This window comes from Lolium rigidum, chromosome 5 (assembly GCF_022539505.1).
Source record: "Lolium rigidum isolate FL_2022 chromosome 5, APGP_CSIRO_Lrig_0.1, whole genome shotgun sequence".
Taxonomy (NCBI): domain Eukaryota; kingdom Viridiplantae; phylum Streptophyta; class Magnoliopsida; order Poales; family Poaceae; genus Lolium; species Lolium rigidum.
In genome coordinates, this window is record NC_061512.1 from 185,530,402 (window position 1) to 185,602,490 (window position 72,089).

The 72,089-nt window shown below is 49.5% G+C and overlaps 1 protein-coding gene and 1 pseudogene across 1 annotated transcript; one reads left to right on the forward strand and one right to left on the reverse strand.

Annotated features, from left to right (window-relative positions):
• Positions 1-36,534: 36,534 nt before the first annotated feature.
• Positions 36,535-45,007, forward strand: LOC124653790 (AUGMIN subunit 5-like). The gene is made up of 10 exons (XM_047192855.1): positions 36,535-36,995; positions 39,099-39,647; positions 40,196-40,337; positions 40,771-40,947; positions 41,391-41,600; positions 41,949-42,134; positions 42,243-42,402; positions 42,949-43,150; positions 43,994-44,126; positions 44,651-45,007. The coding sequence occupies exons 1-10, from the start codon at positions 36,535-36,537 to the stop codon at positions 44,801-44,803; spliced, it is 2,373 nt and encodes a 790-aa protein (XP_047048811.1). The 3' UTR covers positions 44,804-45,007.
• Positions 45,008-51,996: 6,989 nt separating this feature from the next.
• Positions 51,997-53,642, reverse strand: LOC124656840 (annotated as a pseudogene).
• Between the last annotated feature and the right edge of the window lie 18,447 nt (positions 53,643-72,089).

Here is a 72,089-nt window from a genome sequence, read left to right on the forward strand (position 1 = left end):
CTTCGATAAGTAAGAATGTCGATCCCAACGAGGAGCGTAAGGTGTTGACAGGCAGTTTTGATGAAGGATTCACTGTAAATGCTCACAGACAAGTATTCAGGGTGTTTTGATGTAATAGGTGAATAAAGTACGAGTAAGTAAAATGCGAGAGAAATAATTGCAGCGAGTGGCCCAATCCTTTTTAGCACAAAGGACAAGCCGGTTTGTTTACTTATAATGACCAAACGTTCTCGAGGACACACGGGATTTTAGTCTAGTGCTTTCGCTACATACGCGTTGATTAATCTTCATTGTTTTGATAAGTGTTGTGTGGGTGAACCTATGCTAATGTACCGCCCTTACTAGGACTAATACAAACTTGTGATTATACCCCTTGCAAGCATCCGCAACTACAAGAAAGTAATTAAGATAAATCTAACCACAACCTTAAACTCTGAGATCCTCGCGATCCCTCCCGCATCGATATACCAACGGGGGCTCGGGTTTCGTCACTCCGGCAACCCCGCAATTGGCAAACGAGTACAAGATGCATTCCCCTAGGCCCATAAATGGTGAAGTGTCGTGTAGTCGACGTTCACACGACACCACTAGAAGAATAACACCACAACTTAAATATCATAACATTGAATATTACTCAACCATAGTTCACTACTAACATTTAGACTTCACCCATGTCCTCAAGAACTAAATGAACTACTCACGAGACATCATATGGAACATGATCAGAGGTGATATGATGATGAATAACAATCTGAACATAAACCTTGGTTCAATGGTTTCACTCAATAGCATCAATAACAAGTAGAAATCAATACCGTGAGAGTTTCCCCTATCAAACAATCAAGATCAAACCCAAATTGCTACAGCGGTGACGATGTCCAGCGGTGGAGATGGCGGTGATGATGCTGGAGATGATGATGATGGTGATGGAGATGATGTCCAGCTCGATGGCGGTGACGATGGCGTCGATTTCCCCTCCGGGAGGGAATTTCCCGGCGGATTCCTCGCCCGCCGGAGAGCTCTTTCTCTCTCGGTGTTCTCCACCCCGCAGAGGCGGCCGTAACCCTTCGTGAGGATTCCTCTCGTGGCTTAGGTCTTCGGGACGAAGGGTTTCGCGAAGAAAAGGAGGCGAAAGAGGCCGAGGGGGCCCCACACCACATGGTGGCGCGGCCAGGCCATGGGCCGCGCCACCCTATGGTGTGGGCCCACCCCGGGTCCAGCTCGGCTCCCCCTTCCGGCTTCCTCCGTCATCCGGAAAAATAGGATTTTCTCGTAAAACTTCCTTCCACAGCTTGATCTTCCGAAATATTGCATCCCGACGGTGCTTTTTCCAGCAGAATCCCGGCTCCGGTGCTCGATCTCCAAATAATCATGAAACATGCAAAATAGATGAAATAACATAAGTATTGTGTCCCAATATGAAATATATCAATGAATAACAACAAATTATGATATAAAATAGTGATGCAAATTGGACGTATCAGGGCACTTCCCCGTCCCGGCGGCGTGCCGGAACAGAGACTCATGTCCCCCAGATCTTGGCTTCGCGATGGCGGTGGCTCTGGAAGGTTTCTCGTACCGTGGCTTTTCTGTCTCGAAGATTTAGGTCAGGGACCTTTATATAGGCGAAGAGGCGGAGTCGGAAGGCTGACGGGGGCGCCACACAATAGGGGGACGCGCCCCCCCTGGTCCGCGCCGCCCTATCATCTGGTGGCCCTGTGGCCCCCCTCTGGTGGCTCTCGGGTGTTCTGGAAGCTCCGTGGAATTCTAAGATGCTGGGCGTTGATTTCGTCCGATTCCGAGAATATTTCCTTACTAGGATTTCTGAAACCAAAAACAGCAGAAAATAGCAACTGGCCCTTCGGCATCTCGTCAATAGGTTAGTTCCGGAAAATGCATAATAATGACATATAATGTGTATAAAACATGTGAGTATCATCATAAAAGTAGCATGAACATAAGAAATTATAGATACGTTTGAGACGTATCACTAGGTTATTTTGGGAGGCCAATGGACCCATGCGGAAATTCCACTGGGTCTGGTGGGAAGCGATGTGTAGACCCAAGTCCTTGGGAGGACTTGGTATTACAGACACCTACCTCATGAATATCTGTCTCATGGCAAAATGGATTTGGAAGCTATATGCTAGGAATCAAGGCTTGTGGGCGGATATCCTGCGTAACAAATACATTAGGACCAAGGACTTACTGGTGGATTCACACCGTGAAGGTTCCCAGTTCTGGAAGGCTATCCAGAAGGTCAAAACGGTCTTTTGCTTGGGGGCAAAGCACCATGTGCGATGTGGGCGATCCACTAGATTTTGGCTGGATTGGTGGCAAGGTCCTGGCATCTTGAAGGATCGGTTCCCCACCATCTTTGCACTATTTGCCGAACCCGAGTGTTCTGTTGCGAAGGTGGCCGCCGAGGGGGAGTGGCGCATCCTGATGGCGTGTAAGACACACGTCGGGAACCCCAAGAGGAAGGTGTGATGCGTATAGCAGCAAGTTTTCCCTCAGTAAGAAACCAAGGTTATCGAACCAGTAGGAGTCAAGGAACACGTGAAGGTTATTGGTGGCGGAGTGTAGTGCGGCGCAACACCAGGGATTCCGGCGCCAACGTGGAACCTGCACAACACAATCAAAGTACTTTGCCCCAACGTAACAGTGAGGTTGTCAATCTCACCGGCTTGCTGTAAACAAAGGATTAAACGTATTGTGTGGAAGATGATTGTTTGCGAAGAACCGTAAAGAACAAGTATTGCAGTAGATTGTATTTTAGATGTAAAGAATTGGACCGGGGTCCACAGTTCACTAGTGGTGTCTCTCCCATAAGATAAATAGATGTTGGGTGAACAAATTACAGTTGGGCAATTGACAAATAAAGAAGGCATAACAATGCACATACATATATCATGATGAGTACTATGAGATTTAATCGGGGCATTACGACAAAGTACATAGACCGCTATCCAAGCATGCATCTATGCCTAAAAAGTCCACTTTCGAGTTATCATCCGAACCCCTTCCAGTATTAAGTTGCAAACAATAGACAATTGCATTAAGTATGGTGCGTAATGTAATCAACACAAATATCCTTAGACAAAGCATCGATGTTTTATCCCTAGTGGCAACAGAGACATCCACAACCTTAGAACTTTCCGTCACCGTCCTGCATTTAATGGAGGCATGAACCCACTATCGAGCATAAATACTCCCTCTTGGAGTTACAAGTATCAACTTGGCCAGAGCCTCTACTAGCAACGGAGAGCATGCAAGAACATAAACAACATATATGATAGATTGATAATCAACTTGACATAGTATTCAATATTCATCGGATCCCAACAAACACAACATGTAAACATGATAGCACAATGAGGAGAAGACAACCATCTAGCTACTGCTATGGACCCATAGTCCAGGGGTGGACTACTCACACATCGATCCGGAGGCAATCATGGTGATGAAGAGACCTCCGGGAGATGATTCCCCTCTCCGGCAGGGTGCCGGAGGCGATCTCCTGAATCCCCCGAGATGGGATTGGCGGCGGCGGCGTCTCCGGAAGGTTTTCCGTATCGTGGCTCTCGATCCGGGGGTTTCGCGACGAAGGCTTTAAGTAGGCGGAAGGGCAGGTCGGAAGGCGTCACGGGGCCCCACACGCTAGGGCCGCGCGGGCCCCTCTAGGCCGCGCCGCCCTAGTGTGGCGGCGCCCGTGGCCCCACTTCGTATCTCCTCCGGTCTTCCGGAAGCCTCGTGGAAAAATAAGACCCCGGGCGTTGATTTCGTCCAATTCCGAGAATATTTCCTTACTAGGATTTCGAAACCAAAAACAGCAGAAAACAAGAATCGGCTCTTCGGCATCTCGTCAATAGGTTAGTGCCGGAAAATGCATAATAATGACATATAATGTGTATAAAACATGTGAGTATCATCATAAAAGTAGCATGGAACATAAGAAATTATAGATACGTTTGAGACGTATCAAGCATCCCAAGCTTAGTTCCTACTCGCCCTCGAGTAGGTAAACGATAACAAAGATAATTTCTGAAGTGACATGTTATCATAATCTTGATCAATACTATTGTAAAGCATATGAGATGAATGCAGCGATTCGAAGCAATGATGAAGATAATGAGTAAACAAATGAATCATATAGCAAAGACTTTTCATGAATAATACTTTCAAGACAAGCATCATTAAGACTTGCATAAGAGTTACTCATAAAGCAATAAATTCTAAGTAGAGGCATTGAAGCAACACAGAGGAAGATATAAGTTTCAGCGGTTGCTTTCAACTTCAACATATATATCTCATGGATAATTGTCAACACAAAGTAATATAACAAGTGCAATAGGTAAACATGTAAGAATCAATGCACACAGTTGATACAAGTGTTTGCTTCTAAGATAGAAGGAAGTAGGTAAGCTGACTCAACAATAAAGTAGAAGATAGGCCCTTCGCAGAGGGAAGCATGGATTACTATATTTGTGCTAGAGCTTTTCATTTTGAAAACAAGAAACAATTTTGTCAACGGTAGTAATAAAGCATATGTGTTATGTATAAGATATCCTATAAGTTGCAAGCCTCATGCATAGTATACCAATAGTGCTCGCACCTTGTCCTAATTATCTTGGATTAACATGGATTATCATTGCATAGCATATGTTTCAACCAAGTGTCACAAAGGGGTACCTCTATGCCGCCTGTACAAAGGTCTAAGGAGAAAGCTCGCATTGGATTTCTCGCTTTTGATTATTCTCAACTTAGACATCCATACCGGGACAACATAGACAACAGATAATGGACTCCTCTTTAATGCATAAGCATTCAACAACAGGTAATGTTATCATAAGAGATTCAGGATTGATTGTCCAAACTGAAACTTCCACCATGAATCATGGCTTTAGTTAGCGGCCCAATGTTCTTCTCTAACAATATGCATACTCAAACCATTTGATCATGAAAATCGCCCTTACTTCAGACAAGACGAACATGCATAGCAACTCACATGATATTCAACAAAGGTGTAAAAGTTGATGGCGTCCCCGAAACATGGTTACCGCTCAACAAGTAACTTATTAAGAAATAAGACACATAAGTACATATTCTTCACCACAATAGTTTTTAAGGCTATTTTCCCATGAGCTATATATTGCAAAGACAAAGAATAGAATTTTAAAGGTAGCACTCAAGTAATGTACTTTGGAATGGCAGAGAAATACCATGTGGTAGGTAGGTATGGTGGACACAAATGACATAGTTTTTGGCTCAAGGATTTGGATGCACGAGAAGAATTCCTCTCAATACAAGGCTAGGCTAGCAAGGTTGTTTGAAGCAAACTCAAGTACAAAAGATGCAGCAAAGCTCACATATGAACATATTGTAAGCATTATAAGACTTTACATTGTCTCCTTGTTGTTCAAACACCTTAACCAGAAAATATCTAGACTCTAGAGATCAATCATGCAAACCAAATTTTAACAAGCTCTATGTAGTTCTTCATTAATGGGTACAAGGTACATGATGCAAGAGCTTAAACATGATCTATATGAGCACAACAATTGCCAAGTATCACATAATTCAAGACATTATACCATTTACCACATGCAACATTTTCCGTTTCCAACCATATAACAATGAATGAAATAGTTCAACTTTCGCAATGAACATTAAAGATAAAGCTAAGAACACATGTGTTCATACGAAACAGCGGAGCGTGTCTCTCTCCCAAACAAATAATGCTAGGATACGATTTTATTCAAACAAAAACAAAAATAAAAACAAACAGACGGTCCAAGTAAAGCACATAAGATGTGACGGAATAAAAATATAGTTTCACTAGAGGTGACCTGATAAGTTGTCGATGAAGAAGGGATGCCTTGGGCATCCCCAAGCTTAGATGCTTGAGTCTTCTTAAAATATGCAGGGATGAACCACGGGGCATCCCCAAGCTTAGACTTTTCACTCTTCTTGATCATATTGTATCATCCTCCTCTCTTGACCCTTGAAAACTTCCTCCACACCAAACTCAAAACAATCTCATTAGAGGGTCAGTGCATAATTCATATATTCAGAGGTGACATAATCATTCTTAACACTTCTGGATATTGCACAAAGCTACTGAAAGTTAATGGAACAAAGAAATCCATCAAACATAGCAAAACAGGCAATGCGAAATAAAAAGCAGAATCTGTCAAAACAGAACAGTCCGTAAAGACGAATTTTTTAGAGGCACCAGACTTGCTCAGATGAAAATTCCCAAATTGAATGAAAGTTGCGTACATATCTGAGGATCACGCACGTAAATTGGCAGATTTTTCTAAGTTTTTTACAGCAGGGGCGGCTCAATTTCGTGACAGCAAGAAATCTGTTCCTGCGCAGTAATCCAAATCTAGTATTGACTTTACTATCAAAGACTTTACTTGGCACAACAATGCAATAAAATAAAGATAAGGAGAGGTTCCTACAGTAGTAACAACTTCCAAGACTCAAATATAAAAACAAAAGTGCAGAAGTAAAATGATGGGTTGTCTCCCATAAGCGCTTTCTTTATAGCCATTAAGATGGGCTCAGTAAATTTACTGATGCACTCGCATAAGGATGAGAGTTGAAGCAAAGAGAGCATCAAAAAGCAAGTATGAAACAAATTTAAGCCTAACCCACTTCCTATGAAAAGGAATCTTGTAAATAAACAAGTCAATGAAGAACAAAGTGAATAGCATAGGAAGACAAAACAAGTGTAACTTCAAAAATTTCAGCATATAGAGAGGTGTTTTAGTAACATGAAAATTTCTACAACCATATTTTCCTCTCTCATAATAATTTCCAGTAGCATCATGAACAAACTCAACAATATAACTATCACATAAAGCATTCTTATCATGAGTCTCATGCATAAAATAATTACTACTCCCAACATAAGCATAGTCATTCTTATTAATTGTAGTGGGAGCAAATTTAACCAAGTAGCTATCATTATTATTCTCATCACCATAATCATCAAATGTAGGAGGCATAGTATAATCATAATAAACTTTATCCTCAATAGTAGGTGGCACCAAAATACCACTATCATCATAAATGGGAGGAAAAGTGTCATCAAAGTAAATTCTCTCCTCCATGCTTGGGGGACTAAAAATATCATGCTCATCAAAACCAGCTTCCCCAAGCTTAAATTCTTCCATAGCATTAGCAATAATAGTGTTCAAAGAGTTCATGCTAATAACATTGCTACAACTATTTTGCAATCAAAGTTCCATGGGTTTTTTAATTTTCTCTTCAAACACCTCATGTCCTAACTCAAGATAAATACTATAAAGATCTCTAATATTTTTGTTGTTTTCCATTAAGCCTAATTAGTGAAATCACACAACTTAGTGTTCTCAGGAGTATTCTGTTATCACCAGGATTTGACCGCGATCAGGAGGTGGGCCGCGATCAAGGTGGGCTTGGAAGATTACATATGAAAGATCTATGAAGCGGCCTCGCACGGAGAATTTGGGCTAGTTAGCCCGTGTATCTTAGTATAATAGATTGTGTATCGATTTAGAAGTTAGAGTTTATCTCGTGCACGGTTTAGTGCACGTCCACATTAGAAAGTCCCCTGGACTATAAATATGTACCTAGGGTTTATGGAATAAACAACAACTCACGTTCAACCCCAAAACAAACCAATCTCGGCGCATCGCCAACTCCTTCGTCTCGAGGGTTTCTATCGGGTAAGCGACATGCTGCCTAGATCGCATCTTGCGATCTAGGCAAGCACAAGCCCCACGTTGTTCCATGCGTTGCTCGTATCGAAGCGTTTTTGATGGCGAGCAACGTAGTTATCATTAGATGTGTTAGGGTTAGCATTGTTCTTCGTTTAAGCATGCTTACGTAGTGCAACCCTTGCATATCTAGCCGCCCTCACGCCTATCTCAGGTGTGGGGGCGGCACCCCGCTTGATCATTATTTAGTAGATCTGATCCGTTACGATTGCTCCTTGTTCTACAAGGATTAGTTTAATATCTCGCAATAGTTAGGCCTTACAAAGGGGGAGGATCCAGTGGCACGTAGGGTGGCGTTCGCAAGTCCTAAACGGGATGTTCCTAGGATCAACTTCATGTTGGTTTTTTGGCCTTGTTTAGGATCGGCTTACGAGCACCGTGCGTGGCCGCAAGGCCCAACCTGGAGTAGGATGATCCGATTATGCGGTGAAAACCCTAAATCGTCGTAGATCTCATTAGCTTCATCTTGATCAAGCGAGGACCACCAAGTATCCGTGCACCCCGTACGGATCATGGGTGGATCGGCTCTTTGAGCCGATTCACGGGATTACACGAGAGCCGATCGAGGCTCGTATTTAACGTTTACATGTATGCCCCTGCAGAAACTAAGCGAGGCATCCTCATCACCTTCCCGACCGGGTATAGGTCGGGTGGCACGCCCTGCACTTCGCAACACCGCGTGTGACCGGAAGAGCATTGCGGGCCGTCGCTCGGAGGGGTCTCGGCCGGCCGCAGCTCTAGGCTCTTCCCGGCTCTACGGTGTTGACAAGGCCGCTGCCCGCCGGTGGGTTTTGGCGAGTCAACACATTCCGGCACGCCCGGTGGGACAATCGTCTACATCAACCACATCGCCATCTACATCTGAGATGGCGGACGGCACGCCGGTCACCTACGGGGATCCGCCCGACGACCTTAAGAAGCAATACAACGAGATCAAGGCTACCCTCGAAGCCGACCTCATCGGCTCTTTTCGGAGAACCCGTTCCGGTGGCATCGGATGGAAGGGGTTCTCACCGCAAGGTGCGCTCGATGGGATAGACCTCTCTACCCCGTCGGAGGAACGCACCGAGGTCCGCGGCGAGAGATCAACTACCCGGTGGCTCACTCACTACATCGCCACTCGAGAACTTGGTCAACGTGTTGGAGCGTGTCGCTCCGCGCGTGATCCAAGAGATCATGAGCCACCAGTACTCGCCGTCGGGACCAGCTCTCGGGACTCATCAAGGAGAGTTGCCATTCCGAGTCCCGTCCACCGCTGCCATATGCGTTGGCAGCACTCGCTGAAGTGCCGACTACACCGGCATTCCTCGTCTACGGGATTGGTGGCGACCCTAGTGACTACCGGTTCTTAATGGAGGCGCCTAAGGAGATCCCTCATGGATACGCGTGCATGTACGTGCCGGATTGTGGTGATCTGGGCACTCACAAACCAGGCCACAAAATCGGGGACTCCGGCGAAGACAAGAGGAACGTCGGCGACGGAGCGGACGTGGCTAACTAAATACGCCACGCCGACGAAACTCCCGAGCCCAGCTCCCGCAGAGGGCTCGGAGCTGGAAAAGCAAACATGGCAGGCCAAGTACGCCACCACGGCGAATCTTCGAGTGCAACTCCTACGGCCAGCACGACGGATCGGATCGATACCATACTGAGAGACCGGTTCGGCATGATGCCGAAAAGAAGGGCGATCGGCTATTCCAAGCCGTACCCCGACGATTACGAGATGATCCCGCTGCCACCTAAATATCGGCTCCCTGACTTCTCCAAATTCAGTGGATCAGATGGCTCCAGCTCCATCGAGCACATCAGCCGATATTTGGCTCAACTAGGACCGGCTTCGGTGTCGGATCAGCTACGCGTGAGGCTCTTTTCACAGTCCCTCACGGGATCGGCTTTTGGATGGTACACCTCTTTGCCAGCAAACTCCATCCGGTCTTGGAAGCAATTGGAAGAACGAGTTCCATATGCAATACCATTCGAAGCTTCCGAGTCCGGCATTGCCGATCTAGCACAACTACGTCGAAGCGCGGGAAACGGTGACGAGTACATCCGGCGCTTCGGGAATCTTAGGAACCGATGTTATTCGGTTCGTATAATTGAAAAGGAAGCGATCGAGTTGGCGGTAGCGGGCCTTGCAACACAGCTCAAGGACATGGCCTCCCAAGCAGATTATCCCTCGCCGGCGCACATGGTTCGAAACTATCGGCATATGAACAGCGCCACCCCGACTCCGTACCAAGACAAGTTCAAGCGTGCAGTAGTTATGGTTGATACGAGAGGAAGATGAAGTGCCTGCGGGAGGCCAAGAGATAGCGGTGGCTGAGTGGACTCGGGGGGAACCCCGTGGCCTGCAAATGGGTAAAGCCACCGGGGCCGCCCGGGGATTTGATTTTGACATAACCAAGACGGAACAAATCTTCGACCTCCTGCTCAAGGAGAAACCGTTGACGATTCCTGAAGGTCTCAAGTTCCCCACGGCGAAGGAGCTAAACGGAAAGCCGTACTGCAAGTTCCACAACTCGCTTTCCCATGCCACCAACGACTGCCGGGTGTGGCGTCGGCACATCCAAGCGGCGATAGAGAAGGGGCGGCTAATTTTCAACCGGTACGCCATGAAGGTCGACACCCAACCCTTCCCCGCCGTTAATATGGTGGAAATCACCTACCACGAAGGTTGCCAGCCAGGTCCCCCGTTCAGCATCAACATGGTAGGACCTGGAAACCACTCTGGCAAAGATGGAGATGAGGGTAGCTGCTCTCATAGCAAGGATACAGAGGAGGCCGCTCCACGCGATCGGCTCCGTCATGATGGCAAGCGCTATGTCACAGAGGGAGAGGTGAAGAATGTAAGATATCAGCGACCCCTCTCGATCACCTCCTCAACAAATATGTGAGTCGGTATGACCAACGCCGACGGTCCAATTACGATGATAGAGGAGATCGTCCGGCTAGAGAAGCCGGAAGATATCGTCGGCGGGATCGCGATGAGGAGGAGCACGAGCGCCGTGCCACGGAAGCATCAAGGGAGCAAGATGACAACGCCGGGCATTGGGACTGCCCCTTCTTCGGACATCTGCTGGGATTCAGGAATGAGCCGATTGCCCACAATCGGCAATTGCCCGAATGCAATCAGAAAAAGAAGGAGGCAGCCAACGTGTCCGTGTTCGAGCGCCTAGGGCCTCTCCCGCCACAAAGCAAACGCGGCTGAGTCACCTCGTTGGGCAGATCTTGAGGATTCGGAAGACGAGGGAGAAGTGGAAGAAGATAGGTACCACCGGCCAAGGTGGTGCCCGACGGACTCAGCCGTTCCCAAAAGCGCGAGGTTCGGCGATTGCGCGGCCCGGAGGAAGCCGAAAGGTTATACCCGCATACGCTAAGGAAGGCACGACCTGATCTGGCTGCAAAGGTTCAGCGAACCCTGGATGAAGAGGGTCGTCCACGGAAAATGGAGTGGCGCCCTAAACGAGAGGAAAGCCGATGATGAGACATCGGCTGGCACAAACATGGTACTCGTCTTGCCGACAGAGCGTAGCGCTCCACGACTCTACGGAGCACTCAAGGTGGACGACAGCAAGCGCATCAAGTCAGAGGTTGGGTTGGTTTCATCCAGCCTGACCAAGTAGCAAGATCAAACCAATGAGCAAACCAGGAGAAGCTGATCCTTGTGATCGGCCCCAAAACTTATGAAGGGAACTTACAAAACCTTCAACGAGCAGGCAACGTGGAGGCCGATTCCAGCAATCGGCCAAAATTATCCTCACCCACCATTCTGCCTGGGTTCAACATGTTATCCAACATGAGCCGATACCATCAATTCTCTTGACGAGAATCGGCTCGGGGGCACCAGTGTAGATAAAATATGAGGATATGCAACGGAAGCATCTCATCTTACGTTGATAGGTATTGGAATATGGGGGCCGATGCACGGTGTCGGCCGTAAAACAACAAAAATAGATAAAAAGTGAAAATTCGAAAATTTTCAAGCACGACCGATGCAGCGGACATCGACTTCAGAATCAAGAAACAGCCGATGCGTAGCCATCGACTCTAGTTGTGCGATGATTATCAAGCCTTCACCAAATCCAGGATTTCCAATCTGTGGAGCTAGTGCAGCTGAAACGGAAGATTATCGAGTCGTCGGAGGAAGAAAGAGGATCGGTCGTGGCACATTCTCTACGACATTCTCGCCTCGAGCAAGAGCTCGGGGGGCAGCTCACCTTGAAGGCTTTCCGCTCAGAGAAGCCGATTTGTGTTCAAATCGGCTGACGCTGCATAAGGAACTTCCCCACACACGATCAAGCCCAGGTCTATGCAGTTCATTCGCGTATCCTCGTCTCTGTTTTGCCTTGGCCGAGACTCGGGGGCAACGAGCCTGGTAGATTGCTCTATTGAAGGACCGATGCGTTGTTATCGGCTCATTACACATTGGCAAAGGGGACGGATCGGCAAGGTCGGTAGGAGAGGTAAATCGGCTCAATCAAACTCAGAGGAAATCGGCAAAATCAAATTGGGGAACAATTCTTCATTGATAGGCGAGATTTCTTACATAAAAGAGCTAATTGCTCTCAAAAGGAAACACTAGGGGATACATTGCCCCATCTGCTACTACTGACCCTATGCTAGGGGTCCTATCTACGGGCCGTCACTGCCCTCGCCGTCATCAGAGCTCTCATCGGCACTGCTGCCGATGGGCTCCTCGTCGCTACTCCCGTAGCCCTCCACGGGGGCTTCGTCCCCGTCTTCGTCGTCGCTGCTTGTCATCGTCCCACCACATGCGAAGGCGCTTCGCCGGTGGGTAGCCCTCGAGGGAGTCGTCGTCGTCGTCCTCCTCCTCCTCCTCTTCTTCCTCCACCACCCCCTCGGAGGAGGTGAAGTCGTCCCAGGAGAAGCGATCGTCATCGCTCTCCTCTTCCGGTTCCCCGTCGGCGAGGAAACGGAGGTCGCTCTCCCCGTCCGTCGAGGACTGGTCGTCCTCGGACCGGATGGAGAAGTCATGGTCTGACTCCTCCCCGGCCGCAATGGCGCGGCGGGTGTTGGCCGCATGGGCCGCCGCCGGGTTGTGCTCCGGCGTCGGCTCGCGGGACATGGAGGACTGGCTGGAGGGGTCCGATAGGGCAGAGGAGGAAGAAGACATGATGGTGCAGGAGGACTTTTGGACTGCTAATGCGAGGATGCAGAGCAGAACTGTTCATAGCGGTTAAATAAAAGGGGATATGGTGAAAATTCAATGCCACAGCAGTTTCCGAGGAAGTGGTGTTTGAAAGAAAGAGAAAAGACTGCCAAATCACGCGGAGAAGTTGAGAAGGCAAGTCATCATGGTGACGGATCATTGCGACGGTTCTGCCACGACATGACCCGACGGAAGCGTAATGATTTTGGAAATACCATTTCCAAAACCAGGGGGCATGTGTTATCACCAGGATTTGACCGCGATCAGGAGGTGGGCCGCGATCAAGGTGGGCTTGGAAGATTACATATGAAAGATCTATGAAGCGGCCTCGCACGGAGAATTTGGGCTAGTTAGCCCGTGTATCTTAGTATAATAGATTGTGTATCGATTTAGAAGTTAGAGTTTATCTCGTGCACGGTTTAGTGCACGTCCACATTAGAAAGTCCCCTGGACTATAAATATGTACCTAGGGTTTATGGAATAAACAACAACTCACGTTCAACCCCAAAACAAACCAATCTCGGCGCATCGCCAACTCCTTCGTCTCGAGGGTTTCTATCAGGTAAGTGACATGCTCGCCTAGATCGCATCTTGCGATCTAGGCAGCACAAGCCCCACGTTGTTCCATGCGTTGCTCGTACTTGAAGCGTTTTTGATGGCGAGCAACGTAGTTATCATTAGATGTGTTAGGGTTAGCATTGTTCTTCGTTTAAGCATGCTTACGTAGTGCAACCCTTGCATATCTAGCCGCCCTCACGCCTATCTCGGGTGTGGGGCGGCACCCCGCTTGATCATTATTTAGTAGATCTGATCCGTTACGATTGCTCCTTGTTCTACAAGGATTAGTTTAATATCTGCAATAGTTAGGCCTTACAAAGGGGGGAGGATCCGAGTGGCACGTAGGGTGGCGTTCGCAAGTCCTAAACGGGATGTTCCTAGGATCAACTTCATGTTGGTTTTTTGGCCTTGTTTAGGATCGGCTTACGAGCACCGTGCGTGGCCGCAAGGCCCAACCTGGAGTAGGATGATCCGATTATGCGGTGAAAACCCTAAATCGTCGTAGATCTCATTAGCTTCATCTTGATCAAGCAGGACCACCAAGTATCCGTGCACCCCGTACGGATCATGGGTGGATCGGCTCTTTGAGCCGATTCACGGGATTACCCGAGAGCCGATCGAGGCTCGTATTTAACGTTTACATGTATGCCCCTGCAGAAACTAAGCGAGGCATCCTCATCACCTTCCCGACCGGTATAGGTCAGGTGGCACGCCCTTGCACTTCGCAACGCCGCGTGTGACCGGAAGAGCATTGCGGGCCGTCGCTCGGAGGGGTCTCGGCCAGCCGCAGCTCTAGGCTCTTCCCGGCTCTACGGTGTTGACAAGGCCGCTGCCCGTCGGTGGGTTTTGGCGATCAACATATTCATTTTAACGAGTAGTAAATAAAGCAAACTAAATAAAGTAAATGCAAGTAACTAATTTTTTTGTGTTTTTAATATGGAGAACAAGACGGTAAATAAAGTAAAACTAGCAACTAATTTTTTTGTGTTTTTGATATAGAGAGCAAACAAAGCAATAAATAAAATAAAGTAAAGCAAGACAAAAACAAAGTAGAGAGATTGGATGTGGGAGACTCCCCTTGCAGCGTGTCTTGATCTCCCCGGCAACGGCGCCAGAAAAAATGCTTGATAGCGTGTAAGACACACGTCCGTTGGGAACCCCAAGAGGAAGGTGTGATGCGTACAACAGCAAGTTTTCCCTCAGTAAGAAACCAAGGTTATCGAACTAGTAGGAGTCAAGGAACACGTGAAGGTTGTTGGTGGCGGAGTGTACTTGCGGCGCAACACCGGGGATTCCGGCGCCAACGTGGAACCCGCACAACACAATCAAAGTACTTTGCCCCAACGTAATAGTGAGGTTGTCAATCTCACCGGCTTGCTCAGTAAACAAAGGATTAAACGTATTGTGTGGAAGATGATTGTTTGCGAAGAACGAGTAAAGAACAAGTATTGCGATAGATTGTATTTCAGATGTAAAGAATTGGACCGGGGTCCACAGTTCACTAGTGGTGTCTCTCCCATAAGATAAATAGATGTTGGGTGAACAAATTACAGTTGGGCAATTGACAAATAAAGAAGGCATAACAATGCACATACATATATCATGATGAGTACTATGAGATTTAATCGGGGCATTACGACAAAGTACATAGACCGCTATCCAGGCATGCATCTATGCCTAAAAATTCCACTTTCGAGTTATCATCCGAACCCCTTCCAGTATTAAGTTGCAAACAACGGACAATTGCATTAAGTATGGTGCGTAATGTAATCAACACAAATATCCTTAGACAAAGCATCGATGTTTTATCCCTAGTGGCAACAAGACATCCACAACCTTAGAACTTTCCGTCACATCGTCCCGATTTAATGGAGGCATGAACCCACTATCGAGCATAAATACTCCCTCTTGGAGTTACAAGTATCAACTTGGCCGAGCCTCTACTAGCAACGGAGAGCATGCAAGAACATAGACAACATATATGATAGATTGATAATCAACTTGACATAGTATTCAATATTCATCGGATCCCAACAAACACAACATGTAGCATTACAAATAGATGATCTTGATCATGATAGGCAGCTCACAAGATCTAACATGATAGCACAATGAGGAGAAGACAACCATCTAGCTACTGCTATGGACCCATAGTCCAGGGGTGGACTACTCACACATCGATCCGGAGGCAATCATGGCGATGAAGAGACCTCCGGAGATGATTCCCCTCTCCCGGCGAGGTGCCGGAGGCGATCTCCTGAATCCCCCGAGATGGGATTGGCGGCGTCTCCGGAAGGTTTTCCGTATCGTGGCTCTCGGTGCGGGGGTTTCGCGACGAAGGCTTTAAGTAGGCGGAAGGGCAGGTCAGGAGGCGTCACGGGGGCCCCACACGCTAGGGCCGCGCGGGCCCCCCTTAGGCCGCGCCGCCCTAGTGTGGCGGCGCCCCGTGGCCCCACTTCGTATTTCCTCCTGTCTTCTGGAAGCCTCGTGGAAAAATAAGACCCTGGGCGTTGATTTCGTCCAATTCCGAGAATATTTCCTTACTAGGATTTCTGAAACCAAAAACAGCAGAAAACAGCAACTGGCTCTTCGGCATCTCGTCAATAGGTTAGTGCCGGAAAATGCATAATAATGACATATAATGTGTATAAAATATGTGAGTATCATCATAAAAGTAGCATGGAACATAAGAAATTATAGATACGTTTGAGACGTATCACATCCCGCTGAGGCAAGCTCTGGGACGCAGGGAGTTGTTGGAATGGATAGAAATGCTGCGTGAGATTGGGGTCTGCCAGCTTTCGCTCGAACCGGACACCATATCCTGGGCGTTGGAGCCCTCCGGCAAATTCTCAGTGCGGTCCATGTATAAGAAGCTTTGTTTGGGATCTCCCCGGAGACACTTTATCGAATTCTGGAGGGTCTCGGTCCCTATGAAGATTAGGGTATTCATATGGCAACTGGTTATGAAACAACGTCTCCCGTCCAATGACAACATCCACTCACGACACGACCCATCTTTGGGGAGATGTGCCCTTGTTATCACCAGAATTTGACCGGATCAGAGGTGGGCCGCGATTAAAGATGGGCTTGAAGAATATACATGGAAGAGATGCATGAATCGGCCTTGTATACAAAGTTTGGGCTAGTTTGCCCGTGTATCTGTAAATATAGTAGGATACGTGTCGGTTAGATAGAATTTGGCTCGTGCACGGTTGGGATTATTCCCACGTTAGAAAGTCTACGGACTATAAATATGTATCTAGGGTTTATGGAATAAACAACAATCACGTTCACCACAAACCAATCTAGGCGCATCGCCAACTCCCTTGTTTCGAGGGTTTCTTCCGGGTAAACATCATGCTGCCTAGATCGCATCTTGCGATCTAGGCAGTAACGTTTATTCGTTGTTCATGCGTTGCTCGTGCTGAAGCCTTGTTGATGGCGAGCAACGTAGTTATCATAGATGTGTTAGGGTTAGCATTGTTCCGTCGTATCGTATGCTTTCGTCCATGCAACCCTTAGACGTCTAGCCGCCCTTACGCCTGTCTTAGGTGTAAGGGCGGCACCCCGCTTGATCGTTATTTAGTAGATCCGATCCGTTATGATTGCTCCTTGTTCTTCAAGGATTAGTTTAATATCTGCATAGTTAGGCCTTACAAACGGGTTGAAGGATCCGGTGGCACGTAGGGTGTAGTTTGCTAGCCCTAGACAGGATGTTCCGGGGATCAACTTCATGTTGGTTTTTAGGCCTTGTCTAGGGTCGGTTTATGATCACCGTGCGTGGCCGCCAGGCTCAATCACGCGTAGGATGTTCCGATTATATGGTGAAAACCCCAAATCGTAGTAGGTCGTTTTAGCTTTACTAGGAAAATGCCCGCGCGTTGCAGCGGAACCTTCCATCCATCAGTAACATCTCTCGTGATTTGATTCAATTTTCAAGAAAACATGCCCGTTGTAACAAAAGATAAAAAGCTACACTATAGAGACATAAAAAGTAAGTTATTCGTTGGTGATTTGTCTCGCAAAACCACCTCAATCATTTGATCATCTGCTCAAACACCGGCAACGCCGAGGAATTCTCCTATGAATTCCCAACAATGTACACTTGCATAAACATGCACATTCCACCTTTTATTAATAAAATACACTAAATAGTACATAAGTGTTAAAAAAACTACCCAACTACCCAACATAAAATCTACAACATTGAAAAACACAACATAAGTTCTCGATTGTACATTTGTTAGCTTTAGAATTCTCGGTAATACATTTGTCAGCTCTAGTGTGTCCATGATTCCACTCCATGTTAGGTGCTACCACTGACTACTCTGGCCACCGGCCCACCGCTACCCGGTGTAAGCCTTCGCCTCCCTTGGGACCGCGTAGTGGAGAAATCAGAGGAAGACGGATAAATTGCTGGCGCGAGGAGTCGGTATTGGAACGCGAGGCTGATGCCTGGTAGAAGAATTACCTAGCACGCACACATTGCTTTAGATTGTTGAATCCATGTCTTTGGTTTAAGACAAGTAAATCGATCGTATGTCTGGCCATGCATGCTTGCATTTTGCCTGAATAACACATGGTCATGTACTACGTATCTGATTCAAGGCAAGATGTACACTTAGATCGAGCAACATACAGTCAATACATGGATCGTAGCCTCGTGTATTGGCAGAACACGTATGATTGTCCAAACAACCCAGAGAAGAATAATTGCTAAGAAATAAGATGAGCTATTGGTCAGTTCATAAACTTGCATGAGAACAATCATCAGAGGAGGCTAACCTTTTTTGACTGATTGTGTTATAGAGAAAGAGGGGAATCTTCCCTATAAAATTGAAGACTGACGATCGTTCTTGTGAAGAGGTAGTTAAGTCGCTCTATTTATCCTACATCCAATGTGACTGAAGACTGACGTAACTGAACTTACTATGCAAGATTAACCGCTATGAAAGGAGTTGAATCCTACATTCAGAGCACATCAAAACAAAACAAAACGTAAATACCAATTATCCAAAATCGGCTGTAGGAGATATCGTCCTTCTTCTTTAGATCAGCACGTCACACGTCTGCATTTGTGTCTGCAGCGCCGTCAGCAACCAAATACGGCCAACAGCATGAACATCTGACGATCGTTCTGTGTCCCTGACGAAATTCTTCTGGCACGCGAGATCCCCCACCCGAGCTTTCGTCTTCCTCTCCTAGACCCGGCCAGCAAGATTCTCCTCGGGCGAATTCCATCTGATGTCCACCTGCACCGGAGCCCTCATCGTCCTCGCTCCAGGCGGCCTCCACGTCGAACCAGGGGCAGTGGCGGTCATCGTCTTTGTCTAGCCGACCTCCCCGTCAAACCATGGGCCAACGGCGGTCATCGCCCTCGCTCTAGCCGGCCTCCTCGTCGAACCATGGGCTGGCGGCGGTCCTTGTCATGGGCTAGTGGCGACGCGCATAATCAGAGACTTGCGGCAGCGCTTGGTCTGTGTCGCTGCGCTCGCAGGCTACCTGGCGACTGGCGTGGCTGTGGACCGAAACCGTCTACTGAACCCGGTCGGCGGAGGCGTGGGTGCACCGGAATTTGTTGCCCTGTGCCTGGCCAGGAACCTATGCCGCCGTTCGCCGAACTCCACCAGTGACCAGGTGTTGTCGCACATCATCAACCTGAACCCGTGCTGCGTCGAGTCGCCGATCTGTCGTCGAGGTGCTCCCTGGTGATAGGCATATATAGTACATGGGTTAGTCGTCTTGCTAACAGAGTCGTATTACAATTCCTAGCACAAAGATGGCCAGCTATCTCTGACGCGAGCACCTGACTACCTGTTGGACCCGTGAGATGGGCCGGCCCAAGAGGGTTGGACGAAAATTAGGCCGACCGCGGGACGAATCTAGATCGAGAAGCCGTACGGACGAACCGTTTTTTGACTTGGCGGTGGCAACCAGTGTAATTTCAACGAAAAACAGGGGTAATTTCTGACGGACGAACAAGAAGCCTTATTTTCTTTATTATTAGATATAGATATAGATTTCGATCAAGCAGGACCACCATGTGACCGTATACCTCATACGGATAATGGGTGGATCGGCTCCTTGAGCCGATTCACAGGATAACCTGAGAGCCGATCGAGGCTCGTATTTAATGTTTACGTGTATGCCATGCGGAAACTAAGCGAGACAAATCCATCACCTTCCCGACCGGGTATAGGTCGGGTGGCATGCCCTTGCACCGAGCATCGGACGTGCGTGCCGAGTCTTTGCGGGCCGTCGCTCGAGGGACCGGGGCCGGCCGCTAGTCTTGGAAGCCTCCCGGCTCTACTTGTGTTGCCCGTCGGCCGCTCGCGCGGTGGGTTTCGACCGCAACACATTCCGGCACGCCCGGTGGGACCATCTTCGACATCAACCGCATCGCCGTCTACATCCGAGATGGCGGAAGGTACTCCGGTCACGTACGAGGATCCGGCCGACGAGCTCAAGAAGAAGTATGACGAGGTCAAAGCTATCCTCGAGCCGACCTCATCGGCTCTTTCCGCAGAACCCGCTCACACGGCATCGAGTGGAAGGGGTTCTCGCCCGAAGGCGCGCTCGATGGAGTGGACTCTGTCTACCCCTTCGGAAGAACGCACCGGGTCTCCGCGTCGGGAGATTAATTTCATGGTAGCTCATTCGCTGCACCGCCATTCCGAGAACCCGGTGAACACTTTGGAGTGTGTCGCCGCTTCGGTGATCCAGAAATCATGAGCCATCGGTATTCTCCGTCGGGACCGGCTCCGGGGACTCACCAAGGAGAGATACCACTCCGGTCCCGACCACCGCTGCCGTTCGCGTTGGCAGCACCAGAGGTGCCGAGTTCATCGGCATACGTCGTCTACAAGATCGGTGGTGACCCTAGTGATTACCAGTTCTTGTATGAGGCGCCTAAGGAGATCCCTCACGTATACACGTGCACATACGTGCCAGACTGCAGCGAGCTGGGTTCTCTCAAACCCGGATCGCAACAGCGAGGGACTTCTAGAGCGACGGGAGGAACTTACGGAACTGTTATCACCGCATTTTGGCTAAATCGGGAGGTGGGCCGCGATCAAGATGGGCTTGGAAGGTTACATATGAAAGAACTATGAAGCGGCCTTGCACGGAGAATTTGGGCTAGTTAGCCCGTGTATCTTAGTATAATAGATTGTGTATCGATTTAGAAGTTAGAGTTTATCTCGTGCACGGTTTAGTGCACGTCCACATTAAAAAGTCCCCTGGACTATAAATATGTACCTAGGGTTTATGGAATAAACAACAACTCACGTTCAACCCCAAAACAAACCAATCTCGGCGCATCGCCAACTCCTTCGTCTCGAGGGTTTCTATCAGGTAAGTGACATGTCTGCCTAGATCGCATCTTGCGATCTAGGCAGGCACTAAGCCCACGTTGTTCCATGCGTTGCTCGTACTTGAAGCGTTTTTGATGGCGAGCAACGTAGTTATCATTAGATGTGTTAGGGTTAGCATTGTTCTTCGTTTAAGCATGCTTACGTAGTGCAACCCTTGCATATCTAGCCGCCCTCACGCCTATCTCGGGTGTGGGGGCGGCACCCCGCTTGATCATTATTTAGTAGATCTGATCCGTTACGATTGCTCCTTGTTCTACAAGGATTAGTTTAATATCCGCAATAGTTAGGCCTCACAAAGGGGGAGGATCCGGTGGCACGTAGGGTGGCGTTCGCAAGTCCTAAACGGGATGTTCCTAGGATCAACTTCATGTTGGTTTTTTGGCCTTGTTTAGGATCGGCTTACGAGCACCGTGCGTGGCCGCAAGGCCCAACCCGGAGTAGGATGATCCGATTATGCGGTGAAAACCCTAAATCGTCGTAGATCTCATTAGCTTCATCTTGATCAAGCGAGGACCACCAAGTATCCGTGCACCCCGTACGGATCATGGGTGGATCGGCTCTTTGAGCCGATTCACGGGATTACCCGAGAGCCGATCGAGGCTCGTATTTAACGTTTACATGTATGCCCCGCGGAAACTAAGCGAGGCATCCTCATCACCTTCCCGACCGGGTATAGGTCGGGTGGCACGCCCTTGCACTCCGCAACGCCGCGTGTGACCGGAAGAGCATTGCGGGCCGTCGCTCGGAGGGGTCTCGGCCGGCCGCGGCTCTAGGCTCTTCCCGGCTCTACGGTGTTGACAAGGCCGCTGCCCGCCGGTGGGTTTTGGCGATCAACACATTCTCGGCACGCCCGGTGGGACTCGCGGCCCACGGCCGGTTATCTTTGAGAAGCCACGAGACAGGAGCTACGGGCATCCGAAGGCCCTGTACTTACGAGGGTATATCGATGGGAGGCACTGTAAACGAGGATGTCTGGTGGACACCGGAGCGGCAGTTAACATCATGTCGTACTCTATGCTACGACGGCTGGGACGCTCGAGTTCGGATCTAATCAAGACCAACGTAACGTTGAGCGACTTCAACGGCCAAGCGTCTGAGGCACAAGGAGTTCTGAATGTGGATCTGACCGTAGGAAGAAAAACCATCCCTACGGCGTTCTTTATCGTTGATAGCACGAGCGGTTATGCTTGTTTCTGTCGGGAAGAGATTGGATCCACGCCAACTGCTGCATTCCCTCCACGATGCACCAATGCATAATACGATGGGATGGTGATGAGGTAGAGGTCGTCCAAGCCGACGACTCGGCCGAAGTTTCAACGGCCGGCATGAACGCATGGGAAGCGGCGAGGCCAAGAACCCCTCTCGGGCATCAAATTGGACGATCTGCGAGCGCATCGATGTGACAAAGGGAAGGGTTAAGCTAGTTTTATCCACGGCCCGACCATGTAGTTGAAGCCAAGCGATGCGCAAGTTGGCAAGGCTGATCCTTGTGATCGGCCCCGAGGGTCTCGTGAAGGAGCGATGACAAAACCTTCACCGAGCAAACAACGTGGAGGCCGATTCCGATAATCGGCCGCGAATATCCTCACCATCCATACTGCCTGGGTTCAACACATTCACGGTCCATCAGAGCCGATGTCATCAATTCTCTTGACAGAATCGGCTCGGGGGGGCGCCCAAGTGGATAAAATACGAGGGTATGCAGTAGAAGAGTCTCATCCTTTGATATTGGAGTGTGGGGGCCGATACACGAGTCGGCCGAAAAAATTCGAAAATTTTCAGGAATAGCCGATGCACAGGCATCGACTTAAGAGCAGGGGCTAGTTCCCTCCAAGAATCTGGAGGGCGTCAGAAATGCGAAGACGTTCTCACCGGAAGTCGCTTTAGCCTGCCGAAGGTGATGAGCTGATCTGATCAGCAAGGCGCAAGGTTTGGACTCGAAGAAGCTCGGGGAGGGCGGCTCGCCCTGAAATCCCTCACCCTAAAGAGCCGATTTTTCTGAATCGGTTGATACGGCGTTGCGAGTTGGAAACCAAGGATGATTGACGTGATCAGCTCGCCGCTATGCTCACCTTGAAGGCCCGGGGGGCAGCTCACCTTGAAGGTTCTCTGCTCCGGGGAGCCGATTTCGTTGGATCGGCCGAACTCTGCACCACAAGTTACCTGAAGAATGGTGCTTATGTTGCAAAATTATCATAGCCTGCCCGGATCGGTCGTATGGACCCTCGACGAAAGGGAGGTGATCGGCTGGTGGCCCTGCGGGATGGCTCTCTTGGACAAGGTTGAGCCCGCCCCGAAATCTCAATGGTGATGATCCGTCCTTTATCCTCGCCTTGGGCGAGGCTCGGGGGGCAGCTCGCCCTCGAGGTTTAACCAACTCTGTCGAAGTGGGCTCACTCTTCGTGACGGCTCGTTCAAAAGACAGTGATTATTGTAGAAGGAAGCTGCCGGAGCGGGGCGAGCAGAGTTCGGAGAGGATAATGTAAAGGAGACCTGACATTATTTCAGGAGTTCTGCCGCTAGGTTCAACATGCCATCTTGAGAGATCTGCGGATTTGCGCGAGTAGGGCTTGGCCTTGTTTGGCAAGGAGTTTGGGTCTGGGTGGATCTATCTCGAAATCTAGTGTGGGAGACCGATGCGATGCCATCGGCTTGTTGGGCATTGTCCGGTTTGGCAATCGGCAGAATCAGAAGGAAGGACAATCGGCTAAATTATCATAAAGGGGATCGGCAAAATCGAGTTGGGGAATTTCTTCATTGATAAGCCAGATTTCTTACATAGAAGAGCTGATTGCTCTCAAAAGGAAATACCGGGGGATACATTGCCCCTTCGCTACTCGCTAGCCCTATGCTAAGACCCTATCTAGGGGCCGCTGCTGCCCTCGTCGTCGTCGGCGCCGTCGTCGCCGCTACCGCGGCGCTGCTCCCTGCCGGCTCGTCATCGCTGCTCCGGCGGCCGCCGACGGGACCCTCGTCGTCTTCATCCTCTTCGTCGGCGTCGTCGTCACTCGTCGACGTCGCCGAGGTTCCCGGGCCGGAGGTGGCGGCGTTTGGCCGGCGGCTCGTCGGAGGAGCTGTCTTCATCCTCCTCCTCCTCTCCCTCCTCCTTCACCTCCTCGGAGGTGGTGAAGTCCGCCCAGGAGAGGCGGTCGTCTTCGCTCTCCTCCACCGCTTCCTCGTCAGCAAGGAAACGGAGGTCGCTCTCCCCGTCGGTTTGGGATTTGTCATCCTCGGACCAGACGTAGGAGTCATGGTCCTCTTTGTCCCACTTTGTCGGGGCAAGGATGTCGTACGCCGCTTGCGTACCCCATGAGGGCGTCGACTCTCGGATGGGAGAGGACACGTGGGAAAGATCCGACGAAGAAGAAGAGGAAGAGGAAGAGGACATGGTTGCAGGGGAGGGTTTTTTGGAGTGCTACTACGGAAGGGGTAAAGAAGAGAACTGTTCGTTGCGGCTAAATAAAAGGAGGTGGGGCAGTTCTCGAGGACATGGTGCCAAAACTGTCAAATCGTGCAGAGAAGTTGGGAAGGCAAGTCGTCATGATGAGACATGCTGCGACAGTTCTGCTCTGCCGTGACACGACCCCTCTGAGGAAGAAACAGAGTGGTTTTGAAATTATCATTTCCAAAACCAGGGGGCATGTGTTATCACCAGATTTTGGCTAAATCAGGAGGTGGGCCGCGATCAAGATGGGCTTGGAAGGTTACATATGAAAGAACTATGAAGCGGCCTTGCACGGAGATTTTGGGCTAGTTAGCCCGTGTATCTTAGTATAATAGATTGTGTATCGATTTAGAAGTTAGAGTTTATCTCGTGCACGGTTTAGTGCACGTCCACATTAGAAAGTCCCCTGGACTATAAATATGTACCTAGGGTTTATGGAATAAACAACAACTCACGTTCAACCCCAAAACAAACCAATCTCGGCGCATCGCCAACTCCTTCGTCTCGAGGGTTTCTATCAGGTAAGTGACATGCTGCCTAGATCGCATCTTGCGATCTAGGCAGCACAAGCCCCACGTTGTTCCATGCGTTGCTCGTACTTGAAGCGTTTTTGATGGCGAGCAACGTAGTTATCATTAGATGTGTTAGGGTTAGCATTGTTCTTCGTTTAAGCATGCTTACGTAGTGCAACCCTTGCATATCTAGCCGCCCTCACGCCTATCTCGGGTGTGGGGGCGGCACCCGCTTGATCATTATTTAGTAGATCCGATCCGTTACGATTGCTCCTTGTTCTACAAGGATTAGTTTAATATCCGCAATAGTTAGGCCTTACAAAGGGGGAGGATCCGGTGGCACGTAGGGTGGCGTTCGCAAGTCCTAAACGGGATGTTCCTAGGATCAACTTCATGTTGGTTTTTTGGCCTTGTTTAGGATCGGCTTACGAGCACCGTGCGTGGCCGCAAGGCCCAACCTGGAGTAGGATGATCCGATTATGCGGTGAAAACCCTAAATCGTCGTAGATCTCATTAGCTTCATCTTGATCAAGCAGGACCACCAAGTATCCGTGCACCCCGTACGGATCATGGGTGGATCGGCTCTTTGAGCCGATTCACGGGATTACCCGAGAGCCGATCGAGGCTCGTATTTAACGTTTACATGTATGCCCTGCGAGGAAACTAAGCGAGGCATCCTCATCACCTTCCCGACCGGGTATAGGTCAGGTGGCACGCCCTTGCACTTCGCAACGCCGCGTGTGACCGGAAGAGCATTGCGGGCCGTCGCTCGGAGGGGTCTCGGCCAGCCGCAGCTCTAGGCTCTTCCCGGCTCTACGGTGTTGACAAGGCCGCTGCCCGCCGGTGGGTTTTGGCGATCAACGAGAACAGATCTTGAGAAGCGAGACGTGGCTAGCTAAGTATGCCACTCCGACGAACCTCCGAGCTCAACTCCTGCAGCTTGGCTCGAGCTTGAGAAGCAAGCGTGGCTGGCTAAGTATACCACTCCGGCGAATCTTCGGAGTTCGACTCCTGCAGCCATCACCGCGGATCAGATCGGTACAATCTTAAGAGACCAGTTCGGCATGGTGCCGAAAAGGAGGGCAATCGGCTATTCCAAGCCGTACCCCAACGAGTACGATTTGATCCCACTACCACCCAAATATCGGCTCCCCGAATTCTCCAAGTTTAGTGGGTCAGATGGCTCCAGCTCAATCGAGCATGTGAGCCGATATTTGGCGCAGCTGGGCACGATCTCAGCATCAGATGAACTATGTGTGAGGTTCTTCGCACTATCCCTCACAGGATCGGCTTTTGGGTGGTACACATCACTGCCACCAGACTCAATCCGGACTTGGAAGCAGTTGGAAGAACAGTTCCACCTACAGTATCACTCAGAGTCTTCCGAGCCTGGCATTGCCGATCTAGCACAAGTGCGACAGAAGCGCGGAGAAACGGTATCAGAATACATCCAGCGCTTCAGGACTGTTAGGAACCGATGCTATTCGGCTCGTGTGACTGAAAAAGAAGCGATCGAGTTGGCGGTGGTGGGTCTTGCATCACCGATCAAGGATGTGGCCTCCCAAGCGAGTACCCTTCACCGGCGCATATGGTGCAGAAGGCTGTCGTTATATGAACGAGCGCCACCCGAGAGGTATACCGGGATAAATTCAAGCGTGCGGTGGTCCTGGTTGAGGCGGATGAAGATGAAGGCTCGCGGGAGATCAAGAGGTAGCGATGGCTGAATGGACTCGGGGGAAAGCCCCGTGTCCCGCAAGTGGGTTAAGCCACAAGGTCCTCCAAGAGGGTTTGAATTCGACGTGACTAAAGCTGAGCAAATTTTCGACCTCTTACTTAAGGAGAAGCGACTAAAGTTACCCGAAGGCCACAAAATCCCCACGGCACGGGAGCTGAACGGAAAGCCATACTCGCAAGTGGCATAACACGTTCACCCATACCACCAACGAGTGCAGGGTGTGGCGTCAGCAGATCCAAATGGCGATAGAACAAGGGCGGTTAATTTTTAGCCAGTACGCCATGAAAGTCGACACGCACCCCTTCCCCGCCGTTAACATGGTGGAGTGCACTTACCCTGGGAGGTGCCGGCCGAGTTTCTCGTTCGGCATCAACATGGTAGGACACGGGCACCACTCCGGTAAGGACAGTGACAAGGGCAGCTGCTCTCATAACAAGGACAAAGAGGAAGCCGCTCCACGCGATCGGCTCCGGCACGATGGCAAGCGCTACGTCACAGAGGGAGAAGTGAAGAATGTGCGATATCAGCGACCTCTCTCTGATCACCTCCTCAACAAGTACGTGAGTCAATACGACCAACACCGGCGATATGACGACGACGACGAAAGAGATCGTCTGGTTAGCAGAGACGCCAGGAGAGACCGCCGGCATGATCGCGACGAGGAGAGATATGAGCGCCATGCCAAGGAGAAGTCAAGAGAACAAGACGACGTGGATAGGCACTGAGACTGTCCTTTCTTCAGACACTGCTCGGGATTCGGGAATGAGCCGATTGCCTACAATCGGCAAGCGCCGGAATGTAAAGAGAAGAAGAAGGGTGCAGGAGACGTGTCGGTATTCAAACGTCTAGGGCCGCTCCCATCTCGGAACAAGTACGCTGAGTCCTCTCGGGTGGAAGATCTCGAGGAATTAGAAAACGACGATGAAGAAGAAGAAGATAAGTACCACCGGCCAAGGTGGTGCCCTGATGGACTCAGCCGTTCCCAAAAGCGTAGGGTTCAGCGGCTACGTGGTTTGGAGGAAGCTGAAAGGTTATACCTACACACGTTAAGGAAGGCGCGGCCTCGATCCGGCCGCGAAAATTCAGCGAACTACGGACGAAGAAGGTCGACCACAAAAGAAAGAGTGGCGTCCCAAACAAAGGAAAGCCGATGGTGAGACATCGGCTGGCACAAACATGGTGTTCATCCTTCCAGCGGAGTTTTGTGCTCTAGGATTGGACGAAGCGCCTGTGGCACAACTTGACTGCGGCCCACGGCCTGTTATCTTTGAGAAGCCACGAGAAAGAAGCTACAGACACCTGAAGGCCCTGTACCTACGAGGTTATATCAATGGGCAGCCTGTCAACAAGATGCTGGTGGACACCGGAGCGGCAGTCAACATTATGCCATACTCCATGCTACGTCGGTTGGGACGCTCTAGCTCGGATCCGATCAAGACCAACGTTACAACGAGCGATTTCAACGGCCAAGCATCCGAAGCGCAAGGTGTTCCGAACGTGGATCCGATCGTAGGAAGAAAGACCATCCCTACGACGTTCTTTATTGTCGACGGCAAGAGCACATATCGTCGTCCTGCTAGGGAGAGATTGGATCCACGCCAATTGTTGCATTCCATCCACGATGCACCAATGTTTAATACAGTGGGATGGAGATGAAGTAGAGGTCGTCCACGCAGATGACTCAGCCGAGATTTCAACGACTGGCATGAATGTTTGGGAGACGGCAGGCCAAGAGCCACCCTCAGGCATCACTTTGGATGACTGCGAGCGCATCGACGTGACGAGAAACGGGGTGAGGCTGGTCTTATCCACCGGCCTGACCGTGTAACAAGAGCAAAATCTATGGACAAACGTCGCAAAACCTTCATTGAGCGATTCAATCAACATGGAGGCCGATTCCAGAAATCGGCCAAAATTATCCTCACTATACGTTCTGCCCGTGTTCAACGTCGATCTAACGAGCGGCGGAAAGCGGGGATACATGTTTACGTCGGGCCGACGAGGCTGGAAGAAGTCAACATCGGTCATGGCGATGCCGATGTTCAAGTACGAGTACCTTGGCTAACTACAGAGCCGATATCTGCAGTTACCTGACAGATTCGGCTCGGGGGGCACCTAATCAGATGAACATGTGCGACACATGTGCAGTAAAATATCGGGGCCCGATAGAAAAATCGGCCAGTAAAAAAATGCGGAATCACAGCCGATGCACGGGCATCGACTTCAGAGTATAAAAAGCCGATGCACAGCCATCGACTTTAGAGTTACAAGCACAAACTGCCATATGCGCAGGCCCTACTGAAGGAAAGTTTCTAAGGCGTGGAGTACACCAGCACGGACGTGATCCACCTCTGCGATCTCGGCCTTGTCGTCATTATCCTTGCCAACTGGCCAGAGCTTCAACTGCAGCATCACTGGGACGTGAGGCTGGATTTCTTCAAGAGTGTTCTTCACTTCCTCAGAGTCTTCGACTAATATCTCAATGGGTGAAGAAAGTAGGGCTTTGAGGCATTGGAGTTGGTCAGCGATGACGCCGGAGCTCGGTCCATCACGTGCTGCGGAGTGGTCCGGCTCGATAGATTCAGGGTCGAACGACAGCAAGCCTGAGAAACCACAGCCCTGACAAACAACAAAAAGCAGCATAAGTCTGCAGATCAGGGTAAGGGCAAGCCCAACAAAGGGAGCATACCTCTCCTATGAACATGGGAACAGCCGATGACGAAGCAATCGGGCCGTGGCGTCTCCGCTCGGGGTTTGGCCAAGGTGGCAACTTGGTCGATGTCACCTGTAGAGGTTGTTACCTCTAGAGTTGTGGAGGGCATCAGAACTTCCTCGACATCCCCACTGGAAGTTTCATCAGTCTGCAAAAAAGAATGGTGAGCCGATCTGGGCAGCAAAGCGTAAGAGCCGAGCCAGGAGGGGTTTGAGAGCTGTTGCATTTGAAGCTTCTTGGTTCGAGGAAGGGGTTCGCTGATCTTTCCGAGCCCTCTTGGTGCATTGACTCTTGCCGATGGTAGCACATCTGTCTGTTTTGCGTGGTAGTGTCCTCAGAGGTGCCCGAGCTTGAGCCTCGTCGGCTGGACTGCGTCTCCTCACTGATATTGTCTTCAGTAGATGTTGTGGATATACTTCATAGGTATACCATCGACATGGTCCGATTCCGGCAAGCCCGGGTGGCCCACATATGGTGGTGATAGCATATGGCCCACCGGGCAGCCCAGTTGTTGTTGATCAAGATGGAAGATGTCCAACCGAGGAACAAGGAGCTGGATCCGAACCGCCCTACGAAGGTAGCCAGATCCAAACTGCCATAGGAAGGTACCCGGATCCGAACCGACCTACAGAGGTACCCGGATCCGAAGAGGTCTATGCCAGGAGTCAGATCCGTGAAGGCCCATGAAGGAACCCGGATCTGTGGAGGCCCATGAGGAACCCGGATCCAGTACGACGTAGATGGAAGGCGGATCCTTGACGTACACGGCAAGACATTGTACTGTAGTTAGGCAACCTGTAATCCGGCTAGGACTCTCCATGTAAACCCTAGATCCGTGCGCCTATATAAGCCGGATCCCGGGAGCCCTGAGGGGAGATCTCGAGCTAGAAGTGAGACAACCACAACTCATTGTAACAACGCGAAAGCGCCCAGATAATTCCAGACAAGCAGCAGTAGGCCCTGTCATCGTGCAGGTGTTCCGAAGCCGGGTAACTCGCGTACCACCGTCCCGTGTGCACTCCGCCCTATGGCCCCTACTTCTTCTCCCCCTCGTGAGGATCCCTCCTCCGGGGTACCGTCGAATAGGCAACGACAGTTGGCACCCACCGTGGGGCCAGCGGCGTCTGGAGGCCGGAACCGGGAGGGTTCCGCTATGGGAAGCTACGACGACACGATCGCGGTGGGGCGTGTTCTTTACGCCGGAAACTTTCCGATCGTCCCTCCGGACGAGTGCTTCGGATTCCGGCTAAGACTGCTCCGTCAAGCTCTCCATCGTCCCAATAGGCGGCATCCACATCTTCATCGGCGAGACTGTCGATTCCGACGGAAACGCACTGGTAAGTAATGTAGCTACGACCGCCACCGAGCAGGACGCAGCTGCAAAGATCCGATCCGAGTCGCTGGAGCTTTCCACGGAAGAATCCGCCTTAGACCTGGAAATTTCAAATTCTGGTTTTGGTAGCCGGATCCGCACCTACGTTTTTGGTAGTCGGATCCGCACCTATGTTTTTGGTTGCCGGATCCGCGCCTACGTTTTTGGTAGTCGGATCCGCACCTATATTTTGGTTGCCGGATCCTCGCCTACGTTTTTGGTAGTCGGATCCGCACCTATATTTTTGGTTGCCAGATCCGCGCCTACGTTTTTGGTAGTCGGATCCGCACCTATATTTTGGTAGCCAGATCCATACCTATTTTTGGTAGTTAGATCCGCACCTATATTTTTGTAGCCGGATCCATACCAAAATTTTGGTAGGTGGATCCGCACCTAAATTTTTGAAGGTCGGATCCACACCTAAATTTTGGTAGGTGGATCCGCACCGACAGGACCACTGCGACAATCAATCTCGCACCGGCTCGACGGAACGCCGAAGAAAAACCGCCACGACCGACGTTGACTCCGCTCCAAACAGCTAAGTCCCTATTTATATTTAATATTTTAAAATTTTATGATCATGAGATTAAGATTGGTTCACTCATATCCCGAGTCTTTTACCGCTTTCACTGTTGGTCATATCTTTCCCACGATTTGCCTCGCGCTCGTGAAAAAATTTGTACTTGTTTTTGCCGCTTAAGGCTCCAGATACGCTGCAAAAATTCCGCTTTCGGGCGTTAGCTTAAGTTTTCCGGCCTACACGTTTCTGTTGTTTTATGTGTGGATTCCTTAGTAGTGACATCTCGGTACTTAAAGCCGGCCTCTCGTTTCGAGGTTCTTGATTGTTTCGCTATTAAGCGCTATCGCCTCGACGGATGTTCCGTGTTTAAAGTTTGCCGTCTCGCGAAAAGTCAAGCATATAAATCGGAAGAACGGATAAACCAGACACTTGCTTAAAACATATAAATTACATTAACTCGTTCAAGATAGTCGAGTTTTTTCCGCCTTGACAGTTTTATGTTGTTCAACTGCTGCATAGTTTCAGCTTTAAAACATTTGTTCAAAGACCGTTTTTGTTCCGCCTTACATTTGTTCGTTGAACATGATCAAAGAAACAATTTAATACAAATATGTTTTTATGTTTATGTATCGGGTACATGACACTTGGACGTACAACGAGTCCTCGATTTAAGGTATTTTCAAGCAGATCTAGCACCGCGCGAAGCCTCAGGGGAAGCTAGCCGGATCCAATGAGAGAAGGTTAGGCGGATCCATGGCGTGCACAACTGGAAAAGCAACTTGAGTCTTGATTCCGCTATGCTTAGCCGGAACCAACCCTCGGGGGCTGCGGTTTGATCTTAGGTGAAAAGTGTGTTTCCTTTCGGGTATCAGTGCTGGAAATTTCCGCCTAGATGCTTGGAATTTACGCTATTCCTAAGTCACATATAAAGATAAAGCTACTCTAAGAGCACCAAGCCGGAAATTTTCCACCTTGACGCTTGGGGGCTAAGTTTCTGAGCATCGAGACACCTTGGAGCAAGCCGACTCAACGCTCGGGGGCTACATACATATGGTTATGTCAAGAAAAATTTCAAAGATGGCGAAAATCTGGCTAACTAGTCGGATCCGCACCTAATTTTTTGGTAGCCGGATCCGCACCTAATTTTTGGTAGTCGGATCCGCACCTTAATTTTTTGGTAGCCGGATCCGCACCTAATTTTTTGGTAGCCGGATCCACACCTAATTTTTGGTAGTCGGATCCGCACCTCAATTTTCGTTAGCCGGATCCGCACCTAATTTTTTGTTAGTCGGATCCGCACCTATATTTTTGGGTAGTCGGATCCACACCTATATTTTGGCTAGTCAGATCCGAACCTACATTTGGCTAGTCGGATCCATATCGAAGATTACGTTGGATGGTGTCTTCGAAGAATCTGACCATTGGATCATGAAGTTTCCGACCAATATTTGGTTGGAGATATGAAGTTTGGAGTCCTTCAAGATTCTCTATTATTCGATCCGACCAAAGGATGAAGATACATGCGCAAGCTGAGCTGGATGGAAGAACGGTGAATCTTGGAGAACTCCGGGGGCTACTGTTGTGGATATACTTCATAGGTATACCATCGACATGGTCCGATTCCGGCAAGCCCGGGTGGCCCACATATGGTGGTGATAGCATATGGCCCACCGGGCAGCCCAGTTGTTGTGGATCAAGATGGAAGATGTCCAACCGAGGAACAAGGAGCCGGATCCGAACCGCCCTACGAAGGTAGCCGGATCCAAACCGCCCTAGGAAGGTACCCGGATCCGAACCGACCTACAGAGGTACCCGGATCCGAAGAGGTCTATGCCAGGAGTCAGATCCGTGAAGGCCCATGAAGGAACCCGGATCTGTGGAGGCCCATGAGGAACCCGGATCCAGTACGACGTAGATGGAAGGCGGATCCTTGACGTACACGGCAAGACATTGTACTGTAGTTAGGCAACCTCGTAATCCGGCTAGGACTCTCCATGTAAACCCTAGATCCGTGCGCCTATATAAGCCGGATCCCGGGAGCCCCGAGGGGAGATCTCGAGCTAGAAGCGAGACAACCACAACTCATTGTAACAACGCGAAAGCGCCCGGATAATTCCGGACAAGCAGCGAGTAGGCCCTGTCATCGTGCGGGTGTTCCGAAGCTGGGTAACTCGCGTACCACCGTCCCGTGTGCACTCCGCCCTATGGCCCCTACTTCTTCTCCCCCTCGTGAGGATCCCTCCTCCGGGGTACCGTCGAATAGGCAACGACAGTAGAGGTCTGCAAGAGTAGGATTAAGGGACACTGACAGGCTATCAAAGTTTTCCTGGCAGCTACTTTTCTCACTACTGTTCTCGCCCTGACCGAGGCTCGGGGGGCAGCTGACCCTGAAGAATCTGTACTCTTGGGAGACGATTTTATTGGAATCGACTGGCTCTGCATCGCAATCTTTTTAAAGGGTGGTAGGTTCCTACAGAAGAGGACCACTGGAGCTGGTGGGAGGAATTGGACGGGGATCCATCATCATTGACAGGCTCTGGACCATTTTGTTGCTGCAAAGAAACAGAGCAGGATTATAAGTCATCACTGGAAACTATCGCAAGGAAATTTGCGAGCAAGTGGTACCCGTTCGGCAGAAGTATCAGCTTCGGCGTCAAGTTGTTTCAGCAACGGTCCTAGGGCTCTCCTGAAGGCATGGATTTTCCACATTGTCCACCAGATCTCAAAGTCATCAATCGAAGAGATGAAGGATAGATTGTGAAAGACCGATGCGTTGCCATCGGCTCATTGAGCATTGCCCAAGTTGACAATCGGCAAAGTCAGTATGAGGGGAAATCGGCTAAATTAGCATAAGGGAATCGGCAAAATCAAATCAAAAGGGATTTTTCATTGATAGCCGGATTTCTTACATAAAGAGCTGATTGCTCTCAAAAGGAAGTACCGGGGATACATTGCCCCATCTACTACTACCGATCCTATGCTAAGGGTCCTATCTACGGGCCGTCGCTGCCCTCGTCGTCGCCGTCGTCGCCGTCGTCGGCGCTACTCCCGGCCGGCTCGTCGTCGGCTGCCGCTGCGGCCGCCGGCAGGGCCCTCGTTGTCCTCGTCCTCCTCGTCGGCGTCGTCGTCGCTGTCGAAGTCGCTGAGGTTCCCCGGCCAGGGGCAGAAGCGCTTGGCCGGCGGCTCGTCGGAGGAGGTGTCGTCCTCCTCCTCCTCCTCCTCCTCCTCCTCTTCCTCCTCGGAGGAGGTGAAGTCGTCCCAGGAGAAGCGATCGTCATCGCTCTCCTCCCCCGTTTCCCCGTCGGCAAGGAAGCGGAGGTCACTTTCCCCGTCGGTCGAGGACTTGTCGTCCTCTGACCAGACGGAGAAGTCGTGACTGGATTCGTCCCCGTCTTCTATGGCGCGGCGAATGTTGGCCTCGTGGGCCTCCTCCGGGTCCCACTCCGGCGTCGGCTCGCGGGAGGGGGAGGACAGGGAAGAAAGACCCGATGAGGCGGAGGAGGAAGAAGACATGGTGGCAGAGGAGGGCTTTTGGAGTGCTAATGCGAAGGGGATAAAGAGGTGAAACTGCAGGCTGCGGTTAAAATAGAGGGATATAGTGGAGATTCAATGCCACAGCAGTTTCCGAGGAAGTGGTGCCCAAAGAAGAAAAAAAAAATTGCCAGGTCACGCGGAGAAGTTGAGAAGGCAAGGCATCATGATGATGGGTACTGCGACGGTTCTGCTCTGCCACGACATGACCCGACGAAGAAAAAAAAACAGAGTGATTTTGGAATTGACACTTCCAAAACCAGGGGGGCATGTGTTATCACCAGAATTTGACCGGATCAGAGGTGGGCCACGATTAAAGATGGGCTTGAAGAATATACATGGAAGAGATGCATGAATCGGCCTTGTATACAAAGTTTGGGCTAGTTTGCCCGTGTATCTGTAAATATAGTAGGATACGTGTCGGTTAAATAGAATTTGGCTCGTGCACGATTGGGATTATTCCCACGTTAGAAAGTCTACGGACTATAAATATGTATCTAGGGTTTATGGAATAAACAACAATCACGTTCACCACAAACCAATCTAGGCGCATCGCCAACTCCCTTGTTTCGAGGGTTTCTTCCGGGTAAACATCATGCTGCCTAGATCGCATCTTGCGATCTAGGCAGTAACGTTTATTCGTTGTTCATGCGTTGCTCGTGCTGAAGCCTTGTTGATGGCGAGCAACGTAGTTATCATAGATGTGTTAGGATTAGCATTGTTCCGTCGTATCGTATGCTTTCGTCCATGCAACCCTTAGACGTCTAGCCGCCCTTACGCCTGTCTTAGGTGTAAGGGCGACACCCCGCTTGATCGTTATTTAGTAGATCCGATCCGTTATGATTGCTCCTTGTTCTTCAAGGATTAGTTTAATATCTCGCATAGTTAGGCCTTACAAACGGGTTGAAGGATCCAAGTGGCACGTAGGGTGTAGTTTGCTAGCCCTAGACAGGATGTTCCGGGATCAACTTCATGTTGGTTTTTAGGCCTTGTCTAGGGTCGGTTTATGATCACCGTGCGTGGCCGCCAGGCTCAATCACGCGTAGGATGTTCCGATTATGTGGTGAAAACCCCAAATCGTAGTAGGTCGTTTTAGCTTTACTAGGAAAATGCCCGCGCGTTGCAGCGGAACCTTCCATCCATCAAGTAACATCTCTCGTGATTTGATTCAATTTTCAAGAAAACATGCCCGTTGTAACAAAAGATAAAAAGCTACACTATAGAGACATAAAAAGTAAGTTATTGGTTGGTGATTTGTCTCGCAAAACCACCTCAATCATTTGATCATCTGCTCAAACACCGGCAACGCCGAGGAATTCTCCTATGAATTCCCAACAATGTACACTTGCATAAACATTTGAATTGAGATTTAGCACGTTGCGTAATTCATCATCAGCTACTTTCAAGATTTTGTTTCACGAATTTTTTAGTATGCCAGGAGCACTAGGTCTCGGAAGCGAAAATGCGTTTCGGTCGAGTTCTCCCTTGAAAAAAAAACATTCGCAGAAACATTTGTACGAACAAGATTTTGCCTCTGCCTTGTCTCTCGTCAGATACAGTCGGTCTCACAGCATTTGGAAACACCGACCACCGTCGGGCTCCATCTGTCTTCCCTGTTCGAAGCTCGGACGGCCGTTCACGGGGTACCAGACAGCCGTCCCGCGCCGGCGCCGTGACCTCACGCCGTCGCTCCCTCCGCGAGATCCAAGCGAAGGCTCAGGAGAAAGTTTCAAAAACACCACTCGCACTCCCTCCCTCCACTACCCACCGCCAATCCAACCCAACCCCTCGCCCAGATCGGCCCGCCTAGGGTTCCCCCGGCCGGCGCCGGCGATGCCCGCCTCCTCCGTCTCAGGGGGCAGCGGCCCGGGCGGCGTCTCCCCCGACGCCATCATCGAGTGGCTGCAGGACGAGATGGGCTACCCGTCCGCGCCGCCCGCCCCGGACCAGCTCCGCAAGATCTGCCGCGGCAACATGCTCCCCGTCTGGTCCTTCCTGCTCCGCCGCGTCCGCTCCGAGCGCACCGTCGCCACCGCGCGCCGCAACATCCTCGTCCACGGCGTCGCCGCCAGGCGGGCCCGCGAGGGCGGACTCGGCGCGGGCGGGGGCGCGGGCGGAGGCGACGCCGCCGCCAGGGAGGCCGAGGCCCGCGAGCGCGACCTCGCCGCAGAGGAGGCCGAGCGGCTGCGCGGGGTCGTGCGCAGGCAGCGCAAGGAGCTGCGCGCACGCATCGCCGAGGTCGCGCGCGAGGAGGCCGAGCGCAAGCGCGTCCTGGGAGAGCGATCCAGTGCAAGGTACCCCAAGAACTATCCACGGCTTGATTTCATAATTCTTCTATTGGAGAGATATGGGGATGGAATTGGAGCCGCATTTTGGTTTTATGAAGTTTTGCTCCTTGACCTATTTACTGACAGGAATGCCTCAAAATCTTCGACTTAGCACTCACTGACTGTCAATACTTTGCTGGCATAATAGAAATGCATGAAAATCTACTGATAGAGTTGATTGAAACTGTCACTCGTTATTGGATTTTAATGGGGGAAAACAAGGTTTGATTTATTATAAGGGGTGTTCAGGCTGATGGCATCCAAAAGGCTGACTGGCACATACCCGATGTGGGGATTATACTCATGCTGCATTGTGGTCTTAACTTTTTCAGCTTTGCTAATAAGTCTATTGGTAGAAACGATTGAAAATGTAGGACCTTAATATTTAATGTCTGCCGCTATACTTTACTGATTCTAATATAAATGCATGAAAATTACCTGATAGAACTAGTAGGGGCACAAACGAACTATCCACGGCTCGAATTGATGATTCTATTCGGGGATGAAATGGGCGCTACATTTTGGTTTTAGGTTTTGCTGCCTGCTGTATATTTACTGACAGGAGTGCCTGAAAATCTTCTGTCAATACTTTTCTGGCATAATAGAAATGCATGAAAATCTACTGATAGAATTGATTGAAACTGTCACTCATTATTGGATTTCAATGGGGGGAAGCAAGGTTTGATTTATTAGAAGGGATGTTCTGGTTGATGGCACCCACCCAAAAAATTGATACATAGTACTGATGCTACATTGTGGTCTTCACTTTTTCAACTTGCCAAGTCTATTGGTAGAAATGATTGAAAACACATGACCTTAATATTTACTGACTGTCGCTATACGTTACTGGTTCTAATATAAATGCATGAAAATTAACTGATAGAACTGCTTGAAAGTGTCACTGTTGAGTTGATTTTAATGGAACAAAAAGGTTTGATGTATTAGAAGGGATGTTCAGGTTGATGCCACCCAAAAGGTGAACGCGTAGTAGGCATGGGGATTATACTCACTATACATTGCAGTCTTCACTTTTGCAGCTTGCTTAATTAATTGATACAAGTGCCTGAAAATGTAAGCCTTAATATTTACCGACTGTCGCTACTTCACTGATTCTGGTAGAAATGCACGAAAATCTACTGATAGAGGTTGCTTAATAGTGTCACTCTTGAGTTGAGTTTAATGGGAAAAAAAGTTTGATGTACTCCAAGGGATGCAACGCAAAAGACTAACAGATATTAGAACCACTGCAAAGTATCGGTTGCAGTTCATGGCCGCTCTAAGTCCTGTTTCATCAATTAAACGACATTAGCTATTTCCTGTCAACTTCTAATGATTCTGCAAGCTTGCGAACAATTTGTAGGAGCATGCACAGATACCCTTATTGCTACACTGCTGTTTATACTTGTGTATGGCTGTATTGTGGCTACCTTTTTGTTTCTTCTCCTATTCCTAGGACATGCTGACTTTCTAATTTTATTAGCAATACATTGATATAGTTAATGATTTCTGCGTAAATCATTGGTCCTGTTGACCCATATTAGCGTGACTGTGTGAGGCAGTTGACACTTCAGTTTCACTTGATTAACATGAAAAATGATGTATTTTCATATGATAAATGGTATCTGCACGTTGTTTATGCCCAGCAAACAATGTTCCCAAATTCAGTATCTGGTATTTTATTCGGTCACCCATCCTTTAGTGTTTAATAATTTTATGTGGCCTAAACACTGATTGTACGCCTATCAGGTAGAGGCAGGATCCTTGCAGTCATGCAGTAGACCTGTTTTTGGAAGGAACTGCAGTGAATTTCATTCATGTACTACCATAGAATACAGAAGTCACCCTTTAAATGTTGTTTAGACTAGTTCTGGCATGAACTTGAATATGCAAATAATTTCAGAAATTCATTTCAGCCATGCTGATATAATATTTGTTCAGAAAAGACCAGAGCTGAAATTTCATGTAGAACTGCTTTTTTTTGCTTCACGATTTTGATGTTTTCGAATGATGTTCCACAACTTCAGTCTGACTGAAAGAATAAAATAATAATTCCATTTTTTTTAACCTTAGGCACAAACAAGTTATGCTCGAGGCATATGATCAGCAATGTGACGAAGCTTGCAAAATATTTGCTGAATACCAGCGACGTCTGCATCAGTTTGTGAACCAAGCAAGAGATGTGCGAAGATCAAGTATAGGTGTGGCTGGATCTGTAGATGCTATTGAGGAGATGCAGTTGCAGAGCGAGCGAGATGACCTTTACTCAAGTGTCAAAAGTAACAGGCTGTCAGAAGATCTTGCCCTTGTAGAGACCTCGCGTGAAAGGAGTATCCGAAAGGCATGTGAAACACTTGCTGCAGATATGGTTGAAATGATTCGGAGTTCGTTTCCAGCATTTGAAGGGAATGGCATTAATTCAAGTTGCCAGTTAGACGTGGCAAAGCTTGGCACTGATTTGGATGGTGAAATACCAGCAGATGTTAAAGCTGTGGCATTAGATTCCCTGAAAAATCCTTCCTTGTTACTGCAATCGATCAATGCGTATACGTCACGTATGAAATTGCTTGTACATAAAGAAACAGAAAAGATTGACATACGTGCTGATGCAGAACTCTTGAGGTACTGTGTTTTTTTCCGTTTATCCTATTCTTATTTCAAGAACAGACATGCAAGAGCTAGATATTCCTGCCACGTAATGATTATTCTGTGCATAATTTTTTTCAGTAACTTCTGATCGTTTTGGTTGTCTAGTTATATTCTCATGAATTTAATCCTGTGGCTGTAGCTTTGCTTCTTCAAGAGTGAATTCTATTATAATTGGAGATTTTATGTACCTTTCCAAACCAAACAAGTAGACTGTACCATTTGGTCTCTGTACTGAACTGCTTTGCTATTATACAAAGCGTTTGACAAACATTGGTTGTATGCTATCATTGGAAAGGTACATCTACTTATTGAAAACAAACAAGTAGATGTACCATCAATGGTACAAACATTTGGCGCATAATTTATACAAACGTTAGAATTGCACTTTTAGAGAGATTCTTTTTAGTTTTATTGTTTTTTGGTCTTTGTACTGAATTGCTTTGCTAAATATAAAAACTTGCTAAGTTGCTTATATTTCTTTGGGTTAGATGTTAACCAGATATACAAACTCTTGTTCCTAGGTATAAGTACGAAAATGAGCAGGTCATTGATGCCGCTTCAACTGACGCAAGCTCACCCTTACCATATCAGGTGTATGGCAATGGAAAGATTGGATCAGAGTTGTCGACCCGAGGAACATATGACCAGCTGCTAGAGCGACAGGTACCCTCCTTGAGAGATAGTTTAAAGCCCCAGTAAAATATTATTTCTGTTGGAAAGAGTGCACTGATATTATTTCTGTTGGATACATGGACCTCTCTTCTAGTTCTACACCCTTTCCTGTATGCAAATTGTCACTTTTTTTTATTATTTTCTGCATTCCATTACTTCATCTGTTCATTCTCAGAAATGAATGTGAAGTTATCACTTTGGATTTTTTATTCTAGAGTGGCCTTTCTATTTTCTCCTAGACATTTCTCAATTGTGCTTGTTATCCTGTTCTCTTACCAAAAAAGTTTCATGATTACGTCTATCTCTTCTTTCCCCACTGGCTACACTTAAATTTTATTTTGTGCATGATACTTAGATCCTCATCCCAGCAAGGCACATGAAACCGAAGTTAACTCCTGTATTGCATCTGTCTCTGTCTTTGCAGAAAGAACATGTTCAGCAGTTCTTAGCCACAGAAGATGCTTTAAATAAAGCTGCAGAAGCTAAAGCTCTAAGTCAGAAGCTCTTGCAGCGGCTCCATGGAACTGTTGATACGACTGGAAGTAAGAAGCTTCCTACTGGGAACACCCCACAGAACGTGACCAACAGCAGGCACTTGGAGGTACGAGTTCAGAATGTCATCATGATATGATAAATGCCATATAAGATGCCCTTTTTAAAATGCCACTCTAAATTTGTATGCTTGTAATGAATAGCAAAATAACAACATATGTTCGTAAAGAAAAAAACATTCCAGTTTCATACTAAGTTCAAATAAGCCGTCCACTGCCAGGAAACCTTTTTTAACAATAGGACGTGCTTATAGCTTGAGACCATGCATTCATGTAGGCACTTATAGTTTATTTTGACACCTGACACTGTTCAAGACACACTGGTTAGGTTTCTACAAAATCGTATTGAAACTTTTGAGTTAAAAGCTGCATGCGCTTGCTGCTTGTAAGCTAACCAGTTATGCATTACCCCTTTGCAATATATCATTATACAAAATAAAAACGTTGTATAAGCTATTATCTTTTCCTGATAGTGTTGGCTACCTTATTTTAGCTGGATGTTTGGGCCAAAGAAAGAGAAGTTGCTGGATTGAAGGCAAGCTTGAATACATTAACATCAGAGGTGCAACGTTTGTATAAATTATGTGCTGAGTGGAAAGAAGCGGAAGATTCTCTGAAAAAGAAGTGGAAGAAAATTGAAGAGTTTGACGCTCGTCGATCAGAACTCGAGTGCATTTACAGTGCTCTTCTACGGGCCAATATGGTTAGTTTGGATTGTGTTTTTTATCTTTCAACACTAGAATTTTTTGATATGACATGAGCATATAAATGAAAGGCAATTTCAAGTCTTCACTATTGCCAGCATGATTAGCAACTTAGCATCAGCTGCAGTAGTGCAATGAGCTAAAGTAGTATATTGTCACTTGAATTAAGATTTTTCTATCGGATTTGTGGGCCATAATTGCTGGCAGCTTTATGGTGGTTACAAGAGCTAGGAGGTCAAGAGAATTATTTTACTTGTGGTACGGGGTGGGGACTCATTGTATTTCCTCTTTCCAATACAATAAATGTGTTTATTTCTCGCAAGATGATACTGAATTGTCATGTATAGGAAGCGTCAGCATTTTGGGAGCAACAACCGTTATCTGCTAGAGGATATGCATCAAGGACAATCATCCCTGCATGCAATGCGGTGGTAGACATGTCAACTAACTCGAGAGATCTCATTGAGCGAGAATTAGTCGCGTTTGGTCAAAGTTTGGAGAACAGCTTATGCAGGTTACCGGCAACTCCTCAGGTTGGTAGCATATTGAGTTTATTGCTAATTTATTCTTCTGAAAACCGATTGGCCTTTGATTTGCCTTGTTGATCTTTCCATTGCGTTTGCTGATATTTTGCTCTGTAGGCCCTTTTGGAGGCTGTGGGTTCTAATGGTGCTACAGGATCAGAAGCACTCGCAGCTGCTGAAAAACATGCTGCTATGTTAACTGCGAGAGCTGGTGCTAGAGATCCATCTGCCATACCATCTATATGCCGCATTTCTACTGCTCTTCAGTATAATTCTGGTACAGTTTTGTTGGGAGTTCTTCTCTTTCTTTTTCTTGTAATTCTTCTATGTTATAAACCATGTTAAGGCAGAATGTGTCTCTTCCCTCCCCGGCGGTGCGGCCATGTGGGTCTCCATGCCGGCTCTGATTTGAAGTCGGGGTCAGGGAAGGATAAAATATAGTAGTTCTTTTATCCCACAGAAAGTCATCTTAGGTTGCAGTTAGCCAGTAGGACCAAGATAGCATATGTTTATTAGTGAAGGTCTGAAGGTCAAGCCTCCTATCCTATGCTATCGCATACAACTTATGCTACTGTCTGAACAAAATCGATAATTTAGACGGTGTCATCACAAATTAAAGAGAACAGTCAGAACACTTTTAGCACTAACTCTGTTAAAACATATACATTTTCTTATCTGCCTATGCTTGGACTCTCACCGGTTGGCAACAAAGAGTGCTTCCCCTTCCCATGTGCCTTTTTGTCCACTTTGATTATGAACTATTTTGGCGCTCTTCTCTTAGGTTATAGAGACAACTCACTTGTCTTTGGTTTCTTGTTAACAGTCTCGCCAGGAGAAGGCACAGATTCTGGCTTAGCATCAGTTTTGAGTTCGCTGGAGTTTTGCCTAAAACCCTGTGGTTCTGAAGCTAGTATACTAGAGGATCTATCAAAAGCTATTAATGTGGTGCACACACGAAGAAATCTTGCTGAAAATGATCGTGTTTTGCTAAACCGTGCACATCGTGCTCAGCAAGAATACGAAAGGTATGCTATTTTTTCCTGCAGTGGTAGATATTTTCTAAATGGGTCTAGTTTTCACTATTGCAGTCATTTTTCGAGTACAGGTTGTAGGCATGCCGTAGTCATTATTATTTCTGATCTCATTTCTTTGTTGCCATGTCAGCGTGAATATTGATTGTTTTCTCATTTCTTTGTTGGCTTGTTCCTGGTAGTCCTATTCCCCATGCTACAAATAACAGTATGCTGGATTCTTTAGCTAGTATAATCAAAATAGGTCCATGTTATACCATGCCATGCTGAATTTCATCCTAGGTTGTCTTCAACTTTGGGGTGCAACATGTTTTCACTGTTTAGAAAGTGGTGAGTAACATGTTCTCTTCACAGGCAGTTTTGTTGTCATGAAATCTAATCTAAGTTGCAAATACTTTTTTCACACTACATGCTATGTGATAGAAACTCTTGCATTTGTGAATTCACTGACATTCTATAGGACTTACATGGGAAGACATACTCTAACCTTGAATTGATGGGTTTACTTAGCATTATTGTGTTGATACACGGTATTTTGGTCAGGTAACCTCATCTACACTATGGTGATGATTAGACAAATAGAACCCTCTTGCAGCTGATGTCAATGCTAATAATTGTGGATTCTTTTTTATTCAGAAACACTTCTGTAGTATACTTTTATTGGCCCAGAACATTTTACTTTATCTACAGTTCAATGAATAGCATGAGTTCCCTCTAGCCTGCTCATTTGTCTGAAACCAGAGTCATTATTTGTCTTCCCTGTTATTTTGTACCTAGTGAATTTCAGTTATTTGCATTTTTCTAGAATGTTTACTGATGTGCCCGTCCTTTATGTAGAGTGGCAAACTATTGTCTTAAATTAGCTGGCGAACAAGACAAGGTTGTGGCTGAACGGTGGTTGCCAGAACTGAGAAATGCGGTTCAAGAGGCTCAAAGGTGCTTCGAGGACTGCAGACGTGTAAGAGGCTTGGTAAGTACTCCCTCCGGTCGGATTAAATCGACGCGGAGGGAAGCTAAAGCTAACGTATCGCATGCACAGACCCGCGTCGATTAAATAAGTCCAGAGGTAGTAATACTAACTTGCATGCACCAATATAAAAAAAAAACAAAGGTCTGAACTTCAAGGGGATCACAGCAATGCGGTCTCACTGTAATCAGACGAGAGAAATGATAATGCTAGATCTCAGGAACTTTTCCACTCTACCCCTGGGGAAGGAAGAGTGCTTGCGTCAACTGCTTGTTCAGGGAGTACTGTTTTTGCTGTTAGAAAGCCTTCTCAGTTCGCACCCCTATGCCCAAACTCTCCCTTGTGACGTTGATAACTCCTTGTTGCAACCTACCACCCACATCCCACATGAGCAATTGCCTAAGTTGCCTCAAACTCCCCCAGCCATAGCACGTCAGTTGTTTGATTTGTTTGTTCAACACACCGATTGCATTGTACTCTCGTCCATCAACTTGAATTTTCCTTACTGATGATGTTGTAACCTCCAGGTCGATGAGTGGTACGAGCAGCCAGCAGCAACAATAGTTGACTGGGTTACCATTGATGGGCAAAGCGTCGGTGCCTGGATCAATCTCGTAAAACAGCTCCACATGGAGATCTCCAGGCGAACACTTGCCATGTCTTCGGCAGGTGACGATTAGGGAAAGCTGCTTGCTACCACATCTTTTTTTTTATATTTTTGGAGATCTTCATGATTGGTTGGGTTTCTGTCTGCTCCGATAGCTTTGTGCCATATGCTCTTTTGTAATTGTTATACACATCTTTCTTGGTCTAGCTTGTAATTAGTTTATGTATGTGTTCTTGTATGTTGTCATGTGTTCAATGCCAATTTGTTATACTGTGTACTGTTGTTCTGCTTGCTGGTTTGGAGATCCGCACCTCATTTCTGAACTTGTGTGGGTAACTCGCCGTTATACACAAAGGCAAGTTTTTGTAAAGTCATCTAAAAGCATTTGTAACACATGATGTATAATAGGGCGCCCAAAACAGCTGCTCTATAAATTGTACATCACCAAAAAACTAGATTTGTATAATAGGGTTTTAAGAGGAAATGATGGTTGATAACCTGATTTCTCACCTTGCATCTATCCATGCATTAGTTCAGATCATTCCAATTGCTATTATTGGCTGTAAATTTCTTGATCTGCCTATGTTGGTCGTTGCACTTCTCCGCGTAGATTGTTTGAGTGTGTGCTGCTCAATGTTAGGATGCTGCAAACTTCTCGCCGAATCTTAAGCTAGAATGTACGCAGTATGCCACCGCTCCTTCCGATTCTCCTGCGTCCATGTATGCACCGCGTCTTGGTCTGCGAGTCAGGCCGGAGAGGTTCCATTGGAACGTTTCTCCCTTCTAGCACAGTGCTGCGCGTCTTCCCAACCAAGTTGGCCATTCTGTCTGTCGTGCAGCGGCAGCCCAGTAAGCGGTGTCTCCGAAGCTCCGGCCGCCGCTCGATCTCAGGCCTCCTTAGAGCATCTCCAGTCGCGTCCCCCAAACCGCGCCGGATTGAGCGTTTGGGGGACGTGTTTTGTTCGTGCCGCGTTTGGGGGACGTCGCTCCCCAGCCGCCCCCAAACATTTAAAATAATTTTTTGAACACATAAACCATTTATATCAAATGTAGCATATGAAAAAAATGTTTTCGAGGATTGTTTTCAAATTAAATTACAATAAACAATAAAACAAGTAATCAAATATAATAAAAAGGGCTAGATGATACATCAAGGTGCCACGGTATTTCCTTTGATCCTCCACAAATGCTCAACGAGATCAGCTTGAAGTTGCTCATGCACATTGCTGTCACGGATCTCTGCGTGCATGGCGAGAAAATCAGCAAAATCTGCAGGCAACTCATGATCAACCTCTGCGAGAGGGCCTTGACACTCATAGGGGCCAACATGTGACCTAACATGATTCTTGCGGTCATCCTCGATGATCATGTTGTGCATAATCACACAAGCCTGCATCACCTCCCACATTTGGTCGTGAGACCAGCTTAGAGCAGGGTACCGGACAATGGCAAATTGTGCTTGAAGCACACCAAATGCCCGCTCGACATCCTTCCTGCAAGCCTCCTGTCGTGTAGCAAAGTGAGAATTCTTCGGACTCGATGGATTCGAGATTGTTTTGACAAAAGTGGCCCATTTTGGATATATACCATCGGCTAGATAATAGCCTTTGGTATATTGGTGGCCATTGATCTCATAGTTGCATGGTGGAGCATGCCCTTCCACTAGTCTGCTGAACACCGGAGACTGCTGCAACACGTTGATGTCATTGTGTAATCCCGACATGCCAAAGAAATAATACCAAATCCATAGGTCATAATCTGCCACAAATTCAAGCACCACACTGCAATACCCATGACGCCCTTTGTATATACCTTGCCAAGCAAACGGGCAGTTCTTTCATGACCAGTGCATGCAATCGATGCTTCCAAACATTCCAGGGAATCCTCTGGCAGCATTTTGTGCCATGATCCTTGCAGTCTCTTCCTCAGTTGGCCCTCTCAAGTAGTATTTGCCAAACTTTCCCACCACAGCTCGGCAAAACTTGTACATGCACTCAATGGCAGTAGACTCACTCATGCGAAGGTAGTCGTCCAGTGTATCGGCAGGTGCTCCGTATGCAAGCATCCTCATGGCGGCGGTGCACTTCTGAATGGATGAGAACCCGAGAACGCCTACGCGCGTCGAGCTTGAGCTTGAAGTAGGGGTCGAACTCTCGAACGCCGTGGAGGATATTCATAAACAGGCCCTTGCTCATCCTGTACCGGCGCCGAAAATTGTCGGCATGTGTTGCCTCGTCGGCGAAGTAGTCGTTGTGCGGCATGGCATGCCCCTCCATCCTCTCGCCGGGGCTTCGACTTCCTTCTTCCCGGCCTTGATCCTCCGCGGCGCGGCCTCTTCCTCTTCTCCGCCTCGGCGTCAAGCATGTCCCGGAGGGACGCGATGATCGGCAAATGCTCCCGCAGGTCGTCGTCGAACGCTTGCTCGTCCTCCAGCCAGCAGGGGCAACCATCTCATCGTCGCTGTCCATGGCTAAAGCAAAATCAATGGTTAAAATTGCGCCGAGGCAGACGACGCAACAAACAGCGACCAATCGCGCCTACCCGGCAAGTCGTCGAGCACCTTCGTGCGCGGAGGTGGGGCGGATTTGACGGCGCGTTCGGGAGGCGCCGGCGACGCGGCGGCGGCACGACCGGCGGGAGCCCCGGCCGCGACAACGGTGCTGACTCGCAGCACAGATCGGACGCCCAAACGGCCGGGAAATCCAGCGGCGGCGGTGGGGTGGGAGGCGCGGGAAGGAAGGAGCGACGAGAAAAGAGGCGCGAACCAACGGTTTATGCAAATAGTCGCCGACATGTGGGAGCCCGCCTCGCTTGCGTTGTGTCCGGCGTCCCCGGAGCGTCCCCCGTGGGACGGGGACGGGCTCGGGGCGCCGGACACCGTATCGGGGCGCGCCGGACAAAAATGGGCTTTGGGGGACGCGGCTGGAACGCTTTTTTTGTCCGGCGCGCCCCAAATCGCTTTGGGGGACGGTTTGGGGGACGCGACTGGAGATGCTCTTAGCAGCCTCGTCTCCGACAAGCTCCGTTAGCTGTACGTGTACCGGAGAAAGAGGTACGACCACATCTACAGTTGCGTCCACTTTAGCTTCACGTCAAGTCTGTAAGTGCACCTGATCGTTTCTATTACTAGCAGTCTCACTTGGTAAATCTGTGTCTGCACTAGCTTGTTCAGTACATGACTTATCTAGTACATCTACAGATTGTCTTGGTTGCTTCTGCTAGTGTATCTTGCTATGATTAATCTGTTCAGCAGCAGCAACATCATGATCTTTATTTAGCTGCCATGTTGTTATGTTATCACTAGCTCCATATATAGACAGTACTAGTACGGTATCTGATGCACCCGGTCTCGATCGAAGATCCAACCGGTTCTATATATAGATTTGATGCTACATCAGTTTCGAAATTTTCCAGTTCATAGATTAGATCCACATTTGCCATACAAATTTGTACATCATGATCCCCGACCGGTCCAAATTAGTGTAGAAATCCATAAGGACGCGTTTGGTAACCTGCATCCAATTCGTGTCTCACTGCGCTAGCGAGATGGGCTCACCTGCGTGTCGCGAATTGGCCATGGAAAAGACGGGTCGTTTGGTAGCCTGTGCGGCCTTTTAGCGCCGGAGAAGGAATCCAGACCTCAACGTTTGGTTGCCCGTTGTTGCCCGTTTACAGTACTTTCTTTCCTGCTTGTGCAGCCCACATCCTGTTTGGTTGCAGATAGCTCAGTGCACATCAGATTCAGTTCATCACAAAAGGTGCTGGTAATACACAACAACTACTTAGTGGGCGATGCATCACGAGCGAAGTAACTACTTCGTGATTCACCACAGGTTCATCACACGAGGGGTTAGTATATAACACCTCGAACAAGTTTATCATTATAGACCGGGGATCAGGTTGTAGCAAGTCCTAGCTTATGGAGGGATACAAGATCACCTCCCAAAGTCAGCAGATCATGATGAAGGAATCAGAAGCACTAAGCAGGAAACTGGTTGCGAAGCCAGGTCCTAAGCCAGCTCCTCCTCTCCGGTGGCTGCAGCTTACGGTAGACAGCATACTATGCTTCATTGTCTGCAATGAAGTCGATAGCCCTGGCCAGCAAGTTAGGCTGGAACAGCTGCGCCTTGCACACAGACCGGGGAGTGAAGATCGTCTTCATCTGATCGTAGTTTGTGATCGCGGTGCCGATGTACTGACGGTGCTTCGGGTAGCCCTGCAATCCACAAGAAACAACTGTTAGTGCGGACGACATTCACATATATACTTTTAGATTTATGCAGGAACTCAATGAGGCTTCATACCTGGATGTACTCATCCGCCGTCTCTTCATCACCGCCCTAGAAGAAACAACCATCTTCGCTCCAATCCAGAATGCGATCGGACTTCATCTTCATAATGATGCTCCACTTCGTCCTCCAGTTTCTGATATGGTTGTACAGCTGAAGAGTGGTGACATGTACGCCATCGAATGCAAGAACATACGTGGCTACCTTCTTCATCTGCTGCTCCTTGAATCCCATGTTGAAGCAGACGTCGCTACGGACGAGCTGAACCAACCGGTTCAACACAAACTCTGATAGCTCAGGTTTCCAAACCATGGCTGGTTTGCTTGCAATCAGACATGGCTGAGCATTCACAGTAGGCGCAGACAGATCGGGGGAGCCTAAAGGTATGATCGCCTACATGACAAACACTAGCAGATCAATGAACTACCACTACCACATGGACATCCTTAAGCACTAGCATATCAATGAACTATCACCACAACCAGTACCACATCCACATCCACATCCTTAAGCAGTACCACATCAACGAACTACTACTACAACATCAATGAACAACGAGATAAGTAAGAGCGGCCTTACAGTTAAAGGAGCCACACGTAGCACCGAGGTCGGGGACGCAGGGGACCCTGGCGAAGATGCAGGCAACACCACCGTCCCAGTGGAAGAGTCAACGGCGACAACGGTCCCCGTCGTAGAATCAGATGCAACCTAGACAACCTCCACCGGCGACGAAGGAATGTCCTACAATGGATTCGTTCAGACCCCGCTTGTATACCCAAAAGATCTAGATCTAAGGCTAGGGTTTGCAGAAGCTTACCACAACCGAAGTCATCGACGTAGACGAAGAAGACGACCATCCTCCGCGGCCAGTAGCCGCCGCCACAACCACCGTCGCCACCGCAAGCCTCGCCGACCGTGCGGGTGAGGTATAGCCGGCCATGTCGCTAGATCGAGAACGGTGGATGAGCTCGAAATGAGGGAAAATGGGGGATTTGGATTTCGGTGAGAGAGCTGCTCCTATATACGGTGGCGAAAATTCAAGCCCGGTGAACGAATTCATCCCGCCGAGATTTCGCCGTCCCGCGCGAGCTCCCATCATCTCCCGTGGTGGCTCTGCGAGGACGCCGCGTTCTCCACTTCTGCGGAAACGGGAGTGGCTCGCTAGAAACGGCCGAACCGGTTTGAGGTTCGTACAAGAACACTGCCTCGGCCAGGCATCCAAACGAACCAAAAATTGCTAGCCCGATACGAACCAAGGAGCATGCAGACTACCAAACACATCCTAAAACAAGAGATCTAGGCTTCAGATCGTACACGGCGGCGCACGCGAAGCTCCAGGTCGCGACGCACGCCTTGGACGGCAGCATCAACTCCCCGCGCGAAGGACGCCTACACAACAAGAGCACTGGCCTCATACGCGGGCTCTTCTACATCGTCTCGTCCGCCGCGTCTCGCGCAGAGTTTGACATTAGCAGGTACCATCGACACCGTCTTCAGGAGCCGCATCAGCAGCGCACGCGTGGAAGAGCACCAGGCAGCTGGAGCAGCAGCTATAGCCGCGCCAGCGCCAGCGCCACGCACCTGATGCAAAATTTTGCTACTGCAAGGCACAGCCAGAAGACGCGGGCACAGACGACACCAAGGGCATATGACGCCTCGCACAACTACGGCATCGACTACGGGAGGGCGGACTCCCGCCAGTCGGCACATCGCCTATCGAGAACCGGACTATATACACTGCGCCGAGCCACGACAGCCAGATGCACGACTACACCAAAATCTTCGCCGAGCCAGGTATCATCGAAACATCATCGCCAAGGTCTACATCACCATATGTGGTTGCCATCGACATCTACGACAATGTCTAGCCGCCGCAGTAGATCCCTTCCCCCGCTGCACTACGACACAAAAAAACCCGCCGTTGTAGATTCCTGTCTCCGCCGCACTACGATACAAAAACCCATCATCGCCATCCCTGTTGGCGCTACACAATAACCCTAGATCTCTGCTGCCGTCGCCGCATAAAACCTAAAACTCGGTTACCTAAAATGCGCAAAAAGAAAAAGAAAACATTGACCACACCCACCGTCGACAACGGCTATATCACATTCGGCTACCTCGACATCGACATCAACGACAACGATAACATCTGCAGATACACATCGTCATCAACTCAGCGTCCGCGTCATTATTTGCGTCCAAGACACTCCCGCTACCGTGGGAGTGAAGAGAAGGCACCAGAAGGGAACGCTGATAATGATAAGGAGGAGAAGAGGATGAAACGCGAGACTTCAAATCCAATCGCAGTCGTCTTCACTCCCCTACGACTAAGGAGAAATGTTAGAATACACATATACGACTTGGACTAGATCATCTTGCGTACCAAGTTGTTAGATTTCTTAGCCTCTAAATCTTGTACCTCTATATATAACCCTGGAGGGTCGCCGCAAGATCGCAACAAACACGAAAACAGAAATTAGAGATTCTACAATTTCTTCAGGTTGCTTCTGTTAGCATATCTTGCCGTGGTTAATCTGTTCAGTACCAGCAACATCATGATCTTTATTTACCTGACATGTTGTTATGTTATCACTAGCTCCATAGACAGTACTACTATGATATCTGGAATGCTATCTCGTGCACGCTGATTATACATGGACTAGTGCTCTTGATTTATTCATCATTAGTTAAATTTTGGTGCAAGCTATTACAGAAAGTACTAGTCTGATGCACACCTTGCTTTCTCATTGCATGCTACTTCCAACATGTTTACCATATGAACAAACATTATTTCGCTCTCATTTGCAGTTCTACATACTGAAAATGATTTATATATATGAATGCCATGCCTCAGGAACAAGTCCCTACAAGAATTTTCATTTAGATACTTTGAACACAATTGACATATAGACGAATGATTAATTGTAAACCCATATATATATACAAACAAATATCGGATACTCTAGATGACAGATTCCTAGTCTAGAAGAGTTCCCACCGCGTTCGTCCGCAGTGCCTCCACGTCCACGTCCTGTACCAAGTGCACCTGCTTGGACGCCCACACGAGCACATCAAGAACCCCAGCCTGCGCAAGCTCCTCCTTCTCGGGGACATTCAGGGCAATGGCGCAAAGCAATATAAGAGCATGAATTTGCAGCTGCTTGTCCCCAAGGTACACGAGCAGAACAAGGTGCTGTGCCCCGCCAGCGTCGACGATGGCCTTGCTGTGGTTTACATGCAGGTGGTTCCCAGTGCAGACGAACTTGGTGAGCGCGAGCATGGCTTCTCTGGTGACGGAAGGCTCGCGGTTATCGAGCAGCTCCACTAGAAGGCCAACCACACGTCTGATCTGGCTTGCCGTGAACGTGCGCGATAGACAGCCGAGGGAGGTGATGCACGGAAGTAGCAGCGGATCATCGGACTCCCCCTCACGCACAATGCGGAGTAGCTGCTCCGTCACGGCCGCCTTGCCGGGCTTGAACGCGGACTGTCGCAGCGCGAGGTTAAGCTCCGCGACACGGGCGATCTCCATGATCGTCATGGTGTAGTAGTAGAACTGTAGCTCGCTGCGTCTGTCACTCTTGTCGAGGAGCCTGGTGAAGCAAAGGATGTCGCCGGACTCTACGATGCTTTGGCACACGCCTGCATGACCTCGGGCGAGCTTCCATAGAGCCTTGACTGCCATGGTCTTCATGCGTGCCTTGGCGCGGCCGCATCCTCGATCTGCTGGCCTTGGCGCATCTTGGCAAGCACAACTGAGTGCAGCGACGTCATGGGCTCCGGCGTGTCATCGAGGAGACTGATCAGGAGCCGAACGGCGTTTGTCTGTGCGAGCGAGTCCTGCAATCTCCGGTTGTGCTGCGCAAGCAAGGCGATGGCCTCGGCGACCGCGGCCCGCACGCGCATCGACGGCTCCTTCAAGGCAGCGGCATAGACGAAGCATACGTCGGCACGGAGTAGCTTGTCCACACTCTCCTCGTCGTGGCCAAGGCCAAGTAGCCCAAGCGCAGTCGCCGCAGCCTCCTTCCCATCATCGGTGCCAGCCTTGAGCAGGTTAACGAGGGGCCGGACGCCGTCTTCTTGGACAATGAGCTCTGCGAAGCGTGGGTTGTCCCGGGCGAGGGAGGCGAGGCTCGAGGCCGAGTCCGCCCGCACGGCGCGGCTGCCGGTGCGCACCCGCGCTATGTGGTCCCAGACCAGGAAGAGCTTGGGGTCGCCACGCAACATGTTTGGTAGACCGAGCATGTCGCCGTCGGTGTGCGGGGAGGAGATGCGGAGCAGCCAGGCGACGTCCGCGAGCGCGGCGTTGAGCACCTCGAGGGTACGCCGGACCGTGGGCACGAGACTGAAATTGAAGGCCAGGAAACGGCGGAGGCGGGAGTGGTGACACTCGAAGCACCTGCCAGCCATGACCAGCGCGTCCATAGCGACGGGTATGATGCGCTCGGCGGGGCGTTCGTACAGGTCAGTCCTTGTCGCCAGCCGCAGCGCCGCCGCGAGCTTCCTTACGCGCGAGCATAGCTCGATGCATTCCGGCAGGCACTTGGTCGAGCCCGTCTTCGCCGCCACTTGGTCGGCGAGTGCGATCGCCGTCGTCAGCATCGTCTTCACACCCTCTGCCATTAGTTCTTTCCCTTGTCGGCTCCCCAGCTGCACGCTTGTTTTTCGAATGGTGGTGCTCACCAACAGCTCAAAGTGAGAAAGCTAGAGTTATTACAAGTAGGAGATGCTAGCGCCGCAATTCGTGGTTTCGAAGCTGAACTGAACCCCTGAGATCGAGCTTAAATTGGCCATTCTCCTCCGCCACACGCCTCTGACTGAGCCTGGAAGAAAATACCGCCGAGTTGCCACGAACTTCCTCTCACAAACATAAAAGAAAAGCCACGAACTCCCGATTAGAAGGAAGCTGCCTTTTTTGGTATCTAATCTTCCTTAGAGAGCAAGAGACGAGCCAGGAGAGGGAAAGGACGATGGCTGCGTCAGCTGGTGGAGAAGACGCGGCCATGAATCTCCTTTTAATACCTGGTGCACCTTTACCGCTTTCCCAGCTCTCCTTTTATTTCTCAACTTGGTATGAAGCGATTCCATGAGTGATGGACTCCTTCTAAACTTCAAGGTCTTGATTTGATTTTTTTTTTTTGAAATGGAGGTTTTATCCTCAGCATTCAAAGGATGCACATAACTTTTTTAAGGTTATTCAACAAAGCTTTACAACAGAGATACAACTCGTAGCCGCCAACCGATCAATACCGCTACACCTACAAGAAGGGGTGATCATGAACATGACCAATACCCTAACATCACACCAACGCACATCATCTAAAAAACAAACTGAAAGCCTGACCAAACCGCCCATTAGCGAGTAAGGAGCACAACCGGTCTAGCATAGCCTCAACACGCAAGGCCTTGCAAGGCCTGCAGTCGACGCTGTCATGATGCCAGACGGCGCCACCGCCCTGTGCGCATCCATCATCCCGCGTACATCGCCGGTACCCCGCTGCACCATGCTGCCAGGACTTGTCGTCGTAGATGGTAGATGACACGCCGCTCCACCTTGGTCCCTGTTGTGGGTATACTTTATGGGTATATCAACAGCGTGGCCTAGATCCGGCAAGCCCGGGTGGCCCATAGACGGTGATGGTGGCATGTGGCCCATCGGGCGGCCCAATTGCTGTAGATCAAGATGGATGAAGTCCAGCCCAGATAACAGGAGCCGGATCTCAACCGACCTATGAAGATAGTCGGATCCGTGAAGGCCCATGAAGTTTTCGGATCCAATACGGCGCATAAGGAAAGGTGGATCCTTGACGTGCACGACAATGTAATATTCCATAGTTAGGCATCTTGTATTCCGGCTAGGACTCCTTGTAAACCCTAGATCCAGACGTCTTTATAAGCCGGATCATGGGAGCCCTAGAGGCACAACCACAACTCATTGTAACAACGCGAAAGCGCCCATATAATTCTCGACAAGCAGCAGTAGGCCCTGTCATCGTGCAGGTGTTCCGAAGCTGGGTAATTCGCGTATCACCGTCCCGAGGACTCTCCGCCCAATGGCCCCTACTTCTTCTTCCCTTCATGAGGATCCCTTCTCTGGAGTACCGTCGAATAGGCAACGACAGTTGGCGCTCACCGTGGGGCCAACGACGTCTGGAGGCCGAAACCGGGAGGGTTCCGCCATGGGAAGCTACAACGAATCCATTGTTGTGGGGCGTGTTCTTTACGCCGAGAACTTTCCGATCGTCCCTCAGGACGAGTGCTGGATTCCGGCTAAAACCGACCCCGTCAAGCTCTCCATCATCCCAGTCGGCACCATTCACATCTTCATCAGCGAGACCGTTGATTCCGACGGAAACGCCCTGGTAAGTCACGCTGACGCGACCGCCGCTGAGCTGGACGCAGTCGCGAAGATCCGATCTGAGACGAGGAACTTCCTAAGGAAGATTCCGCCTTAGATCTGGAAATTTTAAAACCGACCCAATCCGCCACTGAGCAGGAAATTACGGTGGAAGACCAATGCAGATCCGTCTGGGTCTCCTAGGTGTTAGAGAAGAAAAAGTGCCACTTCGTGCACTTCCTTGCACATACCGCAGGAACCGCCCCTCCTCAGGAAGGAGCCGGACCCATGCAGGTTGAGGCTGCCGGAGATAGCGACGCCCCGGGTTAGCAGAATGCTGCCGGAGACAACGATGTCCCGGATCAGCAAGAGGATGCCGAAGATAGAGAGGAATCAATCCTGGGCAATCTAAGCCCAACCTCAGACGATGCTACCACGTTGGACACAGAGGAATACAATCGCCTCATGAAAGAGCTGGAAGGTGATGAGGAAGCCGAAGCAGAATCCGCTCCGCCTAAGCAGGTCCTTGCAACCATAACTGGGCTAGAGCAGGAAGCTGACGAAGAAGCAACTCCGACCGACGTCGGACTCCTACGCCCGTCCACTTCGGAGACTCCGCCTTCGCGTCCTTGCTACCGCGTCGTGCCGGATTCCGGAGAAGGGCATATCTCCGGGCACCAGGGATACATGTCCGCAGATGAGCTCGTCGAACAGGCAGGCTGGGGCGCTATCGCGCACTCAGAAATCCTCAACAAACCAATAACTCCGGATGACGCCGCAGATCCTGAAGTTCTAGAAGCAAAAAGAAAGGAGATGCTGGCCACCGCCAAAGTATTTGCCAACACTGCAGCAGCAATGCTGGAGAAAAGGTAAGAGGCAGGAGAAGTGATGGAAAGTTTCCTCAAGAGAGAGCGCGAAGCCACAAAATGCTTGGAAGAGGCTAAGAAACTCCGAGCACAGTGGGAAAGCATGATGGAGAATGCTGGCAAGGAAGTAGATAGAATCCGCCAGGAGGCCATTGGCCCCCGAAAGATCAACTTTGCAACCCCCACAAACCAACAGCCACTCGCCACTCCAAAGGACAATATGAAAAAGCCGCGGAGATCTTGGCCAAGCAAGATGAGGAAGTCGACAGTCGACATCGCACACTGGTAGCTTCTGCAATGAAGCAACAGACTAAGGCAGACACTTCGCGCAGGTTGGAATCCAACCCGGATCTATGTGTATCCACCGCGCAGACGAACGCCTCCGAAAGACAGTATCGTGACGATGATCGCGCATCGGGTCCACGAAGCGCAGAAGGAGGACCAGAGAACATCCAAATCCGATCTCGGTACCCTCGAAAATACCTCCGACGGACCCAAGAAAGGGAAAGGATCCGATGTACACTGGAAGAGACAAGTACCAGAACCCATCACCTCCGCCGCGGAACCAGCCACCTCCTCCGCCTCCTCGCCGTCGTAGTCCAGCCGGAAACACCAGACCCCATGGGCCTGGAGGAATCAACATCCGCGACAACGTGGTTCCTCAGAGGAATCAGAACACAGAGCGTACGCCGGAACCTCGTCGGAGCCGGAATGAAGAACGTGAGCCTGAGCCCCGCAGAAGCTGGAATGATGGAGGCGACCGCCATCATGGGGAAGGTAGCCACCGAAGCCGGATTCAGCAGCGTGAAGGACGCGGCGAATCCGAAGACGGAAGCAAAAGGTCCCACAGGCCCCCTCGCAGACCTCCCTCCCCACCACCCAATGGAGGAGGTGGAGGTGGAGGCGGAGGCGGAGGCTAGAGATCTCGCTCCCGCTCAAACTCTCCTCGCAACGGCCCGCGCGACGCAAGGGAACATCTCAACGAGTACATATCCGGATACTTTGGCCCAAAATGCTTTGGCAGGATGATCCGAGAGGAACCCCTTCCAAAAGGCTTGAACCTTAAGCTACCCGGAAATCTGAAGCACTATGATGGCAGCGAAAGGCCCGATACCTGGATCGAAGACTACTTCAATGCAGTAAGCTTCGCCGGAGGGAACCATAGAATAGCCTTCCGCATGCTTCAGTTGTACCTTATTGGTCTAGCTCGTACCTGTCTCGGTGACCTCCCGGAGAACTCCATCTTTTGTTGGTTCGACATGAAGATCGCCTTCGAAAAGCACTTCAGGGGCACCTACAAGAGACCTGCTACAATAAGCGACTTGCAAGCATGTATCCAGAAAAAAGGCGAAACATCGCGGAATTTCCTCACACGATGGTTAGCAACCAGGAACGAGTGTGAGAACATGGATAATCGCACAGCTATGCACGCCTTCATCGGTGGACTGCAGAGGGGAGGACTGCTCCGACACAAGCTTACTTGCTTGATCAATGAAAACAATCTGACATTGGATGACATGATCGGCATTGCAAGTACTCACACCGCCGCTGATGACGAGGCGGGTGGGGAACTCACTGCCACAGCCATACCCCTGCACCAACAGAAGAAAAACTGTGATAATGGCGGCAACAGCAACAGCAACAAGCGGAAGAATCCCCCAACGACCAGAAGAGCGGCGGATCCGACATGGTCGCCATGGCGTTCCAACACGGAGGTCAAGGAGGCGGAAGAGGCCACGGACGTGGAGGCGGAGTCGGCAGGGGCCAACAACGCGCTGACGAAGTCACAGCTGCTGGGTTCCGCGCTCCCCAAACCTACGAAGAATACAGGGACATGCCATGCCTGGCCCACATGGTTCCGGATACTGGCAAATCCTCACATACTAACAGTAACTGCAAGTGGGTCAATGACCTAAAGGGCGACCCGGAAGCAGGATACAAGCGAGCCCGGAATCACCGCCCACGCGGCAAAGGAGGCAAGGGCAAGAACAAGGAAAATGACGATGATAGCTCCGAGGCGATGGATGAGGATGACGCTTCTCTGGATCCCAAAGAGGCTTCCGCAACTAACAAATCCAACCCCTTCGTCGAAAAGAGTGCTGGTGCATACCACACCTTCCACGGAACACCAACAGTCCGTGCCAACAAATCAGTTCTCCGGATCCTGAACGCCACAGTTCCGGCTGTGCTGCAGTATGCTAGGTGGTCGGAAACCCCCTGCACGTTCGATAGGGCGGATCACCCGACCATCATTCCGAAAGAGTGCTACGCCTTGGTTGCGAGTCCCCGCATCAACGGGTATGACTTCTCCAAGTGCCTTATGGATGGCGGAGCCAGCCTGAACATTATGTACCTGGAGACTCTGGAGAAGATAGAGCTTACCAAGGAACAGCTCAATCACAACACCACTGAGTTCCACGGGGTGGTTCCGGGTAAAAAAGCTAACTCTCTTGGCAGCATCAGACTTCCCGTGGCCTTCGGCGATGTTAATAATTTCCGCGAAGAGATGATCACGTTCGAGGTTGTGCCCTTCAAGAGCTCCTACCACGTTATTTTCGGCAGGCCCACCTACCACAAGTTCCACGCAAGGGCGTGCTACATCTACAATAAGCTCAAGATTCCGGGTCCTAACGGTATGATCACCGTATCCGAAGATTACAAAGAAAGCTCGAGAGTGCGAGATAGGTGAAGCCGCCTTTGCAGAATCTGTGATATCTGAAGAGGAGCTGCAAGGCTACAGAGCCGCGGTGGATCTAAAAGAGATGCATACCACCAAGAAGCAGATCTCCGAACATAAAAACTCATTCAAGGCTGCGATAGACACCAAGAAGGTCGACCTCAAGGTAGGAGACAGCTCCAAGCAGGTGTCGGTCGGAGCCAGCATGGACCCCAAATAGGAAGACGGGCTCGTCGAGTTCCTCTGCGCTAACATGGATATCTTCGCATGGCAACCTTCTGATATGTCCGGAGTACCAAGGGAACTCGCCGAGCACTACCTCAACATAAATCCGGGTGCCAAGCCAGTGAAGCAAAGCTATGCGACGCTTTGGAGACAAGAAGCGCCACGCCATAGGGATGGAGTTAGCAAAGTTACTAGAGGCAGGTTTTGTAGTAGAAGTTATCCATACTGATTGGGTCGCAAACCCCGTTCTTGTACCCAAAAATAATTCTGAAATACTAAGAATGTGCATCGATTACTCCGGCTTGAATAAGCATTGTCCGAAGGATCCCTTCCCCTTGCCGCGCATTGACCAAGTCATTGATTCGACGGCAGGGGCGGAACTTCTGTGTTTTCTTGACGCATATTCCGGGTATCACCAGATCCGAATGTAGAAGTCCGACCAAAAGGCTACATCGTTCATCACACCCTTTGGCACTTACTGCTACATCACCATGCCCTTTGGTTTGAAAAATGCAGGTGCCACCTACCAACGTACGATGCAGCGGTGCTTGAAGGACCAGATTGGCCGGAACGTGCACGCATACGTCGACGACATCGCGGTCATGACCCGGAAAGGATCCGATCTGATCTGCGACCTCACAGAAACCTTCAAAAATCTCTGACGGTACAAGATGATGTTAAATCCGTTGAAGTGTGTCTTTTGCGTACCAGCCGGAAAACTCCTTGGCTTCATCGTGTCTCACAGAGTCATCGAAGTAAACCCGGAGAAAATCAAGGAAATCCTGTGCATCAAAAGGCCAACTTGTCTCAAAGATGTGCAGCGGCTAACTGGTTGCGTTGCAGCAATTAGTAGGTTTGTTAGCCGTCTTGGCGAGAAGGCACTACCTCTATACAAGCTGCTGAAGAAAACATACAAATTTGTTTGGGACGACGCAACAGATGCAGCACTTTAGGGGTTGAAGGACATACTCACCTTCCCACCTATCTTAGCAGCTTCAGAAGAGTCAGAGCCCATGCTTCTCTACCTGGCAGCTTCCAACAAGGTCATCAGTCTCGTTATCGTGGCGGAGCGAAAGGAAGAAGGTCATGAATACGGAGTCCAGAGGCCAGTCCATCACATTAGCGAGGTGCTGACGGAATCCAAACAGTGATACCCTAACTTTCAGAAGCTAGCCTACGGTGTGTTCCTAGGTAGCTGGAAGCTGAGACACTACTTCCAGGAGCATCCCATGACAGTTGTGAGCAAAGCTCCATTGTCAAACATTCTAAACAACGCTGACGCAATAGGACGCATAGCAAAGTGGGGCTGTTGCGGTCAGAAACCCACCGGCGGGCAGCGACGGGCAACACAGTAGAGCCGGGAACAACTCAGGGCTGCGGCTGGCCCCGGTCCCTCAGAGCGACGGCCCGCAAAGCCTTCTGGTCACACGTCCGATGCTGTCGCAAGGGCGTGCCACCTGACCTATACCTGGTCAGGGAAGGTGTTGGATGATGCCTCGCTTAGTTTCCTGCATGGCATACACGTAAACGTTAAATACGAGCCTCGATCGGCTCTCAGGTTGTCTTGTGAATCGGCTCAAAGAGCCGATCCACCCATGATTCGTACGAGGTGTACGAATATATGGTGGTCCTGCTTGATCAAGATAAAGCTAAAGCGATCTACGACGATTTAGGGTTTTCACCGCATAATCGGATCATCCTACTCACGATTGGGCCTCGCGCTCGCGTACGGTGATCGTAAGCCGATCCTAGACAGGGCCTAAAAACCAACACGAGGTTGATCCCCGGAACATCCTGTCTAGGGCTAGCAAACTACACCCTACACGCCGCTGGATCCTCCAACCCTTTGTAAGGCCTAACTATTGCGGATATTAAACTAATCCTTGAAGAACAAGGAGCAACCGTAACGGATCGGATCTACTAAACAATGATCAAGCGGGTGCCGCCCCTACACCTAAGATAGGTGTAAGGGCGGCTAGATGTATAAGGGTTGCACTACGACAAGCATATGATACGAAGAACAATGCTAACCCTAACACATCTAAGATAACTACGTTGCTCGCCACAAAAAGGCTTCAGCACGAGCAACGCATGAACAACGTAAATAAGCTTGTGCTGCCTAGATCGCAAGATGCGATCTAGGCAGCATGGTGCTTACCGGAAGAAACCCTCGAGACGAAGGAGTTGGCGATGCGCCGAGATTGGTTGTGTTGAACGTTTGTTGTTGTTTTTTCCATAAACCCTAGATACATATTTATAGTCCAGGGGACTTTCTAATTCAGGCGTGCACCTAACCGTGCACAGGTAAAACTCTAACTCCTAACCGACACGTATCCTACTATGGTACAGATACACGGGCAATTAGCCCAAACTTGGTACACAAGGCCGATTCATGTATTTCTTCTATGTATATTCTTTAAGCCCATCTCCAATCGCGGCCCACCTCTGATCTGGTCAAATTCTGGTGATAACACATGCCCCCCTGGTTTTGGAAATGACATTTCCAAAATCATTACGCTTTTCTTTCGTCGGGTCATGTCGTGGCAGAGCAGAAACCGCCGCAGAATCCTTCATCATGATGCCTTGCCTCCTCCACTTCTCCGCGTGGCCTGACAACTTTTTTTTTCTTCTGTTGGGCACCACTTCCTCGGAAACTGCTGTGGCATTGAACCTCCACTGTATCCTTTATTCAACCGCGTCGAGCAGTTCGCCCTTTTAACCCTCCTGCTTCGTACTAGCCATCGGCAAAGAAACCCCCATTACTCCGTAGCCATGTCTTCTTCCTCCTCCTCCTCCTCCTCAAACCTCTCTGATGTATCATCTCCCTTCCGTGAGCCGACGCCAGAGTGGGGCTCGCTGGCGGCGCACGACATCCTCGCCCCAACGACGTGGGACAAGGAGGAGCACGATTCCTCCATCTGGTCCGAGGATGACAAATCCTTGACCGACGGAGAGGACGACCTCCTATTCCTCGTCGACGGGGAGGGGGAGGCGGAGAGCGAGGACGACCGTTTCTCCTGGGACGGCTACACCTCCTCCGAAGAAGAGGTGGAGGATGACGATGACGACTCCCTCGAAGGTTACCCACCGGCGAAGCGCCTCCGCGCTTGGTGGGACGACGACAGTGATGACGACGAGGAGGAAGACGAGGCTCCCGTAGAAGGCTACGGGAGCAGCGATGAGGAGCCTATCAGCAGCTGCGCCGGCGGCAGTGACGACGGCGACGAGGGCAGCAACGGCCCTTAGATTAGGGACTAGTAGTAGCAGTCGGCTTTTGTTCTTTCTTCCCCGAGCAATCGGCTCTTTCTTTGTAAGAAATCCCCCCTATTAATGAAGAGAGTATTCCCCAATTAGCCTTACTTTCTTGTCGACTTCACTGATTGTCAAAACGAAGTCGCTGTACAAAGAGCCGATGACAGGGCATCAGCTTGTACTATAACCGCGATTCGAGGCCCAGCCGTTGTCTATCCACACGGTCCAACAGGTCTAGTTCCCGTCCAAACCATCTCAAACGTGCAGATTGGACTCCTCAACAACCACTAGGATGACTTATCCCAAATATTATGATTGAGCTTGCCCCTCTAGAGTCGATGACAATGCATCGGCTTTTATTATTCTGAAGTCGATGCTGGTGCATCGGCTGTACGCATACTGTTGTCCCTTCATGCTTGTATACTGAAGTCGATGTCTGTACATCGGCTGTGATTTGATTTTTTTTTTACTGGCCGATCTCAAAATCGGCCTCCATATCTCACTGCCCATCTTCCCACATGCTTGGGAAATATTTCTTGAGATGTTGGCCATTGACGGCCACTGGGAACTTCACACCATCCAACTGTTCAAGCATGTAGGCATTGCCCTTCAGAACCTGGATGACTTTGTAAGGACCGTGCCAATTAGGAGACCACTTGCCGTATGCTTTATCCCTGGTTCCTAGTGGCAACACGGCTTCCCATACTAGATCGCCAACTTGAAACTCCTTTGGCCTTACCTTTTTATTGTATGCCCGAGCTACTCGGCTTTGTTCTCTTTAATCTTCTCTAACGACCAAAGTCTAAGTTCCGTTGCATCCTCAATAGTGTCACTCATCGGGGTTGCATATTCCTCGGGTGTCGGGTCATTCGAAACGTGACACGTCTTGACCCAGCCGTAATCTCCCAAGGTAATACGGCTTCCTGCCCATAGACAAGCTGGTACGGCGAAGTCTTTATAGCCCCATGGCATGACATGCGATAAGCCCACAAAGCCTCTGATAACGTCTCGTGCCACACCCTGGGGTTCTCCTCGATCTTCCTCTTAATCAGCTTGATCAGGCTTTGATTGGATGCTTCAGCTTGCCCGTTGGCTTGAGCGTAGTATGGAGACGATCGGATTAGCTTAATCCCCATGTCATCACGGAACTTTCTGAATTCTTTAGAAACAAAGACCGAACCTCCATCGGTCGTGATGGTTTGGGGAATCCCGAACCTATGAATGACATGTTCTTTGACAAATTGGATAACATCTTCCGATTTTACTTTCTTCATGGGTACGGCCTCCACCCATTTGGTGAAATAATCTGTAATGGCCAGAATCCACTCGTGGTTTTTGCTTGACGGAGGATGTATCTTGCCGATCATATCCATGCCCCAACCTCGAAATGGCCAAGGTTTGATGATGGGGTTCATTGCCGACGCGGGTACCATCCGGATTTTCCCGAACATCCGACACGCTTGGCATCCCTTGTAGTAGTTGAAGCAGTCTTCCAGACATGGTAGGCCAATAAAACCCCGATCGCCTAATTAACCACTTCATCTTATGGGCCGATTGGTGAGTTCCACGAGCGCCTTCGTGCACCTCATGTAAGAGCCGATTAGACTCGGTTGGTCCCGTGCACTTAAGTAGTAACCCTTCCAATGTCCTGTAGAACATGTCATCTCCTATGAGGACATATTTCATAGCCTTGTATCTTATCCTTTTGGGTGCCCCCCGAGCCGAATCCTTCAAGTAATTGAAGATATCGGTTCTCCAATCGTCCTGTTCCAGGAACTGCACCTGAACTTCTGACCCGTCAGGTATGTCCTTGTATCCTGACGCCATCTGTGCGAGATCATTGGCGTCGGTATTCTGAGACCTTGGGACCCAATTGAAATTGATGTACCGAAAATGTGTCATCAGCTCACGACACTCCACCCAATATGGGAAAAGTGATTCACTCTCGCACTTGTATTCTTCCGTGAGTTGAGAGATCACCAACTTCGAGTCTCCAAAAAGCTCCACTGCCTCTCGCCCCGGCTTCCAACAGCAACTCCATCCCCTTGCGCACTGCCTCATATTCAGCAACATTGTTGGTGCAAGGTGCAGCTAGCCTGATGGCGAAAGAATATGTTGCCCCCCGAGGCGACACGAGCAGAATACCGATGCCACAACCATCGTCACAAGCCGATCCATCGAAGAACATAGCCCACGCACGTACAGATAGTGCCGCTATATTAGTGTTAATCCGCTCAGCTATAAGATCGGCCAACGCTTGTCCCTTGATCGCTTTCGCAGGCTGATACCGAAGGTCGAACTCTGTCAGCGCGAACATCCACTTACCAAGCCGGCCTTTCAAAACAGGGGCCGACAGCATGTGCTTGACAACGTCCGACTTGCAGATGACGATGATTTCTGCCGTCAAAAGGATATGGTGGAGCTTGGTGCAGGTGAAGAACAGGCAAAGGCAAAGCTTCTCGACCTCAGGATACCTTGTCTCCGCGTCCAACATCCTTCTGCTGAGGTAGAAGACGACCTTTTCAACACCCTCATAAAGTTGCACCACCACCGAAGCGATGGATGTGTCAGCCTGCGATAAGTAGATATAGAACGGCCTGTCTTGTTGGGGTGGGACTAGCACGAGCGGCGTTGTCGGATACCGCTTAATCTCGTCAAACGCCCGCTGTCGTTCTGCCCCCAGTGAAACTCGTCATCAGATTTAATCTTCACCAGCGCCATGAACGGCTCGATTCGTCCTGACAGGTTAGAGATGAATCGGCGGACGAAGTTGATCTTGCCGATGAGACGTTGGAGCTCTTTCTTCGTGGCGGGCGGCTGCATGGTACGCACCGCTCCCTGACTTTTCAGGCCGATCTCAATTCCTCGTTCATGAACCAGAAATCCTAGGAACTGACCGTCCGTCACACCAAAGGCACACTTCTTTGGATTCATTCTCAGTCCGAACTTCCGAGTTCGGTCTAGGATGCGTCGCAAATCATCCAAGTGTCCCTCCATGGAGACAGACTTGACCACCACGTCGTCGATGTAGATTTCCACCAACTTGCCGATCAGATCGTGATATATATAATTCATGGCTCTTTGGTATGTTGCACCCGCATTCTTCAACCCGAAGGTCATGACCACATATTCGAACAAGCCTACGCCCCTGGCACTCTGAATGCGGTCTTGTGTATATCTTCTGGAGCCATGAAGATCTGGTTATAGCCGGCGTTGCCATCCATGAAGCTTAACACCTTGTGGCCAGCAGCTGCGTTTATCAATGTTTCTGCCACAGGCATCGGATACTCATCTTTTGGAGTGGCTCTGTTAAGATCTCGGAAATCAATGGCCACACGCCACCGGCCGTCTTTCTTTTCTACAGGAACGATACTGGAGATCCATTCGGCATACCTGCATGGCCTGATGAACCCAGCGGCCAACATCTTCTCGATCTCTTTCTTGACCTCTTCCAGGATTTCGGCCTTCATTTGACGTGCTCGTTGTTGGAACGGCCGAATCCCTTTCTTAAGGGGAAGCCGATGTTCAATGACGCTCCTGTCCAACCCAGGCATCTCTGTGTAATCCCATGCAAAGCAATCTGGGTATTCTTTTAGCAGAGCTATCATCTGACCCCTAAGATGTGGATCTAACTTCTTGCTGATAAAGGTTGGTCGCGGCTTATCTCCAGGACCGATGTCGACTTCCTCTAGTTCGTCAGCCGATGTAAACCCATATCCTAGCTTTCCGTCCCCTGTGAGGTCGACACCAAATACAGGGAGAGCGTCTGGTACGGGTAATGCGGGCCGAACGCTGGGATCGGCCTTCATCTTGATTGTAACCAGGATTTTTTGGAGGTGTCGGGGCCGATCGCGTGGAACAGCTTCCTCCTGGACTTTGCTGTGAGAGCAGCTGCCCTCGTCTCTGTCCTTACCAGGGTGGTGCCCGAGCCCTATCATGTTGATGTCGAACGAGAATCTTGGCTGGCACCCTCCAGGGTGAGTGCGCTCCACCATGTTAACGGCGGATGCCGGTGAAATCGGCACTTCTGGTGCTGCCAACGCGAACGGCAGCGGTGGACGGGACTTGAGTGGCATCTCTCCTTGGTAAGTCCCCAGAGCTGGTCCTGACGGAGAGTACGGGTGGCTCATGATTTCCTGGATCACGCGCAGAGCGACACGCTCCAAAGTGTTCACCAGGCTCTCAGAGTGGCGGTGCAGCGAATGAGCCACCATGAAGTTGATCTCCCGACGCGGCGACCTGGTGCGTTCTTCTGACGGGGAGGACAGGTCCACTCCATCGAGCGCGCCTTCAGGTGAGAACCCCTTCCACCTGATGCCATGGGAGCAGGTTCTGTGGAAAGAGCCGATGAGGTCGGCTTCGAGGACTGCCTTGATCTCGTCATGCTTCTTCTTGAGCTCGTCAGTCAGATCCTCGTACTTGACCGGAGTGCCTTCCGCCATCTCAGATGTAGATGGCGATGCGGTGGATGTCGAAGATTGTCCCACCGGGCGTGCCGAATGTGTTGCGGTCGGAAACCCACCGGCGGGCAGCGACGGGCAACACGAGAGAGCCGGGAACAACTCGGGGCTGCGGCCGGCCCCGGTCCCTCGGAGCGACGGCCCGCAAAGCCTTCCCGGTCACACATCCGATGCTGTCGCAAGGGCGTGCCACCTGACCTATACCTGGTCGGGAAGGTGTTGGATGATGCCTCGCTTAGTTTCCTGCATGGCATACACGTAAACGTTAAATACGAGCCTCGATCGGCTCTCGAGTTGTCTCGTGAATCGGCTCAAAGAGCCGATCCACCCATGATTCGTACGAGGTGTACGAATATATGGTGGTCCTGCTTGATCAAGATAAAGCTAAAGCGATCTACGACGATTTAGGGTTTTCACCGCATAATCGGATCATCCTACTCACGATTGGGCCTCGCGCTCGCGTACGGTGATCGTAAGCCGATCCTAGACAGGGCCTAAAAACCAACACGAGGTTGATCCCCGGAACATCCTGTCTAGGGCTAGCAAACTACACCCTACACGCCGCTGGATCCTCCAACCCTTTGTAAGGCCTAACTATTGCGGATATTAAACTAATCCTTGAAGAACAAGGAGCAACCGTAACGGATCGGATCTACTAAACAATGATCAAGCGGGGTGCCGCCCCTACACCTAAGATAGGTGTAAGGGCGGCTAGATGTATAAGGGTTGCACTACGACAGCATATGATACGAAGAACAATGCTAACCCTAACACATCTAAGATAACTACGTTGCTCGCCATCAAAAAGGCTTCGAGCACGAGCAACACATGAACAACGTAAATAAGCTAGTGCTGCCTAGATCGCAAGATGCGATCTAGGCAGCATGGTGCTTACCGGAAGAAACCCTCGAGACGAAGGAGTTGGCGATGCGCCGAGATTGGTTGTGTTGAACGTTTGTTGTTGTTTTTTCCATAAACCCTAGATACATATTTATAGTCCAGGGGACTTTCTAATTCAGGCGTGCACCTAACCGTGCACAGGTAAAACTCTAACTCCTAACCGACACGTATCCTACTATGGTACAGATACACGGACAATTAGCCCAAACTTGGTACACAAGGCCGATTCATGTATTTCTTCTATGTATATTCTTTAAGCCCATCTCCAATCGCGGCCCACCTCTGATCTGGTCAAATTCTGGTGATAACAGGGGCATAGAACTATCCGCCTTCGACATCAACCACAAAGCTAGAACCTCAATCAAGTCCCAAATTTTGGCGGATTTTGTCACTGATTGGACCGAGGTTCCGGATGGCGAACCTGAGCCGGAACCTGAAACTTGGGTCATGCACTTCAACGGATCCAAGCAACATCAAGGCTCGGGGGCGGGAGTTACCTTGAAGTCCCCAACCAGAGAAGAACTGCAGTACGTTCTGCAGATTCACTTCGAAGCTACAAACAACATGGGGGAATACGAGGCTCTACTACACGGTCTGCGCATCACTAAGGAAATTGGGATCAAACACATCATATGCTGTGGAGATTCCGACTTGGTGGCACAACAAGTAGCCGGAACCTGGAACGCCAAAAACTCCATCATGGAGGCTTACAGAGACGAAGTTGATGAGATCGCCAAGTTCGTCCTCGGATATGAAGTCAAGTACATCAGGAGAGATGATAATACAGCGGCAGATATGCTGTCCAAGCTCGGATCCGGCAGGAAACCCATTCCTCCCGGAATTTTTCTTGAGCATCTACGGATACCCTCGGTGAAGGGCGCGAACCCTGAAAATCCAGATGTGGGTGTGTCTCCGGCTAAGGAGGTGATGGTAATCACTCCGGCTTGGACCAAGCCTTTCCTGGACTACCTCATTGACCGCAATAAGTTGCCGGAGGACGAAGTCCTCGCACGATAGGTCATCAGACGAGCAAGATCCTACACAATAATTGATGGACAGCTCTACAAGCGAAGCGCAAACGGGGTATTTCTGAAATGTGTCTCAAACCAAGATGGCATCAAAATCCTCAGAGAGATCCATGCAGGGGATTGCGAGCATCACGCCGCTCCCAGGTCCCTCGTTTCAAAAGCTTTTCGGCAAGGATTTTACTGGCTCACAGCTAAAGAAGATGCTGAGAAAATAGTGAAAACCTGCCGAGGTTGTCAGTATACGCTACTCAACCAAATGCTCCGGCTTAGGAGCTAAAGACCATCCCCATCACTTGGCCGTTCGCGGTCTGGGGGCTTGACATGGTCGGAAAACTGAAAAAATCATCTCCTGGCGGTTTTGAGTACCTCTTGGTCGCTATTGACAAGTTCAGTAAGTGGATCGAGGCAAAGCTAGTGAGAAAAGCCAATGGTGCTATGGCACTAAAATTCATCTGCAGCCTCGTAGTGAGATACGGCATCCCACACAGCATAATCACTGACAATGGCACGAACTTCGCTCAAGGAGAACTGAAGGATTATCGCAATGACGTAGGGATCCGGCTTGACTTGGCATCTGTGGTGCATCCACGGTCCAATGGGCAGGTCGAGCGCGCCAATAGCCTCATACTAGTTGGAGTCAAACCTCGCCTTGAAGAACCGCTGCGCCGTGCAGCCGGAGCCTGGGCTGAGGAGTTAGATTATGTTCTGTGGAGTTTATGAACTACCCCTAACAGATCAACTGGGTTTACCCCTTCTTCCTAGTATACGGATCTGAAGCTGTGCTTCCCTCCGACATCATCCACGATTCCCCGCGAGTTTCCGCCTACAATGAAGATACCGCTGATGAGGCTAGACAGCTATCTGTGGACCTGATCGAAGAAGCTCGGAATTTAGCTGACCAACGCTCCACCATTTACCAGCAGAAAATCCGACGCTATCATAGTCGTCGAGTTCGGAATCACTCGTTTAAGGAAGGTGACTTGGTCCTCCACCTTCGACAGGTGAAAGAGCATAAGTTGCAATCTTCATGGGAAGGACCCTTCGTCATTAGCAAAGTGCTACACAATGGATCTTACTACCTCGTTGATTTCCGAGAGTTAAAGGATAGACCCACCAATTGGCATCGGAAACGAAAACGAGAGGATCCGGATGACATATACGATGAAACAGATCGTCCGTGGAATATAGCACAGCTACGTCATTTCCACACTTAGCAATTTTCGCATTACATACTTTGTAATATACATGATCAATGAAATAAAGCATGTGGTTCACTCTTTGAGTCTTTTACCTCCTTTAGTTGTTCATTTCTGGATCGTGTATGTTTTTCCGACTAAAATCGCAGAGCTGGGTGTTTCCGCCTAGGCGTGTTTAAAAGTTGTGATTTTCAAAATCGTCCTTTAGGATGTAAGCTTAAGTTTTCTGGCGGAAGAGTTTTTTGTTGCGAACTTATGGATTCCTAGCAGCGATTTCCGACACCTTGGCTGGGGGCTTGTTTCCGCGGTTATTTACGGATCACCATTAGGCTTCATCGCCGTAGGCGAGTTTTTTCTGGCTAAAGGTCTTCCGGCTCGTGGAAGGAAAAATAAACAAGCCGGAAAACTTGGAAACTAACACTTGCTTTTAACAAACGAAACATGCATATAATGATAAACGGATAGCAGGATAAGTTTTTTCCGCCCACACATTTGTTTCGCCCTAGCTACTTAAGAATACTTAAGTTATATTAGAAACCCTCGATGGGGCCAAAATGATGCTGTGTTTTTTCCACAGGAATAAGTTTTTTTACTTCTCGTTCACCGGAGACGAACGAGCTTCATCCTTAGCTTGTGGTTGGTCTTCGTCCGCTTCCTTGGCCGAAGAAGAAACCACTTCATCTTCGCTATCTTCAATATGCTTGGTTGAAGGAGAGGCGCATGTTTCGTTGACTCTTTGGAGCTGGTCCAGGTGAATTCCTCAGATCCGCTTGGCCTGGCCTCCGCCTCGCGCTCCTTCTCCATCTCCGCCTCGAGAGGCTCGTCTTCCGGAAGCACGGCTTTGTCGTAGAATTCCTCATGACGAATGCGCCGAGCGATCCGGGTATCATAGCCACTGTAGGCATCCATAAGAGCATTTGCATCCGCGTTCGGAGGAATTCCAGTAGTGGCCAAGTTGATATCGAGAGTTGGAGCATGCGCCAGGCACATGGCCAAGGACATCTGAGCAGCGCCTCGGGCGGAAGAAGCTTGGAGGTCGACGACCAGTTCCGGCAGAAGATCCATCCTTTGAATAAGCTCGCGGACATTGCAGGTTCGACTGTCCTTGATAGCCAAATTATGGCAGATCTTGCGACAAGCCGAGATCAGATCTTTGCAATCGTCTCCGGCCAGCTGGATCAGATCATCACGCGGAAACAGTTCGCGCTGGGCTTCATCGTATCCAAGCGGATCTATAAAAATAAAAAAGTTAGCACAGGGTAGGACATCATTCAAAGATACGGAGAACTGTTATGGTGGAAGGATCCGGAAAATTACCCATGGTATCAGCATTGAGAAGGTCCCAACCTTGCTCTGCTGTCTTCATGTAGATCCATAGGTGCTTGACCTCTTCTTGAAGCTTCTTCATGGTTTCGCTGTCAATTCGCCTTTTTTTCCATCAGAACGGCGTTTTCACGAATAAATTTGGAGTTCTTCTCAGCTAATTGCTTTTCAACTAGCTCTCGTTTTTTCTCCGCCTCCTTCAGTTTAGACCCCAGGTCTTTGTGAGCCGAGCGTAGAATCTCGAGTTCTGAGGAAGCAGTGGCTAGGGAGGATGATGCACCTGTTTACATAAACAAAAGTCAGTTCAAAGTCGGAATTTTGGAATAATTCCAAGGTGGTCGGAAACGTACTTTGTGCCTCCGACAGCTGTCTTTCTAGCTCCGCAATTTTTTCCTTGGCATCCTTAAGTTTATCCGCCTGCCCAAGGGTTACACGGCGCTGCAGAGAGATATTCTTATGAAGCTCATAGTGTAGCGCTTGTTGTTCCTGCGGTGGTGCAAAATAAGGATAAGTTCCGATTATTCATGGTTAAGTGTAGATCTCTACAAAGCATCATTGCCGGAAAAATTTCTGCCATGACGCTTGGGGGATACCACGACAATTTAAATTTTGTCATTATGGTTTACTCAAAAGTATCAAGGTGCTAACTATTACTAGTTTCCGCCTAGACACTTGGGGGCTACTGGGGAATAGCAGTTTATCTTGCGCTTGATGAGGAGTTGGTCGAAGAACTCGCCGATCTCTTTTTTCTGGCTTTGAATCGCTGAAGATTCAATATCATCCTTACCCCATGCATTGTTTAGCAT

What these genes read in the sequence shown, in the direction of transcription:
- LOC124653790 (XM_047192855.1), top strand. Translation starts at nt 36,535, where the DNA reads ATGCCCGCCTCCTCCGTCTCAGGGGGCAGCGGCCCGGGCGGCGTCTCC. An exon ending in TGCTCTTCAGTATAATTCTG is followed by an intron (nt 42,403 to 42,948) that starts GTACAGTTTTGT and finishes TCTTGTTAACAG; the next exon opens with TCTCGCCAGGAGAAGGCACA. An exon ending in GCAGACGTGTAAGAGGCTTG is followed by an intron (nt 44,127 to 44,650) that starts GTAAGTACTCCC and finishes TGTAACCTCCAG; the next exon opens with GTCGATGAGTGGTACGAGCA.